The following is a 71046-nucleotide window of genomic DNA, read 5'->3' as shown; positions in this document are numbered from 1 at the left end:
GAGGAAGTTGACCGGAGAGCGTTGCTCATGCACAGAGAAATAAGTTTTGACATTGTTAAAGGGGGATCAATAGATATGTTCATGGAGTTGTTTGAGAATTCATCAAAGTGCATACATGATTTCACGAAACTCGTCATCAGTTCGATGAAAGTTTCTGGATGGGACCTCAACTACTCTGTGTTTCCAGTCGATAAATCTGTTGTATTTGAGAAAAGGACTGACAAGAAGTATTGCGTTGAGGCGTACTTTGCTCGGGCAATGCTGATGGTGACCAAAGAGGACTATTTTTCCATGGATTCTTTTTACCATGTTATGAGTTTCAAGGATCCATTCGATGCTCTTGTTGAGTCCCCGAATTCCAACTTTGGAAAATTCTGCCGAGAAAAGTATCTGGTTGCTGTACCAAGTAATATGGAGGATTCCTTCTTTGGAAATTTGGATCACAGGGCATTTGTCAAGATGGGCGGTCATCCAAGGACACAATTTTACCAGACATTTGCAAGAATGGCTAGATATGTCTGGGCATTGCTCACCGTTGCTCGCTTCTTGAAACCAATGGCTGAGATGTTCTTTGTCAAGAGTGGCGTTCAGTTTCAAAAGAAGCACATGGAAAGTGTACCAGCTAAGCTGACCACAGAGGAAGCAAAGATCAGTGTTGGGTTTACAGTAATGCCGGGCTTTAAGATCGGATGCACTGTCATCAGGTGCAGGGTCTACCTGTCCATGCTCAACACAAGAGACTCCTAAAAACACATTATATAACTACAGCATTAGGTAAGCAAAATGCAGTAGCTTTATAGTACTCCATAGTTCTATAAATAAGCTTACAGTTGGAAGCTCCTCCTGTATTATGATAGGAACATGAGCTAATAGATGACTCAAGAGTACTAACTTGTTGTAAAGTCTTATGCTACTATATAAACATTTTCAGTAGTTTGCTCTGATCTTTATGGGTCATGGCGCCGTTCATGATCTACTTGAGTACACTGAAGAAATTGAACTTATGGAATGCGCTGATGCTCAGTATATACCAATTCATTTGAAAAATTGTGCACAAGGAAAGTTTGGCCCTTGAAGCCAGAACGCTACCTGTTGTATGTAACCATGAGTGAAACAATTATATAGTTCATCTGGCGAAGATTTTGGCAAAGAAGTTTGTTGGTTTTGGGTTCTCCAAGCATGCCACATGAGCATATCTTCCTAGTTTGTCAACCTGCCTTGGCTCCCCCCTTGTGTCCTTCTTGCAGATCTTGCAGGTCTTATCGACCCAACCTTCCTCCACGTACTGTCCATCGACTGAATTTGAAACCAATTTGGTTTGTCAGTATTCGGTAACTTGATATTCTTTCTCTTGTTCAAAAAAGAATAACCAAAACTTTGTGTGTCATAATATATTTTCAGTAGACACTAATTTTTTTAGAAAGGCCCAATAGGCACTATTTTCATCATACTGCAATTGTTTTTGACGTATCACACTATGCAGCTTATTCAGCCATGCGGTGTTTATCTGAATATCAGTAGACAATACACGCGAATATTCACTTGGCATTTAATTATTCTCATGAGAAAGGTATAGATGAGATACCATCAACATATGACTTGAAGAAATCCTGGTAGGTGCCACCAATCTTCCGCCTCAGTGCTCCATACTTCATTGCAAATCAAACAAGCGTATGAAAAAATAAATCAGACTACTGATTTAAACATTATCGATCCACGGTTGCTTTGCATCAGTGGTTGTGGTTCCATACCTGTTCCCTCGTCATCCTCCCTCCAGCTTTGGTGGACTCCCTGGCCTCATACAGCAGCTTGGCATCCTTCTCCGACCGGACCTGCGAGAAGTCCAGCGCCTCGGTGATGCTTTCGAACAGCGACTGCTTGTTGCCCTCCTCCTCATTTCCCTTTGCATAAGCTATAACTGATCTGGGGACACCACTGCTTGGCCTGATTTGGTGAGCTCCAAACGAGGAGCTCTTGGAAGGGGTCAGCGGAAGAGCCCTCATGGCCATTGCTTCAGGAATCAGTAGTTCAGGTGCAAGTGGTTTCTGCACAAGTATGTACAGACTCGCCGAGCGATCGGGCCGTTATATACGGAGGACCATTTGGGGTGCGGACAAGCAGCGGCAGCGCATCAGTTCTGTGGTGGCTACAAGGCTACGTGGTGCAAGGCAAGGCCTGCTGAAACGAGAGGAGAATTCTGGCCCAGTGCGACGTGGGTGTGTTCAGGCTTCAGACATGAGGAGGGCGCTGCGTATTGCTGTTGCCTGCCTGCAGCGCTGTGCCGCTGTGTGTGGCCCAGGATGTAGAGGAAGAGGATTGCCGGAGCTAGTGACTGAGAACTGGGCTGCGTGGCTGGTTTACCTGAAGTTTACAGAAAGGGATATTTGTGGAGCAGAGAAACACTCTGCATGATTAGGCAGAAAAGGGAAAAAATTACTTGAGCATAGTCTTCCTGTCCACGTATCTGATTCTCTGAAAGGGGACATTTGTGCATGGGATCCTTACTTTCAGTTTGGTGAAGATGGAGATGCTGTTTCCAGGCTGAGCTTTGCTCGGTGCCTGCATTCGCTAGCTTGAAAGTAACCATGTGCACCGTGCACGGTATCATCAAAGGCCTCAATTATAGACGTGATTTGTTTATCTACTTTGCTTGACCTGGCTGTCTCCCGATAAGTACAAGGTGCAACACTGACAATCTGACATAGAGCCCCGAGAAGGCCTGACTTTGCTTTTAACTCGGATGAGTTCAGCTCTAGAAAGCAACTTCTATCAAGCTCTAGGTGGTTATTCTAACTAGGATCTCCAATTACTCGTGCATAATGTCTAGATGCTGGGCACGGCGTGTGCTACCCTTGACCTTCCGGATCAAAAGAATATAATTGCTGCATGCAGCCTTTTCAGTTTATTAATGGACAGTTATGTTTGCTAAGAAGCTAGCTGATGAGTGACTCGGCAGGAGTATTTCAGATTAGATGGTTTGATAGTTGAAGGTGAGTGATCACTTGAAAAACATTTGGGCAGACCACTGAGCATGACTGCATGCCGCTTTGGCACCCCAGGTGAAGGCTGAAGGCAACAAGCATGTGGACCTCAGGTGCCGCAATCTCCATGATGGCCTGCCCCGTAGCAATGTCCGTCCCCGCTTGATTGATTCCATCCCCCATCAGATCGTCGTAGCATCAGCATTCAGCAGCATCAATGCTGAAACAATCATGGCGCCATGCATGCCGCCGTGACACACACTCGCCCCATTCGTTTGTCGCGGGCAGGGGCCCTTTGGATCGGATCAACGTCACACAACGCCCCGGCGAACAGTTGCCGGTCCTTTTCTATCATATGGTCGTCGCGAGGATTTAAGCGATGCCTTGCCTTGCTCTGTGACGGAACCCTTTGCTTCAGTCAGTATTCACACAAGGATGGATGGGTCGCCATTGTTCAGGGATACTGCTTGTGATGTTTCTTGGAGACAAATGACGAGAGACCAAGAATATTTTGGGGCTACTTAAACAACCTCTGATCGACCACTGGAATGGCAATTGGCAACGATCAAGAAGAATTGGACCACCGGTATGCATGGTGAGCTGGATATTAGTTGATCTTCACCAATACGCCCAACGGTTTATTGGGCCCATAGATCTGCGCCCTGATCGGGGCGCCCAACCCTAATATGGTTGGTGGGCCCCTATCGCACAGCACTATAAAGATAGGTGGGGTTCACGGCTCTAACTACGAGGTTGATCGGAGCCGCCATAACCACCTACAAAGAAACCTAATTCGATCTAAAGAAGGGTGCTGCCAGCGACGGGAAGCCCCACCGACTCCGCCGTCGCCTCTGCACTGACATCGCCATCACCACTGGACTCGGGTCACCGTCGCCACTGGACCTCGCCATCACTACGTTGGACTCCACAGCGCCGAGCTGCCACGACGCCGGCGTCCAAGCCGCTGCGGCGCCATGGATCGAATGATGACCTAGGGCGAGGTACATCAAGAGTTTCCCCATCTAAGTAAGAGGCTTACCCTTGATCTACATTATAAAGAGGTATTTTGATCCTAACAATAGTATCGGAGCCAAGGTTGCCAGTGTGTAGATCTAGTATGGGGTAAAGCATTGAAAAGAAATCAAAGAAATCACAAGGGTTTGATCCGTTTTCGGAATGAAACTCTAACCCTAACCGGGTAAAAGAAAATTAAAAAGAGACCGGAGGGTGGCGGACGACACTGAACTCCTGGTCACCACCACCACCGCGCGGAGAAAGGTGCCGCACCTCCGTCTTCATCGGCGCGCGGCAAGAAAAGAATAGACCTCCTTTCGGATCTGAGCAGACAAAAGGGGTTCCGTAACCCTAACACTAACTGGGTGAAGGAAAGAACAAAAGTAGAGGGATTCGGCCTAAAAGAGAATCAAAGCTGAACCCCAACCCTACAAAGCACTCACTAGGGAAGAAGAACAGTGACTCCAGTGAGTCAAACCCTAACCCTAACCCCAACCCCGAATCGGTTCAACTCCAAAAGGAAAAGAAAGAAGATCCAAAAGAGAAGAAGGGGAAGAGGGGAAGGGGCTTATCTCACAGATCTCGAATCAAAACCGAATCGGGTTCAACCGAACCCTAACCCTAACTCACGACGAGGAAGGGGAAGAGAGCGATTCGGTACAAATAGAAAAGAAAAGAAATCAAATGAAAGAGATGAACCAAATCGAACGAAACGAATCGGGGAAAAGAAACCATAACCCTAGATCCCCAAATCGGTTGAATCCGAGAAGAACAAACAAGATCCAAATCGGAGAAGAAAGGGGAAAGGGGGAAGGGGTCTACCTCGCCGTGCACCGCGCTGCCACCTCGTCGCCGCACAAGAAGAAGCCGTCGCTGCCGCTAGGGCACGACACCCACCGGCGCGGCTGCTGCGAAGCCTCTGGCGTAGGGCACCACGGCCAGACCACTCGACGGCGGCGCGCTCACCTGCTAGGGAGCGCACACGCCGACGAGGGGGCCGACAACGGCGCCATGGCTCTGCCGTCCTCGCTCGGTCTCGCTCGGTGTCATGGATGTGCTAAGAGAGGAGAGGAGAGCGGCGAAGAGAGAGCGAAGAGAGAGAAGCAGAGAATGCGAAATGAGATAGGGTTTTGGTTGAGATGGCCGCGGCAGCGGTTTTTTTGTTCGCCCGAGAACCACGCACAGCCATCGGATCTGATCCAACGGCGACAAGAGAACGGACCACAATCGGCCCAGGCGGGCGAGGACTTTCCCGGGCCAGGCCCAGGTTGCGGCCTGGGCGCGGTGGTGGCGCAACGAGCGGACGTGCGTGCAAAATGGGCCTGGGCTGCGCCGGCGCATTGCTGGGCCGCGAGCACTGCTGCGCGTTGCTGCTGCGCCGCTGGGCCGAGCACTGCACTGGCTTGCTCGGCCGTTTTACTGCTGCAGCAGGCCGAGCCAAAGGAATAGCATGAATAGATTTGAAGTTTATTTAATTTTCAGAAGCAGATTTCGATGAATTATCTAGTTTAATATCTCTGTTAAAATTTGAACCAACGGGATAATTTTTTAGAGAATATTTGAGAAAAGTTTAATGCTTCTGAAACATAGATAATGAATTTTTCATGTTTCCGCTGCTAAAGAAATTGTTTATTCTCCAATTATTTTGAACCAACGTGATATTTAATTGAAGAAAAAGAGATTTTCACATGATTATGATGTTGTTATTTTCTGATCAACATTGTTAATAACAATATCGTAATTTTAATTATTTATGCATTAATTCTATTTCTGTCTAACGGTGATGTAGAAATAATGTATAACAGTTGTATGTTTTGATTTTGACCAACGTTGGAATCAAGACATGTAATTGTTGTTATTTTTTATGTTAAGAAAAAGTTTAACATGGCCTTCATTTTGACTAAGGTGGACTGGGTAGTCACCTCACCGTGTTCCACATGGCCAGTGACACCGGTGAGGGAGACAAACGAGGATGATGCCGTTTGGGCAACTAAAGAGAGGGATTCTGAATCCCAAAAGATGTCCTATGACCTTGAGCATAGGAAGTGGGTCACTGCCAACAAGATCTGTTTGGCTGTGATAAAGAATATGATTGAGCCTGCAATTGTGAGTTCAATCCCAGAGTGTGACACGGTCACCGAGTACCTCGATAGAATAAAGAGTTAGTTCACTGGCTCTTCAAAGACATATGCTACCCAGCTGATAAAAGTAACTGGTGATAGAGAGTTACTCTAAAAATAGTGGATAAGGGAGCTCACAATGCGTCATCAAAATTGTGGCACTGTCGACGAGGCCATATTTCGAGGGGAAGAATAGAAAGACTAGTTAAGAATAATATTCTTCCTTCATTAGAGCTCTCAAATTTAGAACAATGCAGAGAATGCATAAAAGAAAAGTATGTAAAGAAAATTAAGCAAGATGTCAAACGAAGCGTAGGAATTTTACAGATTACTCACACAGACATATGTGGTCCGTTTTCTGTAAAGAGTGTGGATGGTTATGATTCGTTCAAAATATTCACAGATGATTACTCCCATTGTTGCTACATTTATCCAATCAAAGAAAGAAAAAAAGTATTGGATAAATTTAAGATATTTAAGGCCGAAGTTAAAAACCAACACAATTTAAAGATTAAGATAGTCAGGTCTGACCGTGGGTGGAATACTACGGTCGGCATACCCCATATGACCAAGTTCCTAGACTTTTTGTAAGGTTCTTATAGGAGAATGGCAAAGTAGCCTAGTATTCTATATCGGGCGAACCGTAGCAGAATGGAGTAGCTGAAAGTCGCAATCGTACCCCGATGGATATGATGCGTAGTATGATAAGTTACTCCACCTTACCATTGAGCCTGTGGATGGAGGCGTTAAAAACCACCATTCATATTCTTAATAGAGTACCAAGTAAGTCGGTGCCCAAAACACCGTATGAGTTGTGGACAGGAAGAGTACCCTCATTAAACCACTTACGTGTGGGGGAGTCCTGCTGAGGCTAAAGTATTTAACCCAAACATTGTGAAGCTAAATCCTAAAATAGTAAGTTGTTATTTTATTGGCTACCCAGAAAAGTCAAAAGATTTTCGTTTCTACTGTCCAGACAGACATATAAAGTTTGTGGAAATGAGACACGTTGTCTTCCTAGAGGATGAAATGATGAGGGGGAGCATGGTAGCTCGAGAAATTGATCTTAAAGAGAAGCGGGTGTATGCGCCCACTCCGATAATTCATGAGCCAATTTTCTCACTACCTGCTGTCGCTGCACCAACAGTGCAAGATATTGTGGTGCCAGCACCTGTTGTTATTCCGTCTGTGGCAACAATGAATGATGATGAGTATCATGTTCTTAAGGATCCTATAGAACCTATTGCCACACATGAGGGGGAGCAACAACAACCTCAAATAGAAGATGTGTCAAATATGGAGGCCCCTAGAAGGTCTCAAAGAGTTAGAAATCAACTATTTCTGCTGACTATGAAATATACAATACTATGGAATTTTAAATGGAGGATGATCCCACCTCATTTGAATAAGTCATGAGAAATAATCATTCATCAAAGTGGCTTGAGACCATGAAAGATGAAATGCCAATAAAGTTTGGGACTTAAAAATAATTCCTAAAGTAGCCAAAACAGTAGGCTGTAAATGAGTCTACAAAACAAAAACTTGACTCTCAAGGGAATATAGAGAGATATAAAGGCGACTTGTGGCAAAAGGCTTTACGCAAAGAGAAGGCATCGATTACAATAAGACCTTTTCTCCAGTCTCATGTAAAGATTCCTTCAGAATCATAATAGCATTAGTGGCATATTACGATTTAGAATTACATCAAATGGATGTAAAGATGTCATTTCTCAATGGGGACTTGTAGGAAAATGTTTACATGGTACAACCGAAAGATTTTATTATGGAAGGAAAAGAACAAATGAGATGTCGCCTAAAGAAATCCATTTATGGATTAAAACAAGCTTCAAGACAGTGGTACTTGAAGTTTGATCAGACGATAAGAAATTTTGGATTTAAAGAGAATATAGAGGACAATTGTGTCTGTGCAAAGGTTAAGAATGGGAAGTTTATCTTTCTTATCCTGTATGTGGATGATATCTTACTTGCTAGTAGTAATGTTAGTTTACTACTGGAGACAAAGAAGTTTTGTCCTCAAAATTTGATATGAAAGATCTTGGTGAAGCTTCGTTCATTATAGGGATCGAGATTCATCGAGATAGAAGTAAAGGAGTATTAGGACTGTCACAAAAGATATATATGGAAAGAATCTTAAAGAAATTTAGTATGCACAAATATAGTCCATCACCTGCTCCTATAGTCAAGAGCGACAGATATGGGGATTTTCAATACCCCAGGAACCAGTATGAGATCGATCAAATTGAAAATGGTTCCATATGCTTCAGTTGTCGGAAGCTTGCAATATGCTCAAGTATGTACGCGCTCTGACTTGGCATTTATTATCGGGTTACTTGATAGATTTCAGAGCAATCCTAGAACATAATACTGGAAATTAATAAAGAAAGTCTTGCGTTATTTGCAAGGAACGAAATGCCTTATGATGACGTATAGAAGATCTCATTCACTCCATATAGTGGGATATTCAGATTTTGATTATGCGGGAGATGATAGAAAATCCACGTCTGGACGTGTATTCACTCTCGCAAGGGGAGCTATTTCATGAAAAAACTCAAAGCAAACCGTCACTACATCGTCCACAATGTATGTCGAGTTTGTAGCGTGTTATAAGGCAACGGGACGAGTGAACTGGCTAAAGAAGTTCATACCCGGTTTAAAGGTAGTTGACGACATCTATAGACCACTTAAGTTATGCTGCGATCATAATTCGGCAGTACAGTATATTCATAATAATAAGTCAAGTGGTGCTGCCAAACACATTGACATAAAGTATTATGTTGTGAAAGATAAAGCCCGGGATCATGTCATAAGTCTTGAGCATATAAGTACTGAAACGAAGCTCGCGGATCCGCTTACAGAAGGCTTACCACCCAACGTGTTCAGAGAACATGTAGCTAGCATGGGTTTAAGGGAAAATCTAAAATTCTTGGACAAAAGAAGGCCCAAAGTTAAGTATCTATTTCAAAACAGAGTGGTGTGTTATAGCTGTTAAATCTATCGGCAATTGACCGTGACGATGAAACATACTCTATGCGCTAATCTGTAATGGAATGAACAAAAGTAAATGATATGGAATTGAAAGATGGTAGTGAGATCAAGGGGAAAATGTTAGTTGATCTCCACTAATAGGCCCAACGATCTATTTGGCCCTTGGATCTGCGCCCTGATCGGGGGCGTCCAACCCTAATACGGTTGGTGGGCCCCTGTCGCACAGCACTATAAAGATAGGTGGGGTTCACGGCTCTAACTACGAGGTTGACCGGAGCCGCCATAACCATCTACAGAGAAACCTAATCCGATCTAAAGAAGGGTGCTGCCAGCGACGGGAAGCCCCACCGACTCCGCCGTCGCCTCTGCACTGACATCGCCGTCACCACTGGACTCGGGTCACCGTCGCCACTGGACCTCGCCATCACTACGCTGGACTCCACAGCACCGAGCTGCCACGACGCCGACGTCCAAGCCGTTGCGGCGCCATGGATCGAATGATGACCTAGGGCGAGGTACATCAAGAGTATCCCATCTAAGAGGCTTACTCTTGATCTACATTACAGAGAGGTATTTTGATCCTAACACTGGACACCAAAGATTAACGGGAGATTAGTCGCAGGCTTCGCTGCTGCGGCGGCTTTGTGTCATTGAATAACCGCCGTCCCGGAGTCTGCGCCTGCACGTTCGTCGTCGTCGTCCCGGCTCTACCGCGTCGGCGCGTCGCTCCCATCCCCAGTCTCCCGCTAGGCTTTATGGGCGTCGCACACTCGCACGTGTGTTGTCACGTCAGGTCAAAGCCTACCCGGACAGGAATTGTCCTCTCGCCGTCTACGACTACGAGTCTACTACCCCTACCAGTACCAGTACATTTTGGTAGTATACACGAGTACGGGTGGTATCATAATTGTACTACTAGTACGTAGTACGTGCGTGCCATCAGGTGTTCCTTCATTCACTTTGACAAGGGCTCGTGTTTTTGCTGGCGCTGGCCTAACTTTTCCATCATTTTGTTTCTTGGTACCAGCAAGATGCCGCAGGCAGGTTCATAGATCTTGTAATGGTACTTGGATGGATAAAATCTCTATATCTACCATTGGTCCCGGCACATTTTCAGGACCCAAGTTCGTGGCTTACTACCTCATTACACACACACACCACCCAGAAAACGACTGGAACACGCTTATAATCCCCAGCTAGAGGGCAGGACCAGGACCATTACGAGCTCCGGGTCATGACGCGCGCTAGCTATGCGCCTATACGTACTGGTATTGCGTTCCTTTCCGTCGCGCTGAAAGCATCCGTATTCCAAATTTCCTATGCGTATATATGTACCGTATCGCAGCAGCAGGTATTAGGTCCACATCACCAGCCACGACTAGAGGACACGGCCCTGGCGGTCGACGTACGCTATGCTCCAACCGGCGGTGTCCCCCCGGGCCATGCATGCACCTTCCGTCCACGTACGTTCCTAATTGCTCGGTGACGAGCGAATCGATCAGGACCAGACACGCTAATCTCGTGACGAAAACAGGCCTTAATCACAGCAACGCCCAGCTCGTCTGCAGGCTGCAGCCATTTTATCAGGCTTCGACGCCCCTGTCATTGTCAACGGATCGGAGGGCCGCCGGGCATGCCGAATCTTGAGATTGACCGGTGAGCGCGCGACACCGCGCGCTCGTAGTTAATTAGGAGTAGGAGCCCCGGGAAAGATGGCACGGGGGAGCATAAACTAATGCCGTCTTGCCGTCGCGTAATGCGGCGGGCAAGGGGATACCAGCAGGGCCTGTGCGAGGCAGCCGGTGCCCTTCGTGTTTTCGCTTGCTTCCGCGCGGGCGACTAAACAAAACCCCATCGGCCGTCCATGGGGACATGTTAGCAGCACCAGCAGCAGAGTAGGCCGTGGGAGGTGCGCGATGCTGCTGCCGCGGCCGCTCACCGCAACGCCCGACAGGCCGGGTAAAATAATCCCGCGGCCCGCGTACGTGCTGTCCCCCGGCGACGGCGGCGGCTGATCTTGGTTCTTGGGTGATTTTCCTAGGGGATAACTGGATGAGAGGCGTCGGCGTCGCTGCCCACGCGATCTGCGTCACTGGCCCCGGGCGGTGAGATGCCGTCGCCACCACCGGTGACGGTGAGGAAAACTCGGCTCGCCCACCTCTGTATTGTATTCTATCGCGGATACCATGTTTTCAAGAGGAATATATTCCATTGCAGAATCGCAGTACCTTGATTTAGGGATTTGGATACAATGGTTGCAAAGCACCTCGCAATGGATGGTACAGCTCTCCTCTCTTTTCTCTCTTTCTCCCGTATAAAAAAACCATTTTTGGCCCTGTCTGCTTGTCTTACGAGCCGTACTATTTCAACTAACGAACATCGTTTTTCTTTCACAACAAATCAGCGAACAATACTTTCACCTATGACTTTTCAGCAAATCGAATAGGGCCTTTTTTTGTCTCTCAGAAAACGGCTGATAAGCCGGTTGAAGCTAATTTATTGTTAGGGGAAAACACTGTTCTAGGGGCAGGGCTAACGCCTAGATCTCTAGACGTGGCTTCGACGCCTGCACCGATGGCGCATCGAACGCCTCCGTGCTCCCACAGATCCCACGCCAGCGATCGTGTCCGGTAGCCCGTGACCCATCTCGTGCCAACGACTGCGTCCGGCCACACATGGCCCATCCCACACCTCAATCCCACCCCGGTTGCGCCCTCGCGTTGAGCCCGCCGCGCTCCTTCCCCGACACGCCTCGCTCCTCCCCCAGCCGAGCCTACACTTCTCCCCTCATCGGGCGCCATCCCCCGTCGTGCCCCCGTCCTCCGCCGCACTATCTCGGTCGTGCTACTTCCACATCCTAATGTATCATCTCCTCTGCAACATTCGTCCGACCGTTGCAACACATGCAGTATACTCTTGAAACATACCTATGTAATATTGCAACATGCGTCTGAAAAACTTAAAACATTTGGAACATACGTCTGAAACAGCTGAAGCATGTGGAACATACACTTGAAACATACTTATGTAGCTATTGCAACATATGCAACACCAGATCCTTTTGCAACATCCAGATGAAACACGTTAAACATAAAGATGAAACACATGGAACAAACATCTGAATCGCGTAGAACATACGGTTGCAAAAAGGCTCGTCGATGCAGAGTTCAATGCTAGCGCGGAGTTTGATGCCACGGAGTGACGCGAAGGGCGGCGCTAGTCCAGCAGCGAGGCACGGGCATCGGCAGTGGTAGCAGCAGGCGGATGGCGCACGCGGCCGCGAAGGGCAGCGCTTGTTTGGGCGGAAGGCACGATTCCAAGCAAGAGGCGTGGTGGAGGCGGCATATCCACGTCGATGGGACGCACGATGAGCGGGGCGGGCGATGGGAGGGAGCGCGCATCGCGGACGGGGTGCGCGTGGTGGGCATGAAAGACCGACGCGAGAGGGAACAACAAGGTGGGGTGCCGTACGGTGTCCAGGTCAGAGGCCAGCACTCGAGCAGGGCAGGGCTAGCGACCGGACGTCTGGACATAGCTTCAACGCCTGCATCGGTGGCGCATCGGATGCCTCCATGCTCGCAGAGATCCCACGCCAGCGATCACGTCCGGCAACTCGTGGCCCATATCACGCAAGCGACTACGTCCGGCCACACGCGACCCATCCCGCGCCTCAATCCCATCTCAGTTGCGCCCCCACATCGAGCCTGTCGCGCTCCTTCCCCGCCACGCGTCGCTCCTTCCCCCGCCGCACCACGCTCCACGCACCATCCCCAACCGCGCCCCCGTCCTCCGCCACGCTGTCTCGGCCGCACCCCTTCCCCGTCCTAATGCCTCATCTCCTCTACAACATCTTTCCGACCGTTGCAACATACGCAGTATACTCTTGAAACATAACATATAGTCATTGCAATATCCAGATGAAACGTCTGAAACATTTAGAATATACATTTGCAACATACATCTGAAACAGCTAAAACATGTGGAACATACACTTAAAACATACGCATGTAGCTATTGCAACATATGCAACTCCAGTTCCTTTTGCAACATCTAGATAAAACACATAGAACATAAAGATGAAACATACATCTGAATCGCGTAAAACATACGGTTCCAAAAGGCTCGTCGACGCGAAGCTCACTGCTAGTGCGGAGTTCGATGCCAAGGAGTGACGCGGAGGGCGGTGCTAGTCCAGCCGAGAGGCACAGGATCGGCAGTGGTCACAACAGGCAAATAGCACGCGTGGACGTGGAGGGCGGCGCTAGTCTGCGCGGGAGGTGCGATTCCGAGCGCGTGGCGCAGTGGTGGAGCTTGTTGATTTTGGCTCCTAGGGCCACTGTCAAAGTGCATATATGTTCTGCACCGGATTAAAATATTAACCACACTGGACCCAATAATAATGATAGATAATAAACTAGCCTATAAATGTATAAATTTAGATGATATCTCAATTCCATGTTCGAATACACAACATAATTGATACAAATTATTTTCATCTTTGATGCTTGCAAAGATATCTAGTTTAACATAACAAATCATCCTATAATTCAACCAATTACCCCCTTCGACAATCTTATTCCTCGGCTCAGACTTGACAAATATCAACATAATAATCAATTAATCATTTAGGAATTTCTAGATCGGGGAGAGTTAAACTTTAAAACAAAACTCATATTTTAGAATGGGGAAGAATTACCAAGGCTTAGTCAGTTAACCCTCTTGCAATCAGCGAGTAATAATAGTCTCACAGAGCACAGAGACATAGACCAGTACTATGTACTCCAGCACACCATAGAGATAGAGGCGCCTGTGGCATGCGCCTGCCTGTTGCGCTGTTGCTGCCTGCTTGCGCCAAAATGCTGGCCTGCCGAGGGCGGGACGCCATCTAGTGTGGCCTGTGGCTAGGCCTAGGCGGCCGCCGCCGTGTTGGGCGGTAGAGCAGTTGTGTCGGGGCCAGAAGAGCTGGCGTGTGGAGAACCAGCGTCCGACGGGACCACAGGAGGACGACGGACAATGAGCGAGGGCCAAGGGTGGACCGACGCTTAGCTCTCGGTGGAGGATGGCCACTGGCGCTAGGGTTAGTAGCAACTCAGAACGCAAAGTGGGAGAGGAAGTGATATGGCAGAACCGCCTGAAATAACACACTTACGGAGACGCTCGTCTTCCACCAGACACTAAGCACCCTGAAAGCAAGCTACATCGGGCGGTATCCGTCGGGCACACCCCAAGGGAGAACCCGAAAGATCCACATTTTCCCCCAAGGATCCAATAATGAGAATGAGTTACAATACTTAATCCATTTCATCCATCCAAAGTTCATAGAAAGTACATTATTATATTTCCAAAGTCAGAGTGCGGAATAGTAAACAGCGGAATAAAAATAAACATCTAGCGATAAAGAACAAGGATCCGTTTGTGCCCACCAGAAGAATCCTTCACACAAAGGTACTCCTCAAGCGTTACCTGCAACAGGGGTAAATAAACCCTAAGTACATAATATACTCGTAAGACTTATCCGACTAGTGGGAATAATTTCCCGACTCCAAGGGATATGCAAAGCTTTATGGTTTGCTGGTTTCCTTTTTGCAGAAAGCAATACTAATAGTGAGTCCTTATTTATGTTATTATCATCAGCCATGATTAATTCATTATCTAACCATTCTATGTAAGCACCTATTCTACTTTCAAGCAAGAGTTGAGCAATCAATTCTCTTTCTTCACCTTTCATCTTTCAGTTCTTACTACGGTGCTAGACCTAAAACAAGCCGTACCGGATCGCCCGACGATTCACGAATCAATGCCCCCAGCTGGGTACCCCCAAAACGCATGCCTCGCTTGTACCTCAGGCATAAGCAGGACCAACCCATCACCCTCCTGTCATGGGGTCTAGGTCCCCGTCCAAACTTGGACTCCAAGCCCCCGCTTCTAAGTCTCGGACTTAGTGTGGTGCAAGGACCTCCACCATCTCCGCTTCTAATCAGTCGGTCCCGAAAGAGCCAGAACCCATGACAAGAGAGCAACAAGTCTTCCCTGCGCCCATACCCAAGTATGTGCTCGGGATAATAAATCTGTGACTTGCCTCGAGACTTATGCAACGGCCGGTCCTTAACCGACACAGACAGGGAAAAAAGTGTAACTAAGCTATGCCATGTTGGCCGGACACAACCTCTTACACCCACCAGTACCCAAACCATATCCCTGTCCGGTCACCACTTTTCCATTCCATCATTTTATCATGAGTGATCATAATTATCACCTATTATGAGTAACAGTAGGTTACTCACATTACCAAAATCCTAAGCATAGCAGCTACTCGACCTATAATAGTAGGACTCATAGGTAGATAGATTTATGCACAAAGTTTTCATAAAATGTCTATAATGTAAATGCACATCATATATGTTCAGTGATTATTTAAAATAAGGGTCGTGCACCGGGGCTTGCCTTGGATAGGCGGTGGGTCAACAAAGTCAGCACCAAAAAGTTCTAGGGCTCCCTCATGCACGAGGATCTCCTCCTCGTATTCCTCAATGGCCTTCTCGTAGTCATGTTTGTCCACGGGCACGAACTCTACCAGCTCGTGATCTACATGTATGAAATAATAATGCAACACTTAGTAATACGACAACAGAAGCTCTTAAAATAAAATGCATCTATCAAGCTACTAAGCTAGTCCTACCGACTAAGGTGCTAAGTTACCTACTGTTAACACTAACAAGTATACCGCATGACATATATTATCTTCGCAACTAAAGGTATTCTTACTCTTAATACCGATTTACTCTATATATGATTAAACAAGGGTACTAGCTACTCTATTTATCAACCTACTCTAAGGCTACAAAAATTACAATGAGTACATAATAATCTAATGATCTTACTATAAAAATTTCATGGCTAAAGATATCATCAATTTACCATAAAAATTCATACAAATATTAACATACATAATACTAAGGTTTCTAAATCGAATTTATGAACCTATCCTTATCACAGCTAACTATAAACTAACTACACTAACATATAGATGGCATTTTTGTGAACCTAATAAATTTTGTTTCACTATTTTTTGACATCTATAAGATTTACTATAATTTATCAAAATTTAGCTCAAAACTAAACTGAATAAACATTTATAACTTTACTGGAAATTGGAAACCCTAATTCTACCACACGACCCAAGACGCGAGCGGCTCGGCCTAGTTCGGCGCAACACGTGTGCACGCACGACGCACGATGCGGCCCACGTGGGGGTGTGGCCCAGCCGGGCGACAACGGCCCATGACGGGGAGGCCCGCACACTTCGGCTGTTTTGCGAAAATAGCCCTGACCTAACGGCGAATCTTTAGCCATGTGCGGGCCTCCCCGTCATGGGCTGGGAGCACGAGCTGGGACGCTGCAGCATGGCTGATCCATGGCGGTAGAGCTCCTGCAATCACGGCGGTGGCATTCCGGTGAGTTACGACAACGCTGAATAAATTGGGATAGCTAGTGAGCTCAAGGAACTCACCACGGAACCAATCGAGGTGGTGGTTCGATTGGAGGTGGCCCGAGCCAAGCTGGTCGTGTGCGCACGGACGGTGCGGTGGCGCACAGCGGTGGCAAGGCTGCGTCAGGGAAGGCTAGGCGGTGGTAGCGATTAGGCAAAGGTGCGCAGGGTGACGAGTAGGTGGAGGCAAAGTCAGCGGTGCGACGAATTGACACAAGCTGCACTGGATAGGGAGCTTGCCTTCGACGCGTGCCATGGCGGTCTTAACGACCCGGCGAGAGAAAAACTCCGAATTGAAGCATGGCACGGCGAGGCTCGCTGCAAGGTGGGGTCGAGCGGTTGGCAGACTACACGACGGAGTTGTGGACGGGGTTAATTGAACTAAGGTGGCTCCACTACGGCGAATTTAGAGGAGCGGATCCGGCGACCACGGTGCCAGAGAAACAGGGGAGACAGGCATGGCGTGGCTCGTCGCTGCCGTGGCGGGACGCAGCTGTCACTTTAGTGCACAATCGTGTACGACTATAGGGCGATGGGGAAACGACCAACGCGTTAAGGACAGTGGGCCGCACGACCATAATTTGCAAACCGATGATGGCGGCTCGGCTCTGCGCGCCGCAGTGGCATGGCGCCGGTCAGGGGAGGCAGCAGCGCAGCGTCACAATGAGCGCGAACGCGATGGCAAGGCAGGCGGGCAAGGCGACATGCGGGCAGGGCCAAGTGTGGCCACGCGCTCATGGCACCACACAGGTGAGCGCGGGGCCGCAGGACGGCAGGCGGACGCGACGGCGGTGGCAGAGCACACGCGGTCGACTTCGCACAAGCGGCCACGGCTAGCAGCAGCGTAGTGGCGCGACGCGCGGGGTCAGCGACACGGTGAAGCGGCGCCAGTGGCCGAGCCAGGGCAACGGGCCCGCGATGACGGCGGTGCTGGCCGAGCCGCCAGGTCACTGGGTGCGGCGTGCGCGTGCGCGTGCGTGTGCGTGTGTGGGTGCTTGCACAAGCACGGCAGTGGTGGTGCGGGCCCGCATTGACACTGCTCCCACTAGGGAATGTGCCTTGCACGCTTTTTAAAGCGTGCCCAAAACCCACCTCAATGCTTCAATTGCTAAACCAACTATTTTACGCTCGAGATAATATATCAAACAACTAAAACAAACCCTAATACCATGCCACTACTTAACCCGATCTTCCTATAAAAATTCCCAAACTTAGCTTCGTCGACTCATTTTTCGACTTAAGAAAATGACTAAGTTTTTGTTCGGATTCGCGTCAACTTCGGTTTCCAAGCTATTAAGTAAGCTATCTAGTGAATCCCGTTCTCGACCGCAAGTATTTCATCGCCACCTATGAAGTTTGTACTATAAACTTTATTAAAGTGTCGGGTATGTGTTCTATAGCATTTTCGTTCAATAAAAATTCGTCTAGAACTCTAAGCGATATAACACGACATAAAATATAACATTCGTTTCGCGTTTCCGATAAACGTTTCAAGTCACAAGAATTTATTTACATATTATATTTCATACACTATCATATAAACATGATGCACATGCAGTGTTTTAGCAAAAGATTGTACAGTGTAACAACGAGGGTGTTACAAGTGAGGAAGAGGAACGGCCGAACAGATACGGGCGCCGTGGCCGCACCCGTGATTTCCCATCTGCGCGCTCTGCCTCTCTTCTCTCTGTGCTGGACTTCTGGGCCGTTTAGGGTGTGCACAATTGGCCCAATATCTAGAACCAAGCTGGATAACTACATTTATCATAAGGGACTTTTTGGGCCATGCCTAGGGCCGTGGCCCTAGTTGCCCTAGGCCCAAATCCGCCCCTTGCGTGGCGCGGTGTAGGTGGCATATCCGCGTCGGCGGGGCGCGCGATGAGCGGAGCAAGCGACGGGAGGGAGCGTGTATCGTGGGCGTGAGAGAGTGGCGCGAGCGGAAGCGGCGAGGCGGACTAGGCCGTGCGGCGTCCAAATGGCCAGACGCCGGCTTTCGAGCATTATCGATCAATCAAAAGCACTATAAGCAGTCACGAATCGCTTCTCGCTGATAGTGAACATCCTTACATGGTGTATCTTTCTCCGAGCCCGAGGGTAAGCCTGTGGTGCCCGTGGAGAAAACAGACGAGAAGTAACGCGAGCGTCTCGAACAGGCGAAGTTGTGAAAACGGTGACTCGTGCTGGCTAGGGAAATCTCAGCCACACTTGCGCTGCAAGACAGTCTCGGGTCGTTTTTCACAGCGTGGTCCTGCCGAAACATTACCCAGCACGCAGGGAAGGCTGAGAATCACGCCAGGCGCCCGGTCTAGAAACCAGGCGAAGTTGTTTTTTTTATTAGTATTCAAACTAAACAAGGCCTAAACAAGAGCGACGACTCCCGGACAAGAACGCTGTTGACGCGCATAATTCAATTGAAAGCCGGATGGGGAGTGAAGACACAGGAAAGGCCTAAACAAGAGCGACGACTCCCGGACAAGAACGCTGTTGACGCGCATAATTCAATTGAAAGCCGGATGGGGAGTGAAGACACAGGAAGAAGGCTGCCATTCCTATTCCTATCTATCTACGCTACCGTCTACTACTAGTACGTCCGTGCATGGCAGTGCCGGCCCATCTCCCTCCGACAAACACTCTCTGCACCCGCCATCCCCCTATCCCTGAATTTATTTCTTATTCACCAGGCTTTCACGTCGGCAGGACCGATCGATCGCCACACGAGCACAGTGCACGCGCTCGTTGTCTTCCGATTTTTTATAAAGACAATGCGATCCGTAACAGTAGTACACATACTAGCACAGTACAATGTGATTTGTTGATCGCCGTAGCACGAGCGACGCCAAGCGAAGGAGATGATTCCTTCGTGCGTGGCGACTCGCGAGGCTCAGTGCCCCTTTTTTTCTTTTTTTTTTAATTTGGTCTTTTTAAGAAAGTTTACGTTTGGCCCCTTAAGGAGATATAAACTTATCTTTAGACCATGGGGTCGACGTCAGGACTCAAGGCTCCGTGGTAACACTTCTCGGCGCCACACATCTTGGCTCCGATGTGCCTAAACATGCACAACAAGGCATCCTAGGTGGCATTGACGTGGCCAGTACCTCGGAGCCACAGATCTTGGCTCCGACTTCGGAGCCGTGGATCTCGGCTTCGAGTTCGGAGCCATGGATCCTGGCGCCGAGCATGGATTCAAAACCCATGGCCAAGTTCCCTTTGCCGAGGTTGCTTTTATTTCTTCCTCCTCCCTCTCGGGTTCTTCCTCTCCCTAACCCATCCAATCTCTTGAATCGATGAATTTGACCTTGGATACTTGGATTTGATCCATACATCTTTGCGAGCAAGGTATCCTCTCTTCCCTTATCATTTTTTACGCATTGATTTGGTATACATTACGTCTATTTTGCAATACGTTATTACCAAATGTTTGAAGTGATTTTTTATTTTTTGTATTATTTAACGGTAGGATGCCAAAGCGTGGTAAAGCTAGTAAGCCAAGGTAATCTCTTATCATCGTGTTATATTATGTTTTTATTTAAGTGCAACATATGGAAAAACCCTAGGTTTATGATTTAATGTTCATTGCTTTCGGTTCTTAGAATAAATTTGGTTCAATTGTAGTTATGGCCGGATGACCAAAAATGAATTCGACCCATTGCCTCTGCCTAGTGGTGTTCTAGTGCCCATGTGCTGGTGCGGTGATTCTTACAAGGTAACCAAGTTCGATGAAGAGGACACGTATAGGCAGATGTATTGGATGTGTGCCAATTTTGTGTTTGAGCCTACACTTCGTCAACGCCGCATTAACAAGATGGTGATAAATTGATGTTGTGTAACAATTATTTTGGGTTAAATGAAGTCTTGCATGATTTATTTATTTTGTAACAATTGCATTTGTTGTAGACCCCTCCATCGCTCTGTGATTTTGAGTAGTGGATCGACAATGAGATCAAGCTGAAAGACAAGGAGTGGATATAGAAATTGTTACGGTGGGAGACAGAGGGCAAGGAGATGATGAAGAAGAGAAGCAGAAAGGAGGCTCTAGAAAATAAGCACAAGGAAGAGGAGGAAAGGAGGCGTGTTGTAAGGACGACAACAATAATGGTGTCGGTTCACAGGAGACACTCAGCAATGATCCATATTGCACCTGCCCAAATCATAGGAACAAGGGGCCTCCGCCGCCACCCCCGTCGCCATCACCACCAACAATGGGAGGATATTGTAGAGAAGGTGCAACACAATTTGCTATGTGGCCACACTATTATGACAAACCAATCTTTTTAGCGGGTTACATCTATGTGTTTGTGTATTTTTGTTTAATCACCTACGACATGTTAGGGTTAGTCGAAGGAACTATGTACCCTTGTTTGGTACATGTTCTCACATGCCATTTCATATGCTTGTTGTTTGCTTCAATTATCTAAGACATGTTAGGTTTAGTCTAGGACCTATGTACCCTAGTTTGGCACATGTTATCACATGCCATTTCATGTGTTGTGTGTGTTGAATTAGGTAATCCACTACTTCGTTAGGTTTTATTTGCACTACGTGAGCTCGTTTCACTACCTATGCAATATTAAACTCAATATTATGACAACAAATAATGAAACCAACAACACTATAAAAGATCTAATATTAGACCACATTAATCAATATAACAACATTTGAAGTACATGAGAACAAACTAAATAACACAGAACATGTCCTAGGTACGTCCATACTTAAAGTGCATTACATGACAACACAATACAAAGTCCAAGATTAGACAACATTGTTCATGAAAAATCCATAAAACTAGCAAGTCATGAAGACTACTGAGTGCAATGTGGTCACTTTCGATTCCTTTGGGCATCGGGATTCTCCTCCATCGCTACCTTCGCTCGGAGCGCATGCTCAAGCTTCTTCTCCCTCTCTTCCCTATACGCAGCAACACGCCTCCTTTTCTCCTCTTTCTTGTGCTTCTTTTCTAGAGCCTCCTCTCTGCGTCTCTTCTCCATTATCTCCTTGTCCTCTGCCTCCCACCGTAACAGTTATGCATCCACTCCTTGTCTTCTGGCTTGATCTCAGTGTTGATCCACTGTTTAAAATCACCGAGCGATGAAGAGGTCTGCAACAAATGCAATTGTTACAAAACAAATAAATCATGCAAGACTTCATTTGACACAAAATAATTATTACACAACATCAATTTATCACCATCTTGTTAATACGGCGCTGACGAAGTGTAGGCTCAAACGTAAAATTAGCACACATCCAATACATCTGCCTATACGTGTCCTCTTTATCGGACTTGGCTACCTTGTAAGGATCACCGCACCAGCACATGGGCACTAGAACACCATTAGGCAGAGGTAATGGGTCGAAGGCATTTTCGGTCATCCGGCCATAACTACAATTGAACCAAATTTGTTCTAAGAACCGAAAGCAATGAACATTAAACCCTAAACCTAGAGTTTTTTATTTGTTGCACATAAATGAAAACATAATATAATACAATGATAAGAGATTACCATGGCTTACTAGCTTTACCACGTTTTGGTATCCTACCGTTACATAATACAAAAATAAAAAATCACTTCAAACATTAGGTAATAACGTATCTAGGGTTGTAAAATAGACGTAATATATACCAAATTAATGCGTAAAAAATGATAAGGGGAGAGAGAATACCTTGCTCGCAGAGATGTATGGATTAAATCCAAGTATCCAAGGTCAAATTCATCGATTCAAGAGATTGGACGGGTTAGGGAGAGTGAAAGCTCTAGTTTGGTTTTGGTTAATTAATAAAACCCTAAGTGCTAACCTAGTTTATCAAGATGATTATGAGATAGGTAGCACTACTCCAAGTGATGAAGCAATGGCGAAGATCATGACAATGGTGATGGCATGGTGATGGTCAAATGCTTAAACTTGGAAAAGAAGAAAGAGAAAAACAAAAGGCTCAAGGTAAAGGTATAAAATGTAATAGCCATTTTGTTTTAGTGATCAAGACACTTAGTGAGTGTGATCACATTTAGGATAGATAGCCGTACTATTAAGAGGAGTAAAACTCGTATCGGAATGCAGTTATCAAAGTGCCACTAGATGCTCTAACTCATTGCATATGCATTTAGGATCTAGTGGAGTGCTAACACCCTTGAAAATGTTTGTGAAAATATGCTAACACTTGTGCACAAGGTGATACACTTGGTGGTGTTGGCACATCTACAAAGGAGGTGGTGTTTGCAGGGTTGAGATGGGTTCAGCGCTTTCAGGAAAATGGAATGCCTATTTTCTATTGCGTCGGATGCAAATTCTTGTGGTTGGCACATTGGAGTAAAGGTGAAGAAGTTAGAAGTGAAAACGAGTTGATTGCGAAGACGCTGGCATCGGTCAACTGACCGGACGCTGGGTCTGAAAGCACCGGACCCTGGCAGCGTGCGTCCGGTCAAACTGACGGGTCTGCATAGTACCGAGGGTACTGCACCAGACGCTGGTCTGTGTCTGGTCAAGGTGGACCGGACACGTCCGGTCGAAGAAATACGCCTCGGGGAGCTTACTGGAAACGACCGGACGCTGAGGATTCTGCGTCCGGTCAGTTTTGCCGGAGCGTCCGGTCAGTTAATAGCCGTTGTGATCTGGCGGCTCAAGTTTAACTCAGAATGACATGTGGCTTACATCTGTGCACCGGATGTTGTGTCCAGGGTCCGGTCAGTATGACCGGAGCGTCCGGTCAGAGCGCGTTTTGCCCAGTGAAGGGGTATAACGGCTCTATTTGATTGGGGCTCTATTTATAACCCAATGGCCGGCTCAAGGGATCTTTCTTGCACATTTTCATTGACATAGCAACCTTGTGAGCTTAGCGAAAGTCCTCCCACGCATCTCCATCATTGATTCATCATCTTTGTGAGATTGGGAGAGAATCCAAGTACATTGCTTGAGTGATTACATCTAGAGGCACTTGGTATTCGTGTTGCGCTGCGGATTTCGCTTGTGACTCTTGATGGTTGCCACCACCTAAACGGCTCGGTGCAGCGGTGGAGGATCGGCATGAGTTGGTGATTGTTCGTGGCCGTCTCCGGTGATTGTGAGGGGAGTTGTACCTTCCCCGACGGAGCGCCGAAAGGTAACTCTAGTAAATTGCTCGTATTATCGAGTTACCTCACTTGTGGGTCGGTTCTTGCGGTGTCCAATCGTGTGGACGAGGTTTGTGAAACACCTCTTAGCCGCCGAACCACCAAGTGTTGGTCGACACAACGGGGACGTAGCGTGTTGGCAAGCACGTGAACCTCGGGAGAAAATCAATTGTCTCTTGTCTTTGGCATTCTCCTGGTGATTGGCTATATATTCTTCTTGTGATTGGTTCATCCCCTACACGTCGGTATAATCACCCTACTCATTTATTTACATTCTTGCAAACTAGTTGATACAAGCTCTTTAGTGTAATTAGAATTGAGAGCTTGCTTTATTATTTACATTCATCTAGTTGAGCTCTTTAGAGTAGCAAGATTAAGAGCTCTTAGTGAGTAATTACTTTGGAAGTTGTGTGCCTAAGTAATCATTGCAACTAGAATTATTGGATAGGTGGCTTGCAACCCTTGTAGAGCTAGAGTAGGTTTGCATTACGCTATTTGTCATACTAATCAAATTGCTCTAGTTGATTTGTAGATTTTTAAATAGGCTATTCACCCATCTCTAGCCATATTAGGACCTTTCAGAGAGGAAGAGCCCGAGAGGGAGGAGGAAGAAATGAAAGCAGTCTCGGCAAGAAAAACTTGGCCTTGTGTTTTGAATCCATGCTCGGCATCAGGATCCATGGCTCCGAGGTCAGAGCCACAGATCTTGGCGCCGAGCTTGGAGCCAAGATATGTGGCTCCGAGGTACCGGCCACGTCAATGTCACCTAGGATGTCCTGTTGTACACGGTCAGGCACCTCGAAGCTAAAATCTGTGGCGCCGAGACGTGTTACCTCGGAGGCATAGGTCCTGACGTCGACCCAGGGTTCAAAGATGAGTTTACGCCTTCCAATGGTCAAACGCAAATTTTCTTTAAAAAATGACTAAATTGCACACAAAAAGGGGGGGGGGGGGGGGGGGGGGGGGTGTCAGTGGCTGCCTGCGTCGCGGTTTCGGCCTTGACACGAGCGCGAGCCGGAGGCTCCTTTGTTCTGATGAAGTGATGAGCGATGACCCTCTGGAGCCCCTGCGGTGGCTTTCCCGCGTCGTCGGTATCCGGTGTGGTGTGGGGGTCCACGCCGCATAGAGGAATGGGAGGAACGGGAGGCGCCGCGCGAGCGGGAGGACAAAAGGCGCCTCGCGTCCCCTCCTCTCGTCGACTCCTCCCGCTTCGCCCCACTCTAGTGCAGCGCAGCGCGCGCCATTTTCTGCGCTCCTGCTCTGCCTCGCAGCTCGCCTCGCCCTCACCTCATCTTCCCCGCGCCCGCGCCTCTGCTCCTCCTCGTACAGAGCGGGGCTAAGCCAAACAGCAAGCCACCAGAGAGAAGACCAGCACAGCAGCGCACGCGCGGGCAGTCTTGTTGCCGCTGAAAGCTGTGCTTCACCCCGCATTCCTCTGTAGGAGGTAGCCATGGGGCGGCACAAGTTCCGGCTGTCAGACATGATCCCCAACGGGTGGTTCTTCAAGCTCCGGAACATGCGCGCGCGGGGCCGGGGCGCCGCGGCGGCCAGCCCCCGCGTGGCCGCGTTGCGGCCTTCCCCGAGCACACCGAGGGCCGCGCCGTGGCTGCCGCACAGGGCGTCCCACTACTACACGCCGCGGGCGGGGGACCTCGTCCAGCTGGGCTCGCCGCTGCACCACCCCAAGGCCTCCGACACGCGCTTCCCGCCGCTGCAGCTGTCGCAGCCGCGGCGGTCCAGCAGGCGGCGCCACCACCACCGGAGGCGGTCCGTCAAGCTGGCTGCGGCGGCGCCGCCCTCGGCCAGCAGCAGCAGCGGCGTCGCGTCGTCGCCGGACTCCTCCACCGCCGCATGCCGCTGCGGCCGCCGCCGGCCCGAGCTCGTGGTGGTCGAGGCGCCCGACACCCCGCCGTGCCGCCGCGATATTTTCGTCGGGTACAGCAGCGACGACGACGACGACGTGAAGAAACCGACGGTTGCCGCCGTCCGCGTCCACGACAAGCTCGACGGCAAAGTGATCACTTCCGCCACGGATATCATCATCGACCTGCGGACCAAGAGGAGGCCCGACAAGACGCTCCCGCCGATCATGACCAAGCCGGCGAAGAGGGAGGCCGACGTATGCCAGCTCGAGGACAAGCACATCGACGTCCTCGCACACGCGGCCCGACGAGGGTCGCCTGTCGTCCCCGACCAGAGCAAGCTGAAGCCACCGAGGCGGTCCGTGTCGTCGTCGGCGCGCCGCCTCAAGACGCGCGCCGACACCCCGCGCCTAGCATCGTACAAGAAGTGCAGGTCGCCCACGCCGACGGCGACCACCGCGCGCTCGCCGGCCCGGACCAAGCCGCCGCCGCCGCCGCCGCCGCCTCTGGCTGAGAGCTTCGCGGTGGTGAAGTCGTCGCGAGACCCGAGGCGGGACTTCCGGGAGTCCATGGAGGAGATGATCACCGAGAACGGCATCCACACCGCCGCCGACCTCGAGGACCTCCTCGCGTGCTACCTGTCCCTCAACGCCGCCGAGTACCACGACCTCATCGTCGAGGTGTTCGAGCATATCTGGGTCACGCTCGCTGACGTCAAGGTGTAGCAGAGCTCATGCAGCAAAAATGTAACGCCGCTCTTGCATGGTGAATTAAACGAATTCAAGAGTGGTGGGTTGTAAATCGTAATTATATTTCCTGTTAGTGATCGTAAATTAGGTATGCAGATATTTTCCAATCCTATGATTCGATGAAACCAACCATGCTGTTCTTCACTCCTCTTTACCTCGATGATACAGTAGCGCTTGGTTCAGCCTAGCACCGGTGCACTGTACCTACCAGGTAAACTGTAACCGCAACTGATGCTGTGGGCGTCGAATTCAGATGTTTAGTGCATGTTTAGTTCCCAAAAAGTTTTCTAAAAAATGCTATACTAGCCATCACATCGAATCTTGCGATACGTGTTTGGAGCATTAAATGTAGACGAAAAAAATTAATTGCACAGTTTGGTTGAAAATTGCGAGACGAATGTTTTGAGCCTAATTAGTCCATGATTGAACACTAATTGCCAAATAAAAACGAAAGTGCTACGATAACTAAATTTCCAAAATTCGCAAACTAAACACAGCCTTATGGGTCAATCGCGTACTGGTATCCATCGACTCCAGTGTCTTAGCTACTGTAAGCTGGTAGTTTACTGCTGTATTAATTTATACGCTTGATCAGACCAACTCCTCAAGACATGAAGGATACTTGAATCTGCCACCACCAAGATGATCTTTAATCTCAGTACAGTCCATTTTAAAGGTTCCAGGCCACATGCATTTCAGTAAAAGATTGGATAGAAAACAGTCCTATATGTTTACTTCTTGAAGTGCGGGGTTTGCTGCCCGGAAAGTACCGTTCGCTAATTTGTTGTGAGAGAAAAACGATGTTTCTTCGCTGAAAAAGTACGGCTAAAAAGCGAACGGGTGAAATCTAGTATCGGAAGGGAAACTTTGCTTCCTAAATCACTGGACAATTCAGTTCAGTATAATTTAGTTTAAGAAAGTGAAAAACAGTTTAATACTCTGATCAAGTTTTCCCCTCTCTTTTCTCCTTTAGTTTCTGAAAATTCATCATCAATCAGTGTTCAACACTGACGAACTACTGATACAGTAGTAAATTCCTTGTACTTTACCTCTTAGGCTAGTTGAGTTTGTTCCTCCTTTTGATAAGAACATTTTGGCTGTGTTTAGTTCACGATTTTCGGGAATTTGGTTACTGTAGCACTTTTGTTTTTATTTGGCAATTAGTGTTCAATCATGGACTAATTAGGCTCAAAACGTTCGTCTCGTAATTTTCAACTAAACTGTGCAATTAGTTTTTTTTTCGTCTACATTTAATGCTTCATGCACGTATCGCAAGATTCGATGTGATGACTACTATAGTACTTTTTGAGAATTTAGTTGGGAACTAAACAAGCACTTTGGTGCAACTTGCGTATTTTTGGTGCTTCTTCTTGAATACAGTATTCGTTACACCTAGGGATCTCCTTGAGCCTCGCAGTTGTAGGCTGCAGAACTAGCTAGGGGACAACGATGACACCAGTTGAAGACAAAAAGCCTAGCGAGTTTCTACTGCTGCTTCGAGCCGTCAGACATTTCTACTGCTCTACGGCTACAAGAGAGCCGTGAGACGGGCCACACTGAAAGTATCGCAGACTCTGGAGATTCCATTCCCAGCAACGAGAAGCGTTTGTGAGTGCAGATCACAAACAAAGCATTCAGTTCCGAGAAATACTTGTAGGTTCTCTATCCAATGCATGAAGTAGAGGGCAAACTACAGTGTTCTGTTCTGAAAGTTTTAATGAGAGATTTCTCCATGGGCCACACGATCTATTAATGGAACAATGAAATTACAAAAACAGCAGCAGCAACTACTACTATGTTTTTTTCATTATTGTCCCGTTCGCTTCTCTTATGATTCGTATTTTTCAGCTTTTTTTTTCAGCCAGAACAATATTTTTTCTTTCACAATAAATTAATCGGAACAGTGTTTCAGCTTGTTTTTTCAGCGAAGCAAACGGGACCTATATGCGTAGAAACTACATTCACAACTGCATTCCCAAATCTTGCAGTACGATTCGGTAGACAATTCGGCTAATTGCAAATCAAACTCAAGCTTGGTGGGAACATATATATGGTAGCACCCACATTATTCCAGGGGCCGAATCGGAGGACATAAGGATCATCAGATAGATCATCCGAGGTCTCGTTCTTCCTCCTCCTTCCACAAGAACATGGGATACCCTTAAATGGTTCTAGATGCTGTAGCAGCACTGCCATTTGTCCCAGTGTGCAGTGTATGGCCCCATGATAAAAAGGCCCCATCTGCATGGCATAACAAACAATAGAGCGAGCATGATTGGAGACAACCACCGCCGGTTCACGTCATGGAACTATGAGAACAGCCGTTGAACTTGTAGCGAGAGTGCCTGATGCGACGGAGAGGCTGTTCAAGTCCAAGACACCAACGTTTGGTTGCAGTAACGAATTGCGAGTACGGATCGAACCGTCGATCTGAATTCAGGTAACTTTACATGACTTGGGCAAAACGCTCGCTGCTTCCGGCAACGAGCAGAAACATTTCTGCGGAGTTGCTGTGTTTCCGAGCGAGGTCTTCCGTTCACGAATACCCGCCAACAGTGTTCAACAACCGATGGTACGGTTCTGTTGGCTTCGTTGAAAATAACTATTCATGTGCTGTGAGGGAAAAAACACTCGCTAGTCTGTATCTGAACCACGTGAATCCACACGCAATGCGTATGGTAGTTTCTCTCTCTGTACTTTACTTCATATCCCATCAAATATTTAGACACATGCATGGAGTATTAAATATAGACTAAAAAATAAATAATTATATAATTTATGATTAATTTGTTAGACGAATCTTTTAAGCCTAATTAGTCCATGATCTGACAATGTGGTGCTACATTAACACATATGCTAATGACTAATTAATTAGACTTAATAAATTTGTCTCGTGGATTACTGAAGTATTCTGTAATTTATTTTTTTATTAGTATCTAAACACCCCATACAACACCCCACATGATACTCAATATGGCACCCAAAACTTTACGCACTAGATTTAAACAAGGCCTCGACACAGGACAGGACAGGTTGGTGGGCTTGGTCCAGGGGATGGTTCCTGTGCCGATCCCTTCATTTTATCTTGTTTAGGTGGCGAAATTTTTTAGAAATGGGACTATAGCACTTTTGTTGTTATTTGACAATTAGTGTCCAATCATAGTCTAATTAGGTTTAAAAGATTCGTCTCGTGAATTTCGTCTAAACTGTATAATTAGTTTTATTTTTTATTTATATTTAATGCTTCATGCATGCGTCCAAAGATTCGATGTGACGGAGAATCTTGAAAAATTTTACAAAATTTTAGAAACTAAACAGGCACTTGACTGTAAAAGAAATCAAGCCGTGGTTGTTACTGTTGGAAGATGCTTCGCCTGGGGCCAGAAGTGGCACTGTGGCAGGGTTCACTGAAGCCAATCAACTGTCATGGACATGCAGCAACCTGCCTCCCCGTTTACAGCTCCAGGAGTACTGCAGACACTGTTGCCGTGTGCCCGTAGGACCACTCGTTACAAAAACAAATGTGAAGCGTTTATGGTACCGTATTTGCTGAAATCCGCTGGTTTCTCGCGATGATTTTGTGGATGGTTCTAAGCTCATGCCTGCCAAGTGCCAACTGCCGAAAGTAACACTTCGCACTTCTCACAGGCTCGAGATTCAGACATGCCCATTGCCATCTAGGACCGGGAGCAAGGGAGTGTTTGATTCGAGCTACTAAACTTTAGTAGTTACTAAACAATTTAGTTATTTTTAATAACTCCAGAGTTACTAGAGAGGACTAAAGTCTTTTTAGTAGTTTTTAGTCATAGCGTTTGGTTAAAAAGTTACTAAAGTGACTAAAAGCTACTAAATTTAGTAGCTACTAAACGAACCAAACATGCCCTAACATCAAACACTACCGGTGTCCAAGGAGCCGCAGAGGAGCAGCATACAGGCATTGGATACTAATGGCCCCGTTCGGTTGACAGAATTTTGACCGAAACTAGATAAAAAACACTGTTCTAGCTGAATTATTATGAGAGAAAAATATTATTCTGATTAAAAAAAGTCGAACAAACCGAATATGGAGGAAGTCGAATGGGCCAAGTACAGTAGCTGGAGTAGATGCAATGCAAGCAAGGCTGACAAAAGTCCCTGCAGCTACACATATCGCTCATTTACTACGGTGTCTTCGGAGGCCTGTAATCGCCGCAGTGCCTCTCAGTGATTAATCAGTGAGGTGCCTTAACCTTCAGAGCAGATAAAAAGTCTGAATAGACGGCTCAAAGATCAGTCCTGTTCAGGCCTTCAGGATGACTTGTTTGTATCTCAAGGATCCACCCGGACGTGTAGCTGGTGTCAACTGCTGCTTTTACAGAGGCAATTCAACAGTGCAGGTGTAAGAGTAGGAGTGGCCTTTTTGGACTCGCCGCCACATACAGCCTGTTTGCTCGCTGATTTCAGCTAGTCTAAACCACTCAATCAATAGTATTTTTCTCTCACAACAAACCAGCACCAGTTCAAACCCGCCCACCAGCGAACAGACCACTGTCTCTGTCAATATCGGCACAGTAGTACACAGTGCGAGCCGAGCTCTGCCTCCTGCTCAGACTGGCGTTCACTGGAACTTTGCTGCCCAAATCGTCTAGTAGTACATTGATGGATGAGACGATGTGAACTGAACAAAATATGGGCTGCCCAAATCAATGCTTGGTCAGTCAAGGGTAACAAGGACATGACAAAAGGGAAAGAAAAAAAGAAAAGCAAGAGTTTGAGCCGGCAAAAGAACACAACCCGGCCCTGTTCGGCTTATTCTACGTTAGGCTTATTTTTTCAGTCGAAACAATATTTTTTTCTCACAATAATTCTATCAAAACAGTATTTTTCAACCAATTTCAACTGGATCTAGACCAGCCTACGGGTCAAGATGGAAGGACGGGTGGGGGTTGAGAGACTGGCATCAGCCATCAGGGGCGGGCTCGTGTGGAAGGTTTCGCGTGGGGCCTTGTCCGCCTGTGCTTGGCCCGGGCAGATCGCTCGCATTGATGAGGTCGGGCAGGCCCCAGATGCGCGCGTTACCGGGTACGGAGCCGAGGACGGGCTGGTCGCACGTCCTTCTTTCCGGTCGGTGGCTCGCGGACCGCAGGGGTTTTCACTGCAGTCTCACAGGAGGAGGTCGCCACGTTCTCGGCGACTCGGCTGCAGGATCGATCCGCACTTCCAGTTCCAGCAGCACCTGCCGTTTTGCATTCTCGTGTCGTGGTCGTGGTCGTGGCCGTGGCTGGTGGCCGTGCACCTGTGCGAGTGCGAGAGCCGAGAGGGACTGGGATGAGAGAGCGTACTGTTTGTCTCCAGTTGCAGGGAGAGCGCTGCGTCGCGCGCAGACCTGCAGGTGGCCGTTCAATTCACTTGGACCCCCGTTCCGTCACGGGGCCACCGTCCGTGATCCCGTTACAGCAACACATCAGTACCGTCTTTTCGGGTGATTAGTCAGGATGGGGCGTGCCGTTTTTGTTGCTACTGAAAGAGTGCAAACCCAAGGATCGTAGGCCACACTGTACCAGCACAAAAAAGACGTGACAAGGCACATGACCGACCACGCGTGAGACCTATCAGCCTATCACCAAGAGTTCACGGTAATAACTGTTAAACGAATCTGGCAATCCATGCCAAATCTCAACAATAGCAGCGTCAGCGCTATTTGCACCGCTTGGTCAGCAGTACGGGGGATTGTCACTTGCTGGACCGACAATATGGGCAAGCTATAGCAAAATAATAAATTTATGGCAGACTATACACATATGGCCCCGTTCGGTTTACCTTAAATCCGGCTTGTTCGACTTCTTTTTTTTCAGCCAGAACAGTATTTTTCTCTCACAACATTTCAGCCAGAACAGTTTTTTCAGCCAATTTCAGACAAGTTTCAGCAAGCCGAACGGAGCCATATAAGTACGAAGACGACGAAATGCAATAGGAACAGCAAAAAATGGAGTGTAAATAAAGGATTCCTTTATTCATTAAGAAATAATTACAGTACCATCCTTTCTTTCAGGTAACCATGTACGGCTAATGCCTTCACATCTCATTATTTCAACGAAGCAATTCCCTATATCCAGGCCACAGGCCACAGCCCACAAGAGTAACCCATATACTACTACATACATGATTCAGGAATGTACAAAAGAGAAGAGAAACTCTTATCACAGTAACACTTCAATCGCACCGGCAACTCTCTCAATCCAAAAATCAACCAATCCCATAGCACTCCCCTCAGCTATGACGAGCAAAAAGCAGCATTTACCTCGAAAAAAAAAAGGAATGTAAATCAACCCAAACACTCAAACCGCCTGTTTTCACCACAATCCATGCAGTGTTTCCCAATCTCCATAATCAACCAATGGAGAAGGGCAGGCACTTAGGACCAAGAAGGCTGTAAAATTTAGCCATCTCGGACATCGCAAACGAATTAAGTCCGAAACTCCAAATGGAATCCGGATGCACTCAGCACCAGAAGAGGTAGAAGAAAGACAGCAAAATCAGAGCAATCAGTATCTGGTCCCTAAAAGAAACGATCTTGGGAAGGTCAATGCGGCTGGCGTGCCGGCCAACCTCAGAAAGATGCAGGTCGTCTGGACAGTACATGAGTTCCACGGAGATGAAGGGGCCTGGTTCATCGGTCATCTCAAACAGTACCTCTCCAACAGAGGTCTTGAACTGCCCATTGGACCATTCCTGAGTTCAGAGGTACACTGTCAATATTTTCAGACCTAGAACAGAACATCCGGCAGGCGCGTACACTGGCCGAACTGAGTTACAGAGAAAGCACTGGACATATACAGTACATACTTCACAGTACGCAACAGTAGGCTAAGGCATTTATGTGCTAATTTGAGATCATTTCATTCATTTGAGATCTTGGCAGTTCTTAAATTAGACAGTAAGCATGTTACCTGAATCTGCTTGCCGATTGTGACAAGCATACAGCCTGCAGGCAAACTGGAGAAGGTTGAGCCCCCCAGATTGCGGAGACAAATCCGCCGATCATGTGCACAGAGGTGGATGCTCAAAGCGTGCGAGTTAGGAGCAGTAGTGCTGTCAAACTCGTTCCAACATGTTACTGCTGTACAATGTCAGGCACAGGATTGACGGGGCTTCTCTGAACTGAGCAGAGGCTTTAGGATTTTTGACGTTATCAGATCGAACCCTGATGGCAACTTTTGCTACATCCTCCATTTTGGACGCCAAAGTGTCCATCTTCTCCCTAGCAAAATTGAATGGACTCATGTTAGTGTGGTGGTGACGACAGACAGAGTTTGTCTGGGCCGTTATGCTGAATTTGGTTGTATATGTCCACATGGGCCTACCACACTCCTTGCATAGTTGGTCTGGGCCTTTAATTTTTTTTTCGTAAGGAGGCCTTTGGGAATTGGGTTTGTCAAGGAAACACACATACACTGCTTCGTCTACTCTAAAAAAATTGCACAGCGCCGCGTCCGCGTCGCCCAAGACGAGGGCGCGCGAAGAGATCGCGTCTGAGCCCGGCGGAGGCGCCGGCGCATGCGCCGGAGGGAAGTTGAAGCGCTTCCGCGGTGGCAGGGAGAGGTCGGGCACGCGGAGGGAGGCCTCGAGGAACTCTGCGAGGACGCGCGCTCGTCGGCTGCGGCGGAGCGCACGCCGCGCGCCGTGCGGATCGGGGTCGGCGCCGGCGGCGGGCCGCGGGGCCCTGGACGTCCCCGTCATGCCTGGGATGAGAGGGTGGGTGGGAGGGGATGTGGTGACCTTCGGGCGGCGACGATCGTGCGCTGCTCCAGTCTGCTGGGGTTGGTGGTGCCTTGCCCGTTTCCACCTTTGCTGTGGTGGACTGGTGGTATCCGACTATCCGTGGTTGCGTGGGTTTGAAGAAAGAGGGGCCGGGACGGCGATCGGCGAGTGGTCGTGAGAATGAGATGCTGCTGGTGGCCGTCAGATGAGGAGCGAGGATGGCTCGATGGCGCGTGGATGGCACTTCCGCGGCACAAAACTCTGGGCTGGGTGGCGAGCGGCGGCAGGCCGCAGGGCAAAAGGTGGCGGTGGCTGTTTGCTTGTAGGATGCTGGATTGCTGGGATGGAAGCCAGCGCCGGTCCGTCAAAATTTCGGCCGTTGACCACGAGAGAACGGTCACGTTTGGATTAGAGCCGCGATTTGATCTGGTGAACTAGAAATCACCGCGGCCTGTCCAACTTAGCGTGCAGCGATCACCTCGCGGCAATGAACGCGACAGAGGCAGCTCGTTCAATTCGCATTTGATCTGATGAACTGGAAATCAAGGACGGGACAGGGGTGCTGCCGTGCTGGACTGCTGGTGCTGCACAATCGTGGATGCACGTCTCCTGGACATCCCAACCGGCCGCCTGTTCCACCACCATGAATCCACCATGCATATCCTCTCATCTAGATCCAGGAAACTATTGATTTGCAGTGACCCACCGCCCGCCGCCCGCCGCCCCAACCAAATCAATTGCTCCCCCCTCCGGTCTCCTCTCCTGTATTTTAGAATTTTTAAAACAAACTAAAAAAGACAAAAGACAATATACTCTTATTTTATTTCTTAATCAGGTGTTTTTTTTTTTGCGAACATAATTAGGTGTTATTGTCGACATGATTAATAAAAATTAGTTGATAAGTGACAAGTCGATATAAGCGTCGTCCCAACTCCCAACCCAAAAACTATTGGCTCTATCTTTGTCAAGTTATATAGAACCAACTGGTGTCCTCAAATCGAACTGTGATGCCTCCTTTCTGCCTAGTTCATCGTCGGGCTGCTGGGGCTTCTTGATACGGAATGACGTGGGAGATGTGGTCATCACCGGTCGCGGGAGGGTTGATCACCTTCTGAATGCGTTCCATGCTGAGCACGTAGCCTGTCTTCGAGGCATACAAACGGGCGTGGACCTTGGCATTGGTCACTTGATCGTTGAAACTGATGCAAAGCTGGTTGTCCAGGCCAGTCTCGACCAATGACTTCGACAATGCTATTGTGGGTCTCTTGGTAACGGAGATAAAGACTTTAGTGTCTTCTTGTTTCCTTAGCTTTGAGTGCGTGTTTAAATTAAATTAAAGCACGGAGTGCAATCAAGCTGCTCATGAGCTAGCTGCGCTGGGTCTTTTATGTAATCAGGGATAGGAGCAAATTATGAGCTCTGAGAGTGTTCATGTAATTGGTGCTAACAACTTGTTAGTAGTTTAAAAAAAAACTGACTTGCTAGTAGTTGAATAATAAATAGTGTATCTTCTCAGCAGGTGACTGATGGATATCAGTCACCTTCTCCACCGTCACGCCCCCGCCCGCCCGTCTCTCCGAGCGCATCGCGCTGCTTAGCATGCAGCCCGACGCTCTCCCTTTGCCCAGTATGCAGCATCGCTGCCCAGTCTCGCAGACCATGCCCCCACTCCCGGCCGGGTCCTCTCACAGGCGCTGCCCAGCATGCAGTCTCTCAGGCAGGGTGACTAATGGATTTGCGAACCATGATGCGACTGCGTTTGATTATTTCTCTAATAAATTCACCCAGTTTCAAAAAAAAAAAAGTTATAAAGAAACTACACAAAGAAAAAACGGGAACGGCCTGGCTGACCGAGTGGTTAGTGCAAACTCGGTACCTCCTCCTAGGGTGGTCAGAGTTCTCCCAAGAGACTCACTCTTTATTTGTGGCTTCGGCCGCAGCGACCAAGGGAAAAAACTCTCTCGTCTGCTCCACATCCAAAGCATAGGTCTGTGACCAGTTAATCTCACGGAGCTACGGTGCCGCTGTGTATGGGTGGGGCAGGATTTCGAAGGTTTTCTCGATCTACGTGAGCAGATCTTTTTTTAAGCCAAAATATCTGGGATTGTCTAGCAAGCGCGGATCGAATTTTTTTAACAAAAAAAAAACGGTCCACAGTTCCTAATGACTGACGAATGGATCATGGCCTTCGGGGCCCATAAGCAATGGCCTGGACGCAACTTCACTTCGTGGGGCACGTGTCTAATGGGCCATCATATATTACTGTTGATTTTCCGGGGCCCATAAAGGCTGAACTGGTATTTAATCCATGCTCATGGACTCATTTCAATGTTTCATGGGCCATAATATATGGCCACAAAGCCTAGCTGTCCATACGACATCATGTTTGGCCCATGGGCTGCTCCCGTTTACAACCTCAATCAAAGTGGGCGGTTCCTTCGTGCTTTCCCATTTTTACTGGAGCAAACCTAGACCGTATTTTTTTAGAAAAAAAAGAAAAAAATATTTCGGCCTCTGCAATATTTTTATCAGCAATTCTAGCGCCCGGAGTTCTGGCGCGCAAGTGCGCCCGGACGACGGTCCCCTTCTAAAACCCGCCTGCCCCCCGCGCGGAATAGACCCCGCCCACCCCCCGCGTATAGAATGGAATAGAACGGAACCCGTCCCAGTCCTCCGCTCCCCACTGCGCCTCTATCCCCTGTTTTCCAATGCACCCTGTTCCTCCACCACGCCCCTGTCCCAAAAGAGCACGAAACACTTCAAGTGCAACATTGCAAATATATAGAAAAACTATGTAGTGCAACATCGAGATATAAATACTGCAACATCGCAAAAATATGTAGTGCAACATTGAAAAACATGCACTGCAACATCGAAAAATATGTACTGCAACAACGAAAGCCCTTCAACATCGAAAAATGTGTAAAGCAACATCGAAAAACATGTACTGCAACATCGAAAAACATATGCTACAACATCAAAAATTATGTACTGCAACATCTCAAGTAGTAGTATTGGAACATCACAAAAACATATGTTGCAACGACCAAAAAATCCCATTGCAATATTCAAAAATCATCTGTTGCAACATTCAAAAACCCAATGCAACATGGGAGAAACCGCTAAAAAAGTGTACAAAAACAACCCCTGTCCCATCACCTTCGAGCTCACCGGAAGGAGGAGGGAATAGGACCCCAGAGCTCGCTGGAACCCTAGCCACCGCCGTATCCCTCAGATCCAGAGGAGGAGGAGAGGAGGGCTCAGATCTAGAGGAGGAGGAGCGCTCAGATCCCGAGGAGAAGGATGAGGTGGACTGAGATCCAGAGAAGGACCGACCTACCTCGTTGGAGCTGCCGACGTCGTCCTCGTCTCCGGTGAGGGTCACATGGAGGTCGCGGAGAGAGGGAGGGAGAGAGGGGCAGCGACCTAGTGCGTAGATGCGGCGTCCATCCCGGTGGCGGTCCGGAGAACGACGCATGGCGTGGCAGGTGTGGAGGAGTAGGGGGGAGCGGACGAGCAGAGCGGTGAGTGGGCGCGGGGGAGACGGGATGGAATAAGGAGTTGGTGGGCGTGCTCGGTGAGTCGTTCCGTGTGTGGGTCCGTCCGAATGGGATGGATGCCCACACAGTATCATTATCATATTTTTATTTACACCTAATAACCATCTACTGCCTCCATTCCAACTTTCGGCTGAAATGATTGGTTTTCTGGATGTGGCCTGGCCTGAACTGTGGAGTACTGAGAGTGTCTGGTTTCCTTGGTGAGTAGTGATGGCAGGTATACCCATGAATTTCGTACCCGATGGCGTGAGGCATTGATATAAAAACTCACCTATGGGGGATCGAGCCGTAGCTCGAGCGGCAAGTGCTCTGGGTGGTGGAGCGGCCGGTCGTGGGTTCGAGCTATGCTCGACTCACGTTTTTCCACCGGGGGTTTTCTCTAATATTTGCAGCCTCTCACGTGTGATGTCACATTGGGATCGTAACGTGCCCGTCGTCTATGAAATCAGAGGATTTCGGTGATCTCAAGAAGGACGCGGTCTTCAGATCTGGGTATAGTTATATGTTTGTTTGTACACGGGTCGTGAGGTGTGTGCGTGTGTTGTGTGTGGACGTGCGTGTGTACGAACAGATGCTACAGATGTACCCAGGTAAGAGGCAATAAAGAAAACTCACCTATGGATATATGAGGGTCGGGTATCTGCAAAAATACAGGTAGAATATGAGTATCTAATTTTACTCACTAATACCCATAATTTGAGAATAAATATAAATATCTACAACCTGTACCATATGCATATCTTGTCAGTTGACACATTTAACATGTACTCCATCTATAAAAGAAGCAATTCTGGCATGCATAGTACCGAGTTAAAGTATCTCAAGTTTGACTAATAACTATATATACAAAAGTATAAATAATTATTATATCAAATAAGTGCCATTAGATTTGTCGTGTGATTATTTTAATACTGCACTTATTTGATATTATTTTTAACTATATATTTGATCAGACTTTGGACACGTTAACCAAGAATGCACTTAGAATTGCATTCTTTCGTGGACAAAGTTAGTAATTTATAGCATATACATAGCATGTCAAACTATGAAAATGATATTTTTCATGGATGGCTTAGTAAAGTGATTATGTGAACTACTAACTTGTTACTTTAGTTCGTGTGTATGTTGTGCTACGTAATTTATATGAGCATGAAGGACGAACTATGAATTTACGATGTATTGTGGCTTGTGAGCGACTCTATATCGTCCTAGCTAGTGACTTCTACGTAAGTGAGATTGACATATTTGTATTTTAAAATTATTATTTTATATCACTATAATTTTATTATTTGATCTCTCTTGAATATGGTACCTCAGGGTTAGGTGCGGGTACAAAATTGGGTAAAAGCTAGGGTCATGGATATACTCGTGGGTACAAAATTGGATAAATGCTTTACAAAATCGTGTGCGGGTACCTCAGGGTTAGGTGCGGGTACAAAATTGGTGAGGTGTTGGGCTGGCCCAAGACGTGCACAAAATGTCTGCTGGACATGGCTCTCAAGAGATGAAAACGAAATCTGTTTTGCATGGATCTGGGCATCTGGCTCAGATGATGTTGTGAGTGCGTATATGGTTGGTAGTTTTCTCGCCTTTATACGTGAAGTCCAGGTCATTACGCAGCCAACCAATCACCGGCTAAATCAAGCTTGGGCTGTGGGGAAGTGAACCAAATAAGCTAGCTAGCACACGTATGTTCTGCCCACCCCTGGTCTGGTTCGGCAGGCTAGCCAGACTCAGCTTTGGGCAAGGAACCATTTACGTTCTTACAGATCCAACTTTTGGCTGACTAAAGACTCACAAACTTTAGTAGAGTTTAGAAATAAACTTAGAATTAATGGCAATATTAAAAACTGTAGAAATTTTACAATGGTTGAAAAAAATAAAAACCATCCATTACGAGGAATCGAACGGTGCATAAATAAGAGGTACCAATGTAAAAATACTGAGAAGTACCAAAATGGTGGGATAGTACTAAAATTATGTGGGCTTGTACCAAAATAGGTGGGCTAAATCTGTTTTTTTTATTAAGGGTAGAACTGTAATTCAATAGGTTCATGGTGGGGTAAAATTGGGATGTCCCATCCACCCGTGGGTCACCTCGTCCTTCTCCCATGGCCATGGACGTAGCCAGCGGTGGGGCTCCGAGCACGTAGAGTTTTTCTAAGTTTTCTTTTAAAATTTTATGCATACATGTATTAGGTAGGAGGGGATAAAGTTAAGAGAAGATAAAAAACCTATATTCTTTTGTTCAGCCCCTCCTAATTTTTTTTCTGGCTTCGTCATTGCCCATGGCAGCGGGCAACCTGGCAGAGAGTTGCCAGCCCGCCGCCGACGCCCGTCGCGAGGTATAACACACAGACGGAAACGGCTAGTGAGTAGCAGATGGTCGTCCGCAAAAGGACTGCGTCTCGTGCAGCTTCCTCCTCCGGCAGCTCCCCCTGGCGCCCTTGCCGTCGTCAGCTCCAAAGCATGAAGGAACAGCAGCACAACGCGTTGAGAGTGTGGCGTGCCTAGTCGACAGCTACATTTCCAAGGTGTCCCGGTAAGGGAACCTTGCCCTGGGCAAGTTCCATGCCCTGGACGCGATGCTGCCGGAGTCGGCACGCGTGTGCCACGATGGGCTGTACCGCGCCGTCTTACCTGAAAGCGCATCCGGGGGTGACGGAGCACGAGCGGAAGCGGCTATGGCGCTGCTCGTTAGGAGGAATTTTAGAAGAATTTAGATGAATCTGGAGGAATTTATGAGAGAAAAATATTATTTCGGATGAAAAAAACCGGATCAAGTCGGGTTTAAGAGCATGCGAACCGGGCCTATGCCGAGCGGTGGACTGCAGGGATGCGAGGGAACTGTCGCAGTGTCGCGGGAGGTGCGCTAGCACGCGGCACAACGAGTGGCTTCTGCTCCTCATCGAGGTGCGCAAATGCTGCTGTCGGAGGAGACAACCCTGTTCGCGTGCCTTAAACCCGACTTAATCCGTTTTTTTATCCGAAACAGTATTTTTCTCTTATAAATTTCTCAAGATTCCTTCGAGCGAACGGGGCCAAAGATGGCCGGCGCCTGGCGCGCTCGGCAAGGTGGGCAAGGAGGACGGCGTCAACGTGCTGAGGCTTGAGGTGTAGCGCTTAAACGCAAAGTACATGGAGCTGCAGCGCGAGGTGGAGCTTCTGCAAGGACAGGTGGAGTGCATGATGTCGTGCGATGACGAATGACAACCAATTACCACTATACCCTAAAGAATATAAAAATTAGATTTTTAAATGATCTTCCACAATTAAATAACAAGTAAATAAAAAAATCAATAATACCTGAAAATACATGGTACTCTTCCAACCATTGTAAAAGAGCTCGCTGTACTAAGCTTATTAGAAGACAGCCGCCAACATAAGAAGAGAAGTTGAATGGAAATACTTGAGTTGACAAGCTGGGAACAATCTAAAAGCTTGAAATCGACCCCTCACGGACTCACCGCATCAGAATCAGACCACACATGCAAATGCGGCCTTCGCAAGTTGCAGCCTGTTTGTTTGACTGTGGCTTATCGTAAATGATCGTAAATTTTCAGCTAGAACAATATTTTTCTCTCACACAAACCAGCTAATAGTACTGTTTCACAAACCAGCAACGATACGAACCAGCCAACCGAACAGGCTGTCGGTAAAGAGACGGATGGATCGAAGACAAAAAAAAAGGGTACAAACTGAGGATCAAACCACGTGCATATCATCATATATACTGCATGTATAGTAGACCATAAACAAGCATTGTTGTTCACGGTCCCAAAGGTGCAATCCCCACAAACATCTCCCACCCATGTGGCCGGATCCGGGGGTTGCTAGCTACAGCGTAACAACAAAAGTTACACGACACCACTCCCCTGCAGCTAGGCCTACGATAATCAGCCTTGCAGGTTTTTCTTTTTCCTTAACCCAATGCTACAATCACCGGTGCAGAAAATAAATAGCTTAAATCCTACGATGATCAGAGAAGGAAAGGCCTAAGCGGGTGCTAATTAACAAGCAGCCTCGGAATGGCGGGAGCCTCCTCTTTACAACAACGAGGAGGGGTTCCTTCTCTGAAGTCTGAATGCATGCAAATCGGTTCTCGTCGCGGATCGGAGTCGGAGGGGCTAGCTAGAACTGGACGCCCTCGAAGGTCTGGCCGAACTGCCAGCCGGCCGGCGCGACGTCGTTGCTGCTGACGGTGCGGCCGTCGCTGGCGGTGACCTGGAAGGAGAGGCTCTGGCCGTCGAGGAGCGAGTTGCTCTGCCAGTTCTGGCCCCAGTTCCGGGACATGGGCTGCCACCCGGTGCTGGAGCCCTTGATGGAGACGGACTGCACGTCCCCGGCGCCGGCCACGTTGGTCACCAGCACCAGGTTGAAGTAGGAGTGGCCGTTGATGGTGAACCGGATGCCGCCCTTCTTCACGCACGGCACCCTGCAGCAGGTAGCAGATGGTACAAGGAGTGCAAAAGGTGATCGTCAGTGAAACTGCAACAAGTTCAAGCAGCAGCGGCACATGGCATGCCTATGCGTGAGAGCAGAAGTGTTACTATTGCTGAGCGTGACGTTTGCAACTTGCACAAATCGTTATCAAAACTAAAGGTCGTATAACAACTAACATGGAAGCTCATAATGGTCAGTGTGACGCCTAATCTACTCGGAAACAGCATGGCCAAGTCGCAGTCGTGCATGCATGGCGCACGGAAGAAGACGAACAACCAACAAAAACAGTACTCCCTGGGTTCAAAAAAAATGAAGTCGTTTTGGACAGCGACACGGTCTCCAAAGCATAACTTTGACTATTTATTTTTATAAAGATATTTATCATAAAGTGATATATGTAAATTTTTATGAAAGTATTTTTAAGACAAATCTATAAATATGGTTTTCATATTTCCAAACTCAATAACTTAAAAGTTATTCAAGATTTATATTCCTAATGTTTGACTCGAGACTTGTCCAAAATAACTTCATTTTTTAAGTACGGAGGAAGTAGATAATAATCTGCCGGCTGACCCACGAAACATGGTCTGAAGAACCGACACCCGCACGGCCACGCAACACAAGTCTCTGGAACCGGGCGCAAACAGTCTTGTTTGCTGGTCTAAAACTTATCTAAAAAATACTGTTCTGACTAAATTATTGTAAGAGAAAAACACTATTTTGGCTAAAAAAACCAGCCGAACAAGTTAGAATATAGGTAAGCCGAACAGGGCTGAGAACTCTCGAAACCGAGGAAATATATCTCACCTCCTGTAGGTGACGGGCACGATGCCGGCGCGGTACTGCGCGATCTGGAGGAAGGCCGGCTGTGCCATGTCGAAGTGCGGGCGCGGCGGGTTGCACCAGCCGCCGTCGTCGCTGGGGAGGCCGTAATTGGGCGGGCAGAAATTGGTGGCCGTCACGGTGATGGTGCCCGGCAGGCACCACTGCCCGTCGTTGTCGCAGCGCAGCTCGTAGCAGGACCCGCACGCGGCGCCGTCGTTGAACAGCGCCGTGCTCAGCGCCGCCGTGTTGGTGCCGTACCCCGTGCTGTACATGTTCCCGTAGCCGCACGCGCCGCCTGCACGCAAGGATGTACAGCAACGTCAGTTCCAATTTCCAAAGGAGGCTAGCTACTACAAATTCCATGTTCTCAATCGATCGTGGACTCACCCATTGTGCCGGACGCGTCGCCGCCGCCGTAGAACGTGGCGTGGGCGCTCTGCCACGCGCCGTAGTCGCCGGCGGCCCGGTGGGCAAGGAAGCAGAAGGTTGAGCAGAGCAGGAGGAGCAGGACATTGGCAGCTGCTGCCATTGTAGCACACACACTGAGTCACTGACTCTCCTCGACTCGACCTGGCTAGCTGATTAGGAATCGAGAGTTGCTTGGCTGTGAAGGGAGTGGGGCGCGGAGGCCAGGTACTTATAGGCGGCCAACAACGGTCAGTGCTCCTGGCAGTTGGAATCGTTAATCACTTTCGTGGAGGGGCATGCAGGGAATTCGTCGAGACAAAGGAGATAAAGGGAGGTGGGGACTGGGTGCTACACCCCGCCGACCACGATCGCCCCGGTACACGACGGCGGTAGGTTAGCACATACGAATCAAGCGCACATGCAAGTTCCTCGTCGCGCGCAAAGTAGCGGACGCCAACTGCTCGTGCGTGTACAGGACCGGACAGGCCCAGCGCCCAGCGTGCATGCCCACATGGCTCTCGCGAGACTGAAAGCCATGGGTCTGGGCTTATTTGGCTAGTCGTGGCAATACAAGAAATAATGTGTGGTAGATAGATATGTTATGTACATCCACCAGGACGCTGCCCATGTGTTGATCGAGAAATCATCGCGTGTTCTCCTAGACCTGGATTGCCGTGAGTCCCGGCCGACGGCCGTGCTCCCAGTTGCATACCTGCATCATGCATGACCTGTCTGTCTAGTGGATTCATGTGTGTGATGCTGATGCGCGCACGTCAGTACAATAGCTTATGTATGTTGTGCATGGTTTCTTCGTGCCAAGACGTATAGCTAGGTCAAAGGTAACACGATCGAAAACGAACAGATTGTTCACTGCATCAGCGTTCAACAAGTCAGCTATGAAATGCTCATTGCCACTATATATGCGCCGGTTTTCTTTATCCTGCATCAATGCAATTTGGTTAGCGATGCTCGATCAAGTTGCGTGTAGAGTACAGCGAATGCGAACCAACCAAATCATTCAAGCGCTGCACATGCTCTGCAGGGATCGGATGCCTTCGTCCCTTTCCAACGGTGGCCGTGAAAGCTCCCTGAGATATTCGAACCTTGCGTTCTTCAGTTAAGCGCTTTTTTTTTAATGTCACTGCTCCCCCACCTGAATGTATATCGATATAGCCCAAATTGACTCGTTTTATGTTTTACAACGCTAAGGAGAAAGAAAAAAAAAGAAAAGCGACAACACCCTAGCATCAGGTCAAGGAGTGGCATAAACCACAAATAGACTAGCGAAATGCAAAGACTACCGCAACAAGACATTGGAGCTCTTCGACGATGCCTCCAGGGAGGTAAATGACGCCAACACGTAATCATCGTTAGCCAAGCAGGAGCTTAGCAAGGTTTTCACCCAAGCCTTTGGCCGAGGGGTAGCTGCACCGCGACGAGGGGGGGGGGGCATTGCGCGGAGCCGTTCCCGGACAAGCCCGCAACAGTGGTAGGCGTGCACCAGCAAGCGTCTGCGCCTGGACAGAGGGTGGGTGATGCCGGTCATCGACACACCGCGCGGAGCCATTTCTGGACTCGCCCACGACAATGGGATGCACGCACCGGCAAGCGTCCGCGCCTAGACGGAGGGAGGTGGGTGATGCCGGCCGCCGCCACACCGCGCGGAGCCATTCCTGGACTCGCACGCGACGATGGGAGGCACGCACCGGCAAGCGTCCGCGTCTGGACGGTGAAAGCTCTAGTTTGGTTTTGGTTAATTGATGAAACCCTAAGTGCTAACCTAGTTTATCAAAGTGATTATGAGATAGGTAGCACTACTCCAAGTGATGAAGCAATGGTGAAGATCATGACAATGGTGATGGCATGGTGATGGTCAAATGCTTAAACTTGGAAAAGAAGAAAGAGAAAAACAAAAGGCTCAAGGCAAAGGTATAAAATGTAGGAGCCATTTTGTTTTAGTGATCAAGACACTTAGTGAGTGTGATCACATTTAGGATAGATAGCCGTACTATTAAGAGGAGTGAAACTCGTATCGGAATGCGGTTATCAAAGTGCCACTAGATCCTCTAACTCATTGCATATGCATTTAGGATCTAGTGGAGTGCTAACACCCTTGATAATATTTGTGAAAAATATGCTAACACATGTGCACAAGGTGTTTGCAGGGTTGAGATGGGTTTGGGTCCCTCTCTCCCTCCCGCCGAGCAAGCTCGGCGGGATTCGACGCTTTTGGGAAAATGAAATGTCTATTTTCTATTGCGCCGGATGCAAAATTCTTGGTGGTTGGCACATTTGAGTAAGGGTGAAGTAGTTAGAGTTGAAATGGAGTTGGTCGAAATGATGCTGGCGTCGGTCTACTGACCGGACGCTGGGTCACTCAGCGACCGGACGCTGAAGGGCTGCGTCCGGTCGAGCTGTCAGACGGCACAGTCGCTAGGGTTGAGCACCGGACGCTGGTCTGCGTCCGGTCAAGGTGGACCGGACGCGTCCGGTCGAAAAAATATGCCTCGGGGAGCTTACTGGAAACGACCGGACGCTGGGGCTTCAGCGTCCGGTCAGTTTTGACCGGAGCGTCCGGTCAACTTCGTAGCCGTTGAAATCTGACGAACAGCGTTTGAAGCTGGTGACGCGTCCGGTCAGTATGACCGGAGCGTCCGGTCAGAGCGCGTTTTGCCCAGTGAAGGGGTATAACGGCTCTATTTGATGGGGGCTCTATTTATAGCCCCATGGCTGGCTCAAAGGAGAACTCTTGCACATTTTCATTGACATAGCATCCTTGTGAGCTTAGCCAAAGCCCTCCCACTCATCTCCATCATTGATCCATCATCATTGTGAGATTGGGAGAGAATCCAAGTGCATTGCTTGAGTGATTGCATCTAGAGGCACTTGGTATTCGTGTTGCGCTGCGGATTTCGCTTGTTTCTCTTGGTGGTTGCCACCACCTAGACGGTTGGAGCAGCGGTGAAGGATCGGCACGAGTTGGTGATTGTTCGTGGCCGCCTTCAGTGATTGTGAGGGGAGTTGTACCTTCCCCGGCGGAGTGCCGAAAGGTAACTCTAGTAAATTGCTCGTGTCATTGAGTTACCTCACTTGTGGGTCGGTTCTTGCGGTGTCCTATCGTGTGGACGAGGTTTGTGAAACACCTCTTAGCCGCCGAACCACCAAGTGTTGGTCGACACAACGGGGACTAGCGTGTTGGCAAGCACGTGAACCTCGGGAGAAAAATCGGTTGTCTCTTATCATTTGCATTCTCCCGGTGATTGGCTTGATCTTCATCTTGTGATTGGTTCATCCCCTACACGGCGGTATAATCACCCTACTTACTTGTTTACATTCTTGCAAACTAGTTGATACAAGCTCTTTAGTGTAATTAGAATTGAGAGCTTGCTTTATTATTTACATTCATCTAGTTGAGCTCTTTGGAGTAGCAAGTTTGTGTGCCTAAGTACTCATTGCAACTAGAATTGTTGGATAGGTGGCTTGCAACCCTTGTAGAGCTAGAGCAAGTTTGCATTACGGTATTTGTCATACTAATCAAATTGCTCTAGTTAATTTGTAGATTTTTAAATAGGCTATTCACCCCCCTCTAGCCATATTAGGACCTTTCAGACGGAGAGAGGGGGTGCCGGTCACAGCCACACCACGTAGAGCCGTTCCTGGACTCGTTCGCGATGGTGAGAGGCGCGCAGCGGCAAGCGTCTACGCCTAGAGAGGGGGAGGTTGCGGCCGCCGCCACACCGCACAGAGTCGTTCTCGGACTTGCCCGCTACGGTGGGAGGCACGCACCGCCTGGTGGAGGGAGGGGGTGTGCCGGCCGCCGCCACACCGCGCAAGAGCCGTCCCGAACTCGCCCGTGAAGGTGGGAGGAGCACACCGGCAAGCGTCCATGCCTGGAGAGTGGGAGGTGGCGGCCACCGCCACACCTCGTGGAGCCGTTCTAGGACTCGCCCGCGATGATGGGAGGTGTGCACCGCCTGGTGGAGGGAGGGGTGTGCCGGCCGCCACCACCCTATGCAGGAGCCATCCCGTACTCGCCCGCGACGGCAGGAGGCGCGCACCAGCAAGCATCCACTCCAGGACGGAAGGGAGGTGCCGGTCGCCGCCACACCACGCAGAGCCAAACTCAGACTCGCCTGCGAAGATGGGAGGCGGGCACCGACAAGCATCCACGCCAGCAAAGTGGGGGAAGAGGAATGAGGAGGACGCCACCAAGGAGGTAGCGGCGTCCTCAAACATCGCCGTCCGGGCTTTCGCCCTAGCCTCAACCAAACCTGCCTGCTGCAATCTTTTGGAGCACCGCTGAGGAAGGATGCTGACAGCCCCACTCCCGGGGCGGGCAGATCCAACCACCGAAGGCCGTGCCGACGCGAGCCCGCCGCCCTCCAGCCGTCGCCAGGAAACCACGGCTCGATGGAGCCCCGCCGGAGTCCCGCGGCGATTCGGTGGCGGTCGGAGTTGCCACGGCGCTGCTGGAGACATGGGGACGACGGATCCGGTCCCTGGGAGGTCGGATTCGCCCGGCTGGCCATCCAAAATCAGCTGGAGATGGGGAAGACGATGGGCGGCCGCCGGAGTAGTCAGTGAAGAGAAAGACAGGGTTGGGGCACCGGTCGCAGCGTCACCACCTCGATTCGGTCGCTGGCGGTCCGGATCGGTGCTGCTGGCCGCCGCTGCGTACGCCATGAGAAGATCAGGAGAGTTGAGGCAGGAAGAAGGCCCGGAGCGTCACGCAGCCGTCAAGCCGTACCGCGCCCGAGAAGACCTCGTCGCCGCCATCCTTGGGAGCTACATGGGCTTCCTGGCGGCTACCTCCAACGGGGGCGAGGCGCTACTGCACAGGCGAGGGGCTGCGATGGCTGAGGTGGTTGGGACGCCACCCGTGTCGCCCTGTACGGACAACGACACAGGGGCTTTGTCAAAACTAGTTAGAACATCTCCAGCAGGCTACCTAAACCCACTACCTATCATATATTTGGGTAGTGGAGGCCAAAAAAACACACTCCAGCAGGCTACCTACTTGACTACCTATTTTTGTTGACCCAACAAAATTTCCCTCCCACAGCCTACATCTGTTGGCCAACAGATGGGCAGCTAAAAATTGGTTCGGTCGTTCCCCCCACCCATGCAAGCTCGATCGACTCTTTCCCCACGCCGCCAGAGCAGGGTTGCCGCCGTGCCCATCCACCGGCGCCTGGAAGATGACCGGCGCCGCCCCGTGTTCCGTAACTTCTTGCGTATACATAATGAGATTGAAGACCGAACAATTCATGAGCAACTTCGTGATGATTTGATGGAGCATTTGTGGCCACGTCATGGTGTGTCGTAGTAAGATTTAGATTTGTTTGATTATATGGTTGTATGTATGTGAATTTGTTTGATTATATATGGTTGACCAAAGTATGTCGTCGTACTTTATTTGAACTTTATAGTATCCTACTTTGATTAATTATGTTTGAGTTATGTGCTTTACTTGTGGTTGAAATACTTTTAGTTAAATTGTACTGGACAAATGAAGATCACAGAGGGGCAATATGTATTTGTGAGAAAATAAAATAGGTAGTCTGTTTTAGGCTGCTGAAGACGACACCAAAAAATAGCTACTCTGAGAATAGGTGGCTACCTAAACTGAGAAATAGGCGGTCTGTTTTAGATAATACTAATGGAGATGCTCTTAAGCGCTTTTAGGTGCATCTCCAAGAAAAAAACTGCTAGCCATTCGATTTCTGAAAGGATTTACCTGTTTGTCTGTTCTCACGGGCTGCAATCTGAGGGAGCGGTTAAACTGGATAGATTCGTCGATCGAGAAAAAAAAGCGTAATCTTGACTACCATTCGTCGGGTGTAGTATGAACACTAGCAGCCTGCTATAGTAGCACAGCCGTTTATAGCCGAAATGATCAGACTAACCACACCGGAATCTTCAGGCAGTAGATGCATAAACAACTACCATTTCCTACCAAATATTCAGTACTCCGTGCGATCCATTGCTCATCCCAATGATTAGTTCAGATTATAGTGTCGATAAGGCAGAGCCATCCTGTTCGTCGGTGCGTGAAGAAGGGCTCACATGCTTGCATGAGCGGAGCCTGGACATGGCCACGTAGGTAGGGCGTAGGTGGAGCATGCAGAGTTGCTAGTTTAAACCCTACTCTTCAGACAAGCCTGCAGGTACACTGCATGCGCACGCAGGCAAGTCCAAGATTGCGTCTGATCCGACTGACGCGAGGAGCAGATCGAGTCGCTCCCGCGATCTCTGCACCATGTGGCTCCTGGACAGGTGTCTGCAGCAGCGCATGTCTTGCTTGGTCAGTCTCCCGGAGCTGCTTACTGCTCAGACATGGAGCTATGCCAAAATGAACGTCGTACAAACTCACCCAATGGCAGAGACATTTGCCATGCTTTCTGGCTGCTTTTAGCTTCAGCATCTTTTTTCTCCGGGCACCAACCAAAACGTGACGTGCTTCATGTTCATGCCTCCCTTGTTCCTTCATTGTACAGACACAACGGTTGACGCATCAAATTCTCCGCAAGCATCGAGAATTCAGATGTTTCTCCTTTTTCAGAACACGGGAAACAGTGGACGTTCAGGTGAAGAACACACACACATTTACGCGAGACAAACAGAGTTCATCGAGGTTAGTTTTCCTGTCATGCTCTGTGCCTTTAAAACATGATAACAGGCATCGTAGCGTGCGTTGGCTAGCTTTCGAAAACCAACAGTCGTCTTCCGACCCGGGAGCCTGATGAACCATCCCTTTCCTGTCCCCACGCCATGTTAGCTGCACATGGGAGGGTTGGCCTGCAGGCTAGCTAGTGGCCTGTGGCCACCCGGAGATCACGGCCTGGCCCCTGCCATTAGCGCTGATCCTGACTGATTCGCCTTCTCTTGGAAGCATTCTACGCTAGAGCCCCCGGCAGCCGGCGCTACAGGCTTCACGTACCTGAAATGCTCCACCGTTCCCACGAGAATGCAATTCTACAAAAGTGTCGCGTGTTAGTATATCAACTTTAACTAATTATGAATAAAAAAATATAAATATTTATAATATCAAATAAATATTATTAGATTAATTATGAAATATATTTTTATAATAAATTAATTTGGAGTCATAAATGTAAATATTATTTACTAGAAACTTGGTCAAACATGAACCACCTTACGTGGCACATAACTCATAGTTGCATTCTTTCTGGGACGGAGTTAGTACATTGTTAGTTTTTTTTTTTTCTGACGAGAGGGTCAGGCTGTGCTTGCCTTCTGATTCACTTTTGTCGCGTGTCGCCTTCTAAAATTAACAGTGCAGGTTAGATGGAGTTAACTCTGTTACTCTTCCAGTTGCAAATACATTGGCCTGTTCGCTTGAACTTATCAGCCGGCTTATCAACTATAATCTATAATATTTTTCTCTCATAATAAAACAGTTTCAGTCGACTTTAATACCAGCCAAACAGGCCAACAGATGCAGATTGTTTTACTTTCGCTATGTACCAGCAAGAATACGTCAAATGCGTATCCATGTTCATCCATATTATATACTCCAAACTACAGTAGCATGGACACAAAAATGTACTATTCCAGTAGTTTCTCTTTATGTCTCTCAAAAAGAAAACGGCTTATCTTTATTCTGTAGATAGATAGAGAAAAGTACAAAAACAGGACGGAGCTGTTCACGTCCGGGCACCGACGATGTGATGGCTGCACGAGGGAGTGAGAGGGGAAGCCATGTGGGGAGCACGCCAAAAATAGATCACAAAATCGTCCCACGACAGCGACCGGAGCTCCGAAACTCGTCAGGTCGCCCCGGCCCCGGCCCCGGCCCGCGCGAAAAGAGATTTCTCTGAATCCGGGACCGGGGGAACGAAACAACCTGCCTACTGTTTCTGTACTAGAGAGAATCCATAGCAGGACTAACCTTGTCCCTCCTCTCGATTCATTCTGACAGTTGGATCAAGATGGAACACTCGTTCTCTTTTTTCTACCTCCTGTCCATGGTTGTTCACTGCGTCTCCGCGAAATGCCTCCACTGCCCACCGCCCGCGCGCTCTGGTGAGACCCTATCATCCGCAGCGACCTCCTCCTTCCCCTCCCTCTTGCTGTGCGCCGCCATGAGCATGGGCACCCCCCTACCCCCACCGCCTCGTACACCGCCAGAACCCTTATTGTCACTCTCCCGCCGTCCTCATTGCTTGGCCGCCCTGTCTCCCCTGAGCCTCTTGTAAGCCCGTCGGAGTTGGAGAAGAAGAGAGGGAGAGAAAGAGACGATAAAAAATTTGACTTTGGATTGCTCTAAAACACTAGTGTTGTATAACATTTCTGTTTGTTTTTTTTCCATGAAGGTCGCTACATGCTTATTCCCTTGCCATTGCCAAATCCCCTCGACATGCCGTGAGCCAGTGACGCAGTCAGAAAAAAACCATCATGGGCAATTTCCATTCTCAGCGGTAGGGGGTTGCATGCCAGGCTGATGGCTGTCTGGTGTCTGCTCATGAATCATGATTGCCGGAGGAGAATCATGGTCGCTTCAGCTTGAGGCGTAGAGTACACATACCACAAGTGCAGGCGGCCTACCACTCATCAAGTGCCGTCAAGGAAAGAACGGGAGGGCCGGCCCCGGTCGTAGATGCCATACCAACGGCGAGCCAGTCAGCCAGCCAAGCCAGCCCAAGGAAAGCGCGCGATCAAAACGACAGCGACGGCGCGCGCGCTCCTGGCCATGTCACGCATGTGGGACGGCGCGCGGGCGCGGGCTAACTACCGGCCGGGCCTTCCGTTCGTTAATGGCCCCCCAACCGAACCGATGTGCGCATTGCCGCTGCCGCTCCCGCGTCGCTCTCCGGCGCGAAACCCTGCCTGCTCGCTCGCCGCCCGCCGAGGCCGGGGCTTGTGGCTCGTCACGTCGCGCGCCAGTTCCCCGTGCCGGTGGGTAGCTGCCGCCTGCACGTTACCCGTCACGCGCTCGCGAAAAGTCCCGTTCGTCCTCTCGCTCCCGAGGGGTCGCGGTTGCGCGGCTGTTGCTGCCATGTGCCCGCGGCGCGTGCCGAGGCGACACCACCGTCGTCGGGTCAGGCGTCGCTGGCTGCTATGGAGGCCGGTGGGACCGTGGGAGGGAGGGAGGCGTGCGTGCTGGTCCTACTACGTGCGCCGCGGGGTGCACGGCGTTTCGGCAGATCTCTGTGACGCTGTTGTCGCACTGAAGAAACACAGGCTTTGTTGCGCCTGCGCTGTTGGATCGGAGATACCATAGTGCTGTACTGCACGCTACAATGGGCCAATGCGCTAACCGACGTGCAGAGACTTTTCCAAGGAACTGCCAGCTTCCCTCGGTGATCCATAGGGACTCCAGCAAACGGGCTTCACTCTTACATCTGGCCCAACAAATCTTCGGAAAGGGCCGAACTACGCATAGGCTACGGGCTTCTCTGGCAAACGCATAGAAAGCTGGAGAACGTGGGCCAGCGCAGCAGTTGCCAGGCCCCTTTTTTTTTAGCTCCATAGGCCGCAGCCCAATTCCCACTCGGCCCTGTCGTTGTAATAAAAAGGCCATCCATGGCTGCAAAAACCTACATGGCCGTCGACAAGAAGCTTCCATGTATTCACCAGTCTCTCTCCATCCGATAACAAATGTATTTCACTTCCGCCTACCTAAGTTATCCTTAGTGAGGATTCCTCCCCTTTTAAGAAACCACATGAACACATTAAAAAAAGGTAGCTTCATAGGTCAAGTTTCTTGGGTAGTTTTAACTTCCTTATTGATAAGATATGTATACACTGATTTAACTGAGAACATCCCATCTGTATATGTCGATTCCAAACAAAAGGATCCAAACCTTTGTTTAGATTAATATTAGACAGTCTTGCACGGTTTATCTCCAATCAAAGATATGCTAAAAAGAGACATTAAGCGGAACTGTAAGGACTTTATGCTATTGTGACTTGTTCACTAGAACAATGGGCATTGAGATTTTAAAGCTTGCGTGCCTAACCATTTATCTTTCCAATATCCGATTTGGTCTTCACTACTTAGTTTAAACCTCACTAGACATGTGTCTTTGTAAGGTTTTCGGGCATGGTTTTCCTTATAAACTAAGCTAATTCTATTCTTCTTAATCGAAAGGCGGAGCTTCTACCATTATATTAAAAAGAACCTCCCTAGACTTTCTATTAATTAGGCTTGATTAGAACTGTGAGTCCCTAGCTTTTTTATGCCACTTCTCCTATATTGTCTTATTTGTAAGTACTTGTTTCGAATATTTCTTGTCAGATGCCCTCTAAAATTACACAGTTTCAATAACCATTGGTTTATTGGATATTTGTTTTGCAGGTCTAAGTTTAAGATGTCAAGCCATCCTTGTTCATTAGGTTGAAATAGTATATCTTATTTAGGAAGTCACTATTTCTTTTTTTATGTTATTCTAGCATAAGAATCTTCATCTGTATTATTTTATTTTTCTTGAGGACTCCTCTTGGACCTTAAAAAAGAAGAGCATTAACAAAGGCAGCCTAAACAAGTACCGGTCCGCTGCCTGATGACAATTTTCCCTTCCATCTGCCTCAATTCATTATTTTATAGACTTTTAATCTTTATTATTTACTAGCAAACATGTTTGTACGGTGCAACATGAGAGAAAAAATCTATCAAATGGTTCATTACAAAATGAGGACTATAGATATGAGACATCTCTATTTATGTTTTCCCCTTTTTTATAAATTTTAAGAGCTATAATTAATTTTAGGATAACTATATGACAACTATAATATAGGCTAACATCGGTAATAATATGACAATATATTAAACTTGTATAAATATAAATAAAACTTTATTAGATTTTTCAACCGTTACAAAGCATAGAAATATTTGCTCGTAATATATTAAACTTTAATTTCTGCTCTCGTCCAGTGTTGAAGCTCCACTGTTCATGAAGCGCATGAATTCAGTCCAGTTCGTTTAGCTGAATTTTGGCAGCTGCTGATGTTGATTTTCTGTGAGAGGAAAACATTATTCCTCCGCTGAAAAGTAGTGTTGAAACAGTGCTGAATAACAGGGCGGAAGCGATTAATCGCAGATTGGACCATAGCGCTGATCGTTGATGCCGGATTTCTTCTTTCTTGTTTGGACTTGCTAACTGTCAGTGCACTCTAGAGTTGCCACGCACTGTAACTAGATACGAAGCACACGCTACATCGGACGCTTTGCCTGTTCGTTTCGGCTATCTGACTTATAATTCAGGGTTTAAATAGTATTTTTTTCAAACACCAAATTAGCCAGCAGTAGTTTCACCCGTAAGCCAGTTCAGGCGAAACGAACAGGCCATGTACGAACGTAACGCGGTTTACAGATTTTGTTCTGTTGTCGTCTCTCGAACCGTCGGTGCAGCCACGCTGGCGGCTACAGTGAACGCGGCTCCCTGCTCGAATACCGCCCTCGAAATGAATGGCGGATGCAGGGACAGTTAATTCTTTCAACTGCCAACAACCTTGTAACCACTGCCATCAGTGCCATGTGTAGCGCTAGCACAATTTCGTCAATCTCCAATTCGCCATTTGCGTCCGGCGTCGTGATCCTGTAGCATGAAGGTAGGGTTAGGTCCGGTGCCATTAACACCGCCTGCCGAACGTCCTCTGCCGACCGAAGCAGCAGAGCCAGGCGCTGTAAATGGCGATCGAGTGGCTCTCACATGGCCGCTCTGCCTAGCTCCATAAATCGCCGGCCCGTCCGTCGCCCTGCGGTCCTGCAATCCTGCAACCCTGCCGCGGATGCATGGGGTCGCTGCATGGGCTGCATCTGCCTACGCTCGCGCGCAGAGTTGCAAATGCAGGTACGCGCGTCCCGAGTCGGCCACTGGAAAGCCATCCACCCTGCTGATCGAACTTGCTTGCTGCCTGCGCAGATGGGTTTCGATTGAAGCTGCGTTTGGATACTCAAAGAATTTAAAAGCTAGCTTTTAAAAGTCAGATTATTAAAAGCTGGATTATACAAGCTAGTCGAGAGACTTGTTTGGATCCATGCACGGTAAAAGCTGAGGTAGATAAATTTATACAGCAAAATTACAATAATACCCACAATCCTATACTAGATGTGGATGGGCCAAAAAAAAAACAAGGGCAGATTGGTCAAATTGGATCCAAAAGCTGAAAAAAACTAGTTACCTCAGCTTACTGGATTGTGGAATCTGGAGGCTCCAAATTATATAAGTTAGCTAGAAGTTAGAATTGTTTGGATCCCTAGCTAGCTTCTAGAAGCCAGCTTCCATATAGTTTGCAGGAATCCAAACAGGCCCTGAGTTAGGGTAGTACGGAGTATTCATTTGGCAGGGTATGCTTGTGTCATACGGTCATACCACGACCGTCGCGTCTCAATTACAATCCCAGGCCCATCTGCTGCAGTCCTAGTTCTATTATCCGGGCCTTTTTTTTTTAGATAACCTCCAAATTCCAAATTTTTTCACTCTCTCTCCATCACATCAATTTTTGAACGCATGCATGGAGCATTAAATATAGGTAAAAAAAATAACTAATTGCACAGTTTGGTTGTAAATCACGAGACGAATCTTTTGAGCCTAGTTAGTCCATGATTAGACAAAATTTGTCAAATACAAACGAAACGTGCTACAATGTCCAGATTGCAAAAATTTGCAATCTAAACAAGGCCCCGAACTTATTTCAATATGGTTAGTAGTACTCGTAAAACGGATCGTTTGTGCAAGACCGCAAACACAGAACAGCCGTTTCTGCAAGACCGCAAACATGCTTAGAGGATACCTTCCGGTAGCGCACGACCCAGCTCAGGGCTTCCCCCAGCGCCACCACTTGCCCACTAGGTTTCGGAGTCGCCGTTTGCTGCCTCCGTCGCTAATTCTAGGCCCTGTTGCTCCTAACTCCCAACTTTCACACTATGCAAAAAGAAGATTCTCCATCACATTAAACTTGTGGTACATGCATAGAGTATTAAATGTAGACAAAATTAAAAACTAATTGCACAGTTAGGTTGTACTTTGCGAGACGAACGTTTTAAACCTAATTAGTCAACGATTGGACAATTATTACCAAATACAAACGAAAGGCTACGGTGCGCTACAGTGTTGCACAGTGAATCCGGCAGCGCCGAATTCGTCGAACTAAACGTGGCCCTAGCTACTTCGGCTCTATTTGGCCGTGCTCCAGCTTCGGCTCCACAGCATCTTTGGCGATGCAGCCACACCAAACGTGCTCGGCCGAAGGAACGCTTCTGCGCGTCGCTAGAGGAGCCGGAGCCCTTTTACGCGTATGGAGGCGGGCACCAATTTGTGGCTCCGCTGCTCCGGCTCCCACGTGGAGCAGCGCGGACGAAAGCCCGGCCAAATGGCTTCTTTTTCTACAACCAATGCCCTCGTCACTTGGATTGCTCAACCGACCTCTCCCATCATCTCGATGGACGGCGCCCCACCGCCTTGTTCTGCCGCCATCTCAACTACCACAATCGCAGGTCCAGTGGCCTCCCTAGCAATCCCTTGTAATCTTGGAATCCATAGAAGCCCCCCCCCCCTCTTAACCCGTAAACTCTAATGGGTCTCGTGGGCTCATGGACCACGGAATCACATCCTCCGTGTGGGGTATAATCGGGTTTGTGTTAGCGTGTGCGCTCCCCAAACGGTTGCGCAACTACTATCTCCGTTCCAAAGAAAAATAACAATCGTAACTTTAGTGTAAGTTAAACCATCTTAGGATATACTTTTGGAAGATGCAATTCTAGAAACACAAGAATATGAAAAACATATAGAAATATAATATCCAAATATCCTGAATCCTATGGATTGAATTGCTTTATATAAGCAGGGTTTTTCTCCATAAAAAACGCACGAAACTGTAAGATTGAAAGTTTCATGAAGCGTCGGAAAGCACGAAAATTCGATGAGAGTGTGTAGTACAAAAGAAACTTTCCACAAGTTCAAACTTTTGATAAAATTACTCCAAAATTCATATAAAACAGGCAATTCCATAAAAAAAAGCTTCGAATGCAAATTTTCTAGAGAATTCCAATTCTTCAAATTTCTTGAGTTTTCCTTTTATTCTAAATGGGTTTTATGTTTGACAAATTTTATTAGAAAACAATATCAATATTTATGATTCCAAATAAGTATTCTATGCATATATCTCATATCGAATTTGATAAAATTTGTCTTGTATAACAGACAAAAGTTTCTATTTTTATATAAATTAAGCCAAATTTAAGATGATTGGATTTAGCACCCCACATGGTAGAATTGAATTCTAGAAAGGAGGGAGTACTTGAAAGGAGGTGACATGCTAAAACATGTGGTGACGGCCACATGGAAGGTCTGTCTGAGCTGTCGACTCGCCCACTCGTACGACTACCACTAGGAAAGCAGCCAACCCATCAAGGCCATGGCTAGTACTAATCGCCTAGCTAGGCGTAGTCACGTTGTATGGCTACTTGGCTAGGCTAGCTCAGTCGTCCTCGGTCATCGCCTGATCAGGGCAGCTAAAAAAAAAAAGACTTTTAAACTAGCTTTAAGTATTTTTTATATTTTAATAGAAAAGAGAAAAGTTAATTCTTGAAAAAGAGTTAAGCTCTTAAGGTTATACGAGAGTGTTACGTAGGTGTTCACCACAAAAGTAGGAGCATTCTTTAAGCGCCGCTGTCTGCTGCACACTGGAGTATACGTAGCATGTATTCATCGATCAATTAAGTGCGAATCGTGGATCGGTCACAGATGATCGACTCCTTCGGTTTAAGGTTCTAGTATTTTCCGGCAAGCAGATAAATGCCAGGACCTATTTGAACTAGCCGAAAATATTATATATGAACCATGCATGAGCATGACAACGTTGAGAGTGCAGCACTGCTACGAGGAGTGCGTTTGCACTTCTGCATTTACTCTAGCGCGCTGTTTTAAAAAATTAAACTCCCACAGCTGGTAGTAAGAGCGATGCATATACCAGCGAACCATCTGAATGCACCCACCCGTAATAGTAACATGGGCAGTAACAATTCCCTCCACTATATAAACCCCCCTTGGAAAACCCTCGTATCCCCACACCAGAACCCGCGAATCACTCACCACTTACTAGCTTTGCTTGCTGCACTACTGCCATCGTACGTGAGACTGAGAGGGAGAGCTAGAGGCATGGCTGCTCCGAAGCTCGCGACGCTGGCGCTGGCCGTGCTGCTGGCGGCGACCGTGGTGGCTCCGCCCGCCGCGGTGCGCGCGGCGATGTCGTGCTCCACAGTGTACAGCACGCTGATGCCGTGCCTGCCGTTCGTCCAGATGGGCGGGGCGATGCCGCCCCAGCCGTGCTGCGGCGGGATCCGCAGCCTGCTGGCGCAGGCCGACAACACCCCCGACCGCCGCACCATCTGCGGCTGCCTCAAGAACGTCGCCAACGGCGCCAACGGCAGCGGCACCTACATCAGCCGCGCCGCCGCGCTGCCCAGCAAGTGCGGCGTCTCCCTGCCCTACAAGATCAGCACCAACGTCAACTGCAACACGTACGTCGTCTACACGCTAGCTCCGGCCGTCTTCTCTCATCCTACTACTGCTGCAGTTATCTTTGTTGGTAGATTATCGTCGTTCTGTGTTCTGCGTTTCTGGACGCACGACATGTGTGCTGTAACCTTCTTCTTTTTCTTCCTTCTCTTTGCAGGATTAACTGAGGCGTCCTGGCGCGTCCCGTGCGAGGAATGCATGGCGGAGAGTAATAAAATAATGCTACTGGTATTTGAAGCTAGATCGACTGTGGGCTAGATCGAGATGTACCTGTCTCTAGTCATTTATGGTGTTTATTAGGAATCGTCTACACAGTTCGTAACGGTGTATCGTGGATGCATGTTGGTGTTGCTAGCAGAGTAGTCATGAACCGATGTGTGCGCTTCTGTGTACTCTCTATGTAATGTGTGGTTACTTTCTGCTTTGATCCAGATGTATTCCCCCGTGGAAGTAGATTGTTGCAGTATCATTACCGTGTGCTTTGTTAACTACAAAGGTGCCCAACGGACTCGGGAGCCCAATACCAAATTTAATGGGCCGGAGTGGGTTAACTAGAATTAGGCCCATTTGCTAGTTCGCTATGCTAAAAAAAAAAAAGCACGGCCGTTGCTGTCTTCTACATTTCTGCATTCTATATCTATTATATACTTACTATTAAATACCAAAGTGATTCTGTATCCTTTTTTTGATAGAAGTGCTTCTTTATCTAATATTAAAGAGTGAAGTGATTTTTCGTCTGTCTTTTTTTTTTACTTTCTAAAGTGCCGCCAGGCCCTCTACGCCCTGTATGTGATTCGGTTTTACAACCTGATGAAAAACCCTTATTTTGGTTCTAGCAATTAGTGACACCTGGTGGACTAATACTCTCAATGAGTTGTGATTGAGGTAGAGCCCACGTGATGGTGATTAGCAAGGCTAGGAGATTGTGAAGATGGAGATCAAGCCACATGAAGCAAATGCTCACCCATTATAGAAGGAGATGAAAACTCTATATATGTGATGTGTATTTGCCTAATCATGCGATCTTGGTTGTGATGTTGATTTACTGAGGTTCTTCGTGACACTCGGCGGACTACCGGGTTTATATAAGCGAAAGTATGTGCGCGTCAACGTGTTAGATGGGGACAGCCGTACTTAATCTTGTATAAATTGGGTGGTTCTATCACAGTTGGTAGGGGAAGGTGTACAAGTCCTATCTGACATGCCAATTGTGGGAAAAGATGGAGAATAACTAGTGCAACCTAAAGCTATTTTAGAGAGGAGAAAGAACCGCATGTCCGCTCCCCAGAGTGAAGGGTTGATTCAACCAAAGCAAGAAACAACCCTATCTTCTGAGTGAAGGGACAACCCAATCACTCCTAAGTACCAGAGTCATTCCTTTAGTTAAAGTCAATAGTAGCCTACCCTTCGTCCCTTGCCCCAATTTTTTTTACAATTTGATCCTTTTTTAAAAAAAAATACGTTTGGCTCCCCTAAAAGACGTAAACTCATCTTTGTATCCTAGGGGTTGGCGTCAGGACTCATGGCTCTAAGGTAACACGTCTCGATGCCACAGATCTTAGCTCTGAGGTGCCTGGTCGTGCACAGCAGGGCATCCTAGGTGACGTTGACGTGGCCGGTACCTCGGAGCCATGGATCTCGGCTTTGAGCTCGGAGCCATGGATCCTGACGCCGAGCATGGAAAACCCACGGCCAAGTTTCCCTTGCCGAGGTTGTTTTCATTTCTTCCTCCTCCCTCTTAGGTTCTTCCTCCCCCTAACCCGTCCAATCTCTTGAATCGACGAATTTGACCTTGGATACTTAGATTTGATCCATACATCTTCATGAACAAGGTATCCTCTCTCCCCTTATCATTTTTACGCATTGATTTGGTATTAGTAACCCTATTGATTCCAATTCCTTCAGTAATAGTATCGAAAGGGTTCTTAAGCCGTTTTCCCTCGGCCTCCTCTTTTGTGTACATCACCCCTCTAGTCACCTTATTGAACAAACCAGATCTGGGAGGGTCCATTAAAAAGCATTTGCTGCTCCTGTTCTTTTCCTAAATAAGGGGTACCATAGTCATAAAAGATGATTATCTAGGATAAAACATATGAAACAAAAAATTAATAAGCATCTAACCTTAAGATACCATGAGACTCTAGCAATTGTACCGCCAGTACCAGCTGCTGCAACAAAGGCATGCAGGTTCTCTTTAGTCTGTTTCCATATCTCAGGACCAGTCCATTCATAATGTGCTCGATAGTTTGCCATATTCTCAAACTGGTCAGCAAAAAAACCTCCCTTTGAATCAGAAATCACATCACATCTCCCACAGTGTGGAATTTCAGTACTGACATGTGCTGGATCATTATTTTGCATCTTGTTTGACTCTCTCTGCAAATAGTACGTTACAGTCATAGCAGAAATACTCAAGTAAAGCATCTAGCAACACGTCTTCTTTCCTCCTCTTCCTTGTGCTCTTTTTCTAGAGCCTCCTCTCTACGTCTCTTCTCCATCATCTTCTTGTTCTCTGCCTCCCATCGTAACAGTTCTGTATCCACTCTTTGTCTTCCGGCTTGATCTCAGTGTCGATCCACTGCTCAAAATCACAGAGCGATGGAGGAGTCTGCAACAAATGCAATTGTTACAAAACAAATAAATCACGCAAGACTTCATTTGACATGATATAGAAAAATTATACAAAAATACTAACATTTCTAATACAAAATAAGTGTCAATAGATCAGTGACGGAATATATTTTTGGATGTATGACCCTTTTCCTGCATGCCAGGCATTCAATGTTCTACGAAGAAATGGTGTTAATGTCCAAATGATCTCACAAGGGGCATCCAAGGTATCCATCCCCTCTTACAAAACATAAAACAAGTTTTTATGCAATTTCCAGATGGTGCAGTAATACTTATTATGTACTCACGCAGGTGAACATTTCCTTAGTAGTCAATGACAGTGAGGCAAAACAGTGTGTACAAGCCCTCCATTCAGCATTCTTTGAGAATGGCTTCTTGTCGGAAGTAGAGGGAGCTGATGTTCCCCAGAACAGCGCCTCTCTGAACTCAAATGGCGCTATCTATGCAAACTAGTCGACTCTGCAACTGCATCCTCAGACTTATGTACCATTGATAGGTTAAATGTCAATTTGTAGCTATTTATTTAGGTCACCCAGGGCCCTGAGCAAATTCTTTGATGTTTTAAGAGCTTATCAGGAACTGTTTGCATGGTATGCAATCGTTTACCGTGCGATTGGGTGCTACCAAGTAGTAGCCACTATCTTGGGGGATCTGCCACTTGGTCAAGGCATTCCCAAGCTTATTATATGTTGAGTTGTATTTGTTGGAGTTGTTCCAAATTCACTCCAGGATATAGGCCGGGCTTCTGACGGAGCAAAGCGAAGGCCCGTCGCCGGAGGCTTGGGCCGGAGCCCCCCACGGTATTGTACGGTATATACACCCTTGCTAGGGTTTCGTGGAGACTTGATTCTCTTGTAAGCCGCCATAGGCGTGTAACCCAAAACTCTTGAGATAGTGAGATTGTTGCTGGCTGGTGCCCGTGGTTTTTCCCCTTCACATCGGAGGGGTTTTCCACGTTAAATCGTGTGTCTCCTCTGTGGCTTGATTCTTTACTTCATATTCCTATACGTCGTTCATAACAAGTGGTATCAGAGATTTGGTTGTTGTTAGGGTTCATGACGACGTCGATGAAGTTTGATCTTCCGCTGCTGAACTACGACACGTGGTTCTCGCTATGGTAAGTCAAGATGCGGGGGATTCTGGCGCAGACTCATGACTATGATGAGGCGCTGGATAGTTTCAGAAAGAGGAAGGCTGAGTGGACTCTAGAAGAGATCCGCAAGGATCAGAAGGCGCTCGCCCTAATTCAGTTGTATCTTCATAATGATATTTTGCAGGAGTGTCTGAAAGAGAAAACTGCTGCAGAACTATGGCTGAAACTGGAATCGATCTGTATGTCCAAGGATCTAACTAGTAAGATGTAGATGAAGATAAAGCTATTCACCCTGAAGATGAAGGAGGAGGATTCAGTGATGAGCCACATTGCTGAATTCAAGAAGATCGTCGCCGACCTAGTGTCGATGAAGGTGAAGTATGATAATGAGGACTTAGGTCTTTTACTACTATGTTCTTTGCCAAATTCGTATGCAAATTTTTGTGACACCATACTTTTGAGCCGTGATAAACTAACCCTAAAGGAAGTTTATGAGGCTCTCTAGTTTAGGGAGAAGATGAGAGGCATAGTGCAGAATGATGGGACGTCGTCCTCCAAGGGCGATGCTTTGCATGTGAGAGGCAGAACTGAAAACAGATCCTCTAATGATGGCAATGATGGTAGAAAGAACTATGAAAGGAGAGGCCGCTCAAAGTCCAAGCCGTATGGTAATAAAAAGTTCTGTGTTTATTGCAAGCTGACAAATCATAATGTTGAGGATTGCAGAAAAGTATAGAATAAGGAGAAGAGGAAAAACAAGTCGGCTGGTAAGGTCTCTGTTGCTGTTGCTACATCTGATGATGATTCTGGAGATTGTCTGGTAGTATTTGCTGGTTGTGTTGCTGGTCATGATGAATGGATTCTCGATTCCACATGTTCATTTCATATTTGCACTAACAGAAATTGGTTTAGCTCGTATAAGCCTGTGCAGAAAGGGGATGTTGTGCGGATGGGAGATGATAACCCGTGTGACATTGTGGGGATTGGATCAGTTCAGATCAAGACTGATGATGGCATGACACGCACGCTGAAAAACGTCAGGTATATACCAGGGATGTCTAGAAATCTTATCTCATTGAGCACGCTTGATGCAGAAGGTTACAAATATTCCGGTTCAGATGGCGTTCTGAAGGTATCAAAAGGTTCTTTTGTTTGCTTGAAAGGTAATCTTAATTCTACAAAGTTATATGTCCTTAGAGGGTGTACTTTACCTGGTTCTGATTCCGCTGTTGCTGCTGTTACTAATGATGAACCTAGTAAAACTAACCTTTGGCATATGCATTTGGGACATATGAGTCACCATGGTATGGCAGAATTGATGAAGAGAAACCTGCTGGATGGCTGCACTTCGAGTAAAATAAAGTTTTGTGAGCATTGTATTTTCGGGAAGCATAAAAGGGTACATTTCAACACTTCTGTTCACACCACTAAAGGTACTCTTAATTATGTTCATGCTGATTTATGGGGTCCTTCCCGTAAGTCCTCACTTGGTGGTGCTCGTTACATGCTTACAATTATTGATGATTACTCTAGAAGGGTTTGGCCTTATTTTCTGAAATAGAAAGATGATACTTTTGCTGCTTTTAAGGACTGGAAAGTAATGATAGAAAGGCAAACTGAAAGGAAGGTAAAATTGCTTCGTACTGATAATGGTGGAGAATTTTGTTCGTGTGAATTTAATGATTATTGCAGATCGGAAGGCATTGTTAGGCATCACACCATACCCCATACTCCACAACAGAATGGTGTGGCCGAACGCATGAACAGAACCATCATATCCAAGGCCCGTTGCATGCTGTCTAATACCAGGATGAGCAAGCATTTTTGGGCTGAAGCTGCTAATACTGCCTGTTACTTGATAAACAGGTCGCCTTCTATTCCACTAAATAAAAGAACTCCTATTGAGGTATGGTCTGGTACGCCTGCTGATTATTCACAGTTAAAAGTTTTTGGATGCACTATTTATGCTCATGTTGATAATGGAAAATTAGAGCCTAGAGCTATTAAGTGTCTTTTCCTTGGTTATAGTTCGGGAGTCAAAGGCTATAAATTGTGGAATCCTGAAACAGGAAAGACTTTTATGAGCAGGAGTGTTGTTTTCAATGAATCTGTGATGTTTACTGACAGTTTGCCCTCAGATCATGTTCCAGAAAAAGAGCTGCAGCGTATGCGCATGCAGGTGGATCATGTTGATGATGATACAGGTGTGCAGGTGGAGCCTGTTGATGAGCATGGTGACCATGATAATGATGTTGCTGAAGATGATGCTCATGATGATGTTCAGCAAACTCCTCCTATTTTGCAGTTAGAGGAGGATTTACCTATTGCTCAACGCAAGTCAAAAAGGACAATTGCACCTCCTAAGCGTCTTATTGAAGAGTGTAATTTGTCTTACTATGCTTTGAGTTGTGCTGAACAGGTGGAGAATGTTCATGAGCCAGCAACCTATAAAGAAGCTATTCGTTGTGGTGATACTGAGAATTGGATTTCTGCTATGCATGAGGAGATGCAGTCTCTTGAGAAGAACAATACATGGGAGATTGTACCTTTGCCTAAGAATAAGAAGACCATCAGCTACAAATGGATCTTCAAGAGAAAGGAGGGTTTATCTCCAAGCGAGCCTCCAAAGTATAAGGCAAGATTAGTTGCTAAAGGCTACAGTCAAATTCTGGGTGTTGACTACAATGATGTGTTCTCTCCAGTGGTAAAACACAGTTCAATTCATACTTTCCTTAGTATTGTTGCTTCACATGATCTTGAGCTTGAGTAGTTAGATGTGAAGACTGCGTTTTTGCATGGAGAGCTTGAGGAGGACATATACATGGACCAACCAGAAGGGTTCATAGTGCCTGGCAAGGAAAATTATGTGTGCAAGTTGAAGAGATCCTTGTATGGTTTAAAATAGTCCCCTCGTCAGTGGAACAAGAGGTTTGATTCATTTATGTTAGCACACAGTTTTAAAAGATCTAAGTATGATAGCTGTGTTTACATAAGCATGTTAATGGATCACCTATATATTTCCTGTTATATGTTGATGATATGCTGATTGCTGCCAAGAGTAAGATTGAAATCACTAAGTTAAAGAAGCTATTGAGTAGTGGTTTTGATATGAAAGATCTTGGTAGTGCTGAGAAATTTCTTGGTATGGAAATTAGTAGAGACAGAAAATCTGGTATGCTATTTCTTAGTCAACAAAATTATATCAAGAAAGTTCTTAAGCGTTTCAACATGCAAAATGCTAAGGCTGTTAGTACCCCTATTGCACCTCACTTTAAGTTGTCAGCTGCTCAGTATCCTAGTACAGATGCAGAGATTGAATACATGTTAAGGGTTCCTTATTCTAGTGATGTTGGGTCTTTGATGTATGCCATGGTTTGCTCTTGTTCAGATTTGTCATATGCTATGAGTCTTGTTAGTAGATATATGTCTAATCCTGGCAAAGAACATTGAAGGGCAGTTCAGTGGATTTTCAGGTACCTCAGAGGCACAGTAGATTCCTGTTTAAAGTTTGGAAGAACTGATAAGGGTCTTATTGGCTATGTGGATTCTGATTATGCTGCTGATCTGGACAGGCGAAGACCACTTACAGGTTATGTGTTTACTGTTGGCAGTTGTGCTGTGAGTTGGAGAGCTACTTTATAGTCAGTTGTTGCTTTGTCTACTACTGAAGCAGAATATATGGCTATTTGTGAAGCGTGCAAAGAATTAATTTGACTGAAAGGTTTGTACGCTGAGCTTTGTGGAGTTGAATTTTGCATAAGTTTGCACAGTGACAGTCAAAGTGCAATTTACCTCACTAAAGATCAGATGTTCCATGAGAGAACTAAGCACATAGATATCAAGTATCATTTTGTGCGTGATGTGATTGAAGAAGGTAAGCTGAAGGTATGCAAGATTAGTACTCATGATAATCCTGTTGATATGATGACAAAGCCTGTTCCTGTTGCTAAGTTTGAGCTATGCTCAAGCTTAGTTGGTTTAATTGGATAGTCCAAGAGACTATTGTTGGCACCAGTGGTTTTTCTATCTTTGTTATGTTCAGGATGAAGGGTTGATTTATGATACAAGATGAATTTGTCTCAAGGTGGAGTTTGTTGGAGTTGTTCAAAATTCACTCCAAGATATAGGCCGGGCTTCTGACGGAGCGAAGCGGAGGCCCGTCGCCGGAGGCTTGGGTTTCGTGGAGACTTGATTCTCTTGTAAGCCGCCATAGGCGTGTAACCAAAAACTCTTGAGATAATGAGATTGTTGCTGGCTGGTGCCCGTGGTTTTTCCCCTTCACATCGGAGGGGTTTTCCACGTTAAATCGTGTGTCTCCTCTGTGGCTTTATTCTTTACTTCATATTCCTATACGTCGTTCATAACAGTATTGTATGTGAAAGTATAAGAGAATTGCTTGCGCCCTTTGGGTGGTGATAAAGTTTGTAGTTTTAGACAACTATCAGATTGCTCATGATATGTAAGCGAATGTGATCTTCTGTTTCTGTGACCATTATCAGGTTGCTTTCCTCATGATATGCAAGTTCATAGGCTTGGGGTCAGCAGATAACTTTTCTGTTTCCTCAACCTCCATCTCATCCATTCAGTGATGAATTTTGCATTTACTCGATTATGGCACGAGAGCTCAACAAACTGAAATATTTACAAAGACTATAACAACAAAATTGTTATATGTGTAATTACAACTTACCTGTGATCCAACACATTTGTAATTACATCTCGATTACAATATTCTCATCTTTATATGCCTTGATGTATTTTCATTTTTCAGAACTATCATGTACATCAGCTATAAACTTTCATGGACAAACTATTGGCTACACCAAGACAAGGTACAATGTCTACTCAAACTGCTGCTGTGCCTTTTGCCTCTCGAGTTTCTGGATCAAAGCGTTCTTTTCCTCTTCAGGGAGTGCGTTGAACATGAAAACAGATTTGTCCCCAATGTCGTCCTGAATGGTTGAGGGAGAAGAATGAAATTGTCAGATTCGAATCAGGAAGCAAGATATCAGCTACAAATGAAGGGTACATAGGAATCATTGGGAGAGATTTTACCTTGATGGGCTGCTAGAACTTTCTAGCTGCGAAAACCATGAAAAGAAGCATCCACACTCCTAAAAGGGTTGTCTTTGTGCTGTTATCCATTAAACCAGACTGCACATAAAATGTGACCACAAAGATTGTAAGATGAGTGCAGCAGATACCAGCAATATGAAACTTTGAGGAGATAAATCTCAGTGGTTTCTGACTTACCAAATGTCCAAGAAGAAGCCCAGGGATAACAAACGTTAAGATGCCAGCTTCCAATTTTCCATAGCAGAGACCTGTGGATGCATTACTGTCAGCATAATCGACAAATTGGATAATACTACAATGTATAACAAACTAGAATATCATCAGCTTGGCCATTGCTACTACAGTCGTCATATCACTGTATATACTGGCTATATGTAACCGGGCAGGAAATTCATATCACTGTATATAATTGGCTATCCATATGTAATCGGGTTGGAAACAGATGACAGGAAAAAAAATGCAATGGATGAGCCGAAAAGAAAGAAGAGAGGTACCAAGTACCATATGGAGATACACACTGAGATTCTGATAAGCAGCACGCGCGGCGTTTGCATACCTTCCTTGAAGACGAGGCCAGTGAGCGCGGCAAACGTGGGGCCGACGAACCACAGTGCGGTGGGGTGCTCCAGCACGTACTGCACGAGGCTCTCGTCCAGCGGGCGGGCGGCGACGAGGTAGGTCCCGAGGGAGCCGAGCACCCCGGCCGCCCACAGCGCCTGGAGGAAGCTCTTGATCGGGGTGACGTAGATGTGGATGAGGAGCAGCGACAGGCCCAGCCCCGAGGCGCCGGCGGCGTACAGGAGGTCGGCCGCGCCGGCGCCGGCGGCGGGGTTGCCATCCGGCAGGAACGCCGCGGAGGCCGCGGCCACGAAGGACGCCGCCGCCGTCACCAGCCCCGACCGGTACAGCAGCACCTCGCGGACGTCGGAGTCCTCCACGGTCCAGGGCCCGTAGGCGCCGTTGTAGACCGTGGCCTGGTCGGGCAGCCCCGCGCAAGGCCCGTCCCCGACGGCCCGGAGCCTCGCGCCGCGGCGGCCGAGGAGGGGTAGGGAGTTGGTCTCTTGGTGAAGCCGGGGGCGAGGCTCGGTTGAGGTGGGAGAGAAACGAGCCACGGCGAGAGGAGGAGCGCGGCGGCGGCGGCCATGGTGGTCGGTCGCGTCGCGTGATTTATAGAGGCTCTCAGTGAGTCTCAGGCAGCGGATGCGTCGGCCTCGATATTTCGAGCGTTCGTTTCCCGTGACGGTCGCGTCGCGTGATTTGTAGGGCGCCGAGCTCGGCGCCATGATGCATGCCGCGTGAGGTCACGTTGGTGTCGGGCCATCGTCATATAAGAGTCTCGTCAAGACCTCGACGTGATTGGTCATGGCGCTAAGACGTACTTGCTCGGCATCAAAAGCCATGACGTTGAGGCCAGAATCCATAAACGAAAATCAAACAATGAGGATCTATTTATAAATATTTTTTTTAAAAAAAACTGAAAAATAAAAAAAACGGGTCCCTTGCCGAGTCTACAGTAGTGAAATTTGCTTTTTCTTTCATTGTAGGAAAAGTTTAACTTCTTGAGGATCAGCCGTATACTGGTTAAATTCGAATGTAATGTGCACTTGGTAATTACCTCGTCATCGTAGATTCTCTTGAGATATCTCTGATGCATGCGTGCTTACTTCACAAGAGTTGAAATCGCAACTGAAAACTTGATACACCATCCACATCAGGTTGGGGATGATGACGAGTGCTATATATGGAACTTCTTTCCATCTCGTATGTGCTGGACTGAAAAACAGTCTGTTCGTTTCGTCGTAAAGGATCGTGGGTTATTTACTACTGACTGTTTTGGCGTGAGAGAAAAATACTGTTCCAACTTATAATCCACGATCGTATACGAACAAACCAACGGCCGAAAATATCTGATCACAGGAAAGTACGAAGTGGTGATAAGTGCTAATTCCAAGGTCACCGTCTCAATAGTACCATCATCAAAATCGCCTCTTCAAAAAAAATAAAGTGCCAAGCTAAAATGACTGTAGCAACAACAGCTCGTCTTGTCCATTCGAGCCTTTTTGAGCTCGCAATCGGAGATTTGCCTTTCAGGGAGAAAAACAACTCCCGATTTGTTAAAGATACACACATCTACCTGGCCAGATAAACTATGCACACCATGACAAGCTAGGTTGCTGATCTTGTCACTGGCGGCTTTATCGCTTTGCGGGCGGCTTTACTGCGCACACACGTTTTTATTTTGGAAGCTAGGAAATGAGTTCGTGCATGGACGCTTTTGTGTTGATACTTCCTCCGCCCCCGTCGCATAAGTATATAATCTAGATTTATTCTAAATAAAAATTATTAAAGTTTAATTAATTCTATAAAAAGATATTAATACAACCCAACCAATGTTATTATATTCGTCAAGGAGAATATATATACATATAGTTGAAATGATGAGTGGTGATGATATTTTTACAAACTCAGTTAAATTTAAAATTAATTAACTCTAAGGTGGTACTTTAGTTGGGGTTTAATTTTAATTAGATGATAGATGATCATGCATGCACTACCAAGGCAGCTGCCGCACGCGTATGCAGCCATTTTTCATTTCATTTGTGTACAGGCGCTTTCTCATCGGACTGTGACAGCCTGAAATACGTAGTAAGTAGACAGTAGAGTAGTTGAGAGATAAGGCTGCACTTGGCTGTCTCAGGATAAGCATCCTGCTCCTGCCTGTAACCTGTGTATTGGTAGGCAAGTAAAGCTTTATTCTTAGTGCGTACTAGTAGGGTTTAAGGATAGCATAGATTAGACTAACTTTTCGGTGGATCCGCAGTGTCAGGAGCTGATACGATGATGCATGCATGCGCACTATCCAACGGAAAAACGTTCGACGAAACGAAACTGCTATGGCGGCATGCACTACAATGTTGTGCTTCAGCTTTGGTATCCATCTTGTAAAAGCGAAAGGAGCCCTTATTCCTACTCTTCTTTTCCCTGCCTACCCGGTAGGTAAGGTCGAAAAGGGACGGAAAAAATCTCGTTCCGACCAGTTCTGTTTTCTACTTTCTTCCGTCCATTTTCGTATTTGTGAAAATCAGGAAAAGGGGGTTTTCCGTCCGTTTCCGCGAGATCTTGTTTTTATCTAGAATTATTCTGTTTTCCACCCTTTTTTCAATCTAGTGAGATATGTCTAGAAATTAATATGTTCATAAACCTACTAATCACAAATTATGCATGTTAACATGTTAACACATGGTATACTAGTAAATATTGGACCGATAATTTCGTACATGTATATTATTTTGTGACTTTGTTCATGTATACTAAGAATATTTGATCATGTTATTCTAACTTATTTTTTCGGCTCTCCGTCCGTATTTGTCTGTTTCCGTATTTTCGTATATCCCCATCCGTTTTTAATTCTATTTTTTCCCCGAACCCGATCCTGTTTTCGCTAAAAATATAGAAAC

At 47.4% G+C, this 71046-nt stretch overlaps 5 protein-coding genes and 2 pseudogenes across 9 annotated transcripts in view; 3 read left to right on the top strand and 4 right to left on the bottom strand.

Moving 5' to 3' along the window:
• LOC136450659 (protein GRAVITROPIC IN THE LIGHT 1-like) overlaps nt 1-747 on the top strand; it is a 2125-nt gene extending 1378 nt beyond the window's left edge. The window contains exon 1 of the mRNA XM_066451208.1: nt 1-747. This exon is cut by the window's left edge and continues 1378 nt beyond it. Within this exon, the coding sequence (XP_066307305.1) occupies nt 1-747 (747 nt within the window).
• LOC136450660 (uncharacterized) overlaps nt 1-2068 on the bottom strand; it is a 4856-nt gene extending 2788 nt beyond the window's left edge. For 2 of the 5 annotated variants that reach the window (XM_066451212.1, XM_066451213.1), the window contains exons 1-3: nt 1752-2068; nt 1586-1649; nt 1090-1296 (exon numbers count right to left, since the gene is read on the bottom strand). In XM_066451212.1, coding sequence (XP_066307309.1) covers nt 1127-1296; nt 1586-1649; nt 1752-2009 — 492 coding nt within the window. In that variant the 5' untranslated portion in view covers nt 2010-2068 and the 3' untranslated portion in view covers nt 1090-1126. Of the gene's footprint in view, nt 1-509; nt 744-1001; nt 1297-1585; nt 1650-1751 lie in introns of those variants that run through there. The other 3 variants (XM_066451210.1, XM_066451211.1, XM_066451209.1) reach the window with 3 other exon arrangements.
• Nucleotides 2069-24898: 22830 nt separating this feature from the next.
• On the top strand, nt 24899-26544 carry LOC136453434 (transcription repressor OFP2-like). The gene has a single exon (XM_066454007.1). It carries the CDS (start codon nt 25167-25169, stop codon nt 26301-26303), a length of 1137 nt encoding a protein of 378 aa, XP_066310104.1. The 5' UTR covers nt 24899-25166; the 3' UTR covers nt 26304-26544.
• A 6263-nt stretch (nt 26545-32807) lies between these two features.
• LOC136455282 (uncharacterized) lies at nt 32808-35705 on the bottom strand (annotated as a pseudogene).
• Nucleotides 35706-41326: 5621 nt separating this feature from the next.
• On the bottom strand, nt 41327-43520 carry LOC136450658 (expansin-A2-like). Its single transcript, XM_066451206.1, has 3 exons — nt 43283-43520; nt 42878-43190; nt 41327-42062 (listed from the first exon to the last, which is right to left on the bottom strand). Exons 1-3 carry the CDS (start codon nt 43422-43424, stop codon nt 41759-41761), a joined length of 759 nt encoding a protein of 252 aa, XP_066307303.1. The 5' UTR covers nt 43425-43520; the 3' UTR covers nt 41327-41758.
• Nucleotides 43521-58322: 14802 nt separating this feature from the next.
• On the top strand, nt 58323-59257 carry LOC136453433 (non-specific lipid-transfer protein 2B-like). Its single transcript, XM_066454006.1, has 2 exons — nt 58323-58790; nt 58946-59257. The coding sequence occupies exons 1-2, from the start codon at nt 58429-58431 to the stop codon at nt 58953-58955; spliced, it is 372 nt and encodes a 123-aa protein (XP_066310103.1). The 5' UTR covers nt 58323-58428; the 3' UTR covers nt 58956-59257.
• Nucleotides 59258-67170: 7913 nt separating this feature from the next.
• On the bottom strand, nt 67171-68796 carry LOC136453432 (uncharacterized; annotated as a pseudogene).
• Nucleotides 68797-71046: the final 2250 nt, after the last annotated feature.

Source organism: Miscanthus floridulus, chromosome 5 (assembly GCF_019320115.1).
Source record: "Miscanthus floridulus cultivar M001 chromosome 5, ASM1932011v1, whole genome shotgun sequence".
NCBI lineage: Eukaryota > Viridiplantae > Streptophyta > Magnoliopsida > Poales > Poaceae > Miscanthus > Miscanthus floridulus.
The sequence above is the reverse complement of the archived record's forward strand: the minus strand, read 5'-3'. Positions and strand labels throughout refer to the sequence as shown.

Coding starts and splice junctions, on each gene's coding strand:
- LOC136453434 (XM_066454007.1), top strand. CDS start 25,167: ATGGGGCGGCACAAGTTCCGGCTGTCAGACATGATCCCCAACGGGTGG.
- LOC136450658 (XM_066451206.1), bottom strand. CDS start 43,424: ATGGCAGCAGCTGCCAATGTCCTGCTCCTCCTGCTCTGCTCAACCTTC. Junction 43,191..43,282: donor CGACGCGTCCGGCACAATGG/GTGAGTCCACGA, acceptor CCTTGCGTGCAG/GCGGCGCGTGCGGCTACGGG. Junction 42,063..42,877: donor GTGCCCGTCACCTACAGGAG/GTGAGATATATT, acceptor TACCTGCTGCAG/GGTGCCGTGCGTGAAGAAGG.
- LOC136453433 (XM_066454006.1), top strand. CDS start 58,429: ATGGCTGCTCCGAAGCTCGCGACGCTGGCGCTGGCCGTGCTGCTGGCG.